This window comes from Vicugna pacos, chromosome 16, assembly GCF_048564905.1.
Source record: "Vicugna pacos chromosome 16, VicPac4, whole genome shotgun sequence".
Classification (NCBI taxonomy): Eukaryota; Metazoa; Chordata; class Mammalia; order Artiodactyla; family Camelidae; genus Vicugna; species Vicugna pacos.
Window position 1 is genome coordinate 24,655,855 of NC_133002.1, and position 71,192 is coordinate 24,727,046.

The following is a 71,192-nucleotide window of genomic DNA, read 5'->3' on the forward strand; positions in this document are numbered from 1 at the left end:
TTGGCATCTGTCTATCAACGCTAAGCACCTGACTAGTACCTGAGCACCCGTTCTCCAGGGGATCTCAAACTTCTTGGCCTAAAGACCCCTGTACACTCTTAAATACTGAGGACTTCAAAAGGCTGCTGTTTATGTGGGTTAAATCTATCAATAGTTCCTGTGTTAGAAGTTAAATAAGAACTTTAAAAAATGCTTATGAGTTCACTTAAAAATAATAGCAACCTACTACATGATACCATTAATACTCTTAAGCAAAAAATAAGTATATTTTTCTAAACAAAAATCATTAATGAGAGGAATAGCAGTGATTTTAATTTCTGAGAATCTCTTTTGGACTGGTGAGAGCTTAATTCTATCTGCCTCTACATTACCTGTTTTGTGATATCACAGACTAGGTTTTCCCTGGAAAACCCCACAGGAAACTCGGGAGTGCAAGAGTGTGCAAAAGGCAGGTGACTTCCCGGCGTTCCTACGAAAATAGTCTTGCATCTCAGGGGCCTCGGACTCACTTTGATAACTGCTGCCCTACCCTAGGCGAGACTCTCCTACACAAGAGCCAGGCAAGTGTCCTGGCTTCTTTAATGAGTTACCGCAGCAACACCACTCCCTTCTCTGTGTTAATGTTTCCCACAACCTCCATTACTGCAGATGAGGATGTAATCCTCAACTGAGGCCTCTAATCCCAGAAGACTACCAACCTTGAAAGGGAGGGCCCATCTACCATCTCTACACCCCGCACAGTCTATTTTGAGTCAAGCCCTAGATAACTGCTAATTGACACTGACCCTTGTCTTATTCCTGAGTTTTAGCGAAGGAGCCAACATCTGGATGGAACTGAAATTTCCCTGCTGATATACAAGGCTGATAAACCACCCTATTCCAACATCTGATTCTGGGGCTCTTCAAAACGCGGGTAAGGCCCCGCTTCATAAAAGACGGGTCCTCCACCTGCCCTTCCCAGGGGTTCTGGGAGGCCGCGGCCACGCAGGGCTACCCGGACTCGCGGTCCAAGCCCCAGAGCCCGAGGGGGAGGAAAGCCGGAGGCTGTGCCCCAGCCCTGTCCCCCCCGCCCCAACCCGCTCCCCGGCACCACAGCCCTCCCCGGCCGCCACACCAACCCGGATCCCACCCCGGTCCATGTCCACTGGCCCCGCCAACGGCGCTGCCGTACGTTTACCGTCTGTGAGACGCCGCCCCAGAAAGGATGTCGGCCGCCGACTGACGCGGCCAGAACTAGTGGCCCGGCCAAGCAAGCCGCCATCCCCAGCAGCAAACACCGCCATGGTCCCGGGCAGCTGCACACTTCCGGAGCCCGCTGCCTGCCCCAGAAGCGCACGCCGGCCCGCGAGGAGCGCGGCGTCTGTATCCATGGCAACGCCGCTGGGCCCTCCCCTAGCGCTTGCGTCTGCGTCCTCCCGAGGCTAGACGTGCGAGAGCAGAACTTTCGGAGCCAATGGGAGCAAGGGCGCGGCCAGGACGGGGGTGGGGGGAGGCTTATGGGGCAGCTGGGTGGGGCCGGGGCGGGCGGGGCCGCGCGGAGGTCCTCAGCTGCAGGTGGCACCGGCCGGAGGCTGGGGCAATGCTGCCAACAGTGGGCGGGGTGGCGGGGCAGCGGGGCGGGGGCACCCTCACCTGTCTGTGTGCGGGGCTCAGCCTGGGCTCCGCGGCCTCCGCTTGCACCGGAAGTGGACCCAGGCTACCGGTGGGCAAGATAGAGGACTGAGCCCAGGCAGGCACGGCTGGCCAGGTAGGGCACCTGAAGTGCAGATCCGCCAGGCCGGCTGCCGGCCTTGAATACGCGCTGCTAGGCAGTTTCCAAGAAGACGGGATCTGTCCCAAGAGGGGAGGTAGGGCAGGGTGCCAGATGCCTGGTTGGGTGCGGTCTTACAGGAGAGCCACGTTGAGAGGATGCAGAGCAGCCCCTGTGTTGGCGGGGCTAGGAATTTGGGGTATAGGGTGGGGATGATGTGTGCCATTCCCTGTGGTCTCCCAAAGAACTCACACCCCCAAGCAAAGGACCCTGCTCCCTCCACCCTTCACTGCATCCCCTGCCTTCCCCAGCACCACCGCCCCTGCCCCCGGAGTGTCCCATGACCTCTCCCCACACCAGGCACCGTCCCTGTTACAGGTACTTATCTCCTGGTGGTTCCAGCCCAAGGGTGGGGGCTGTATCTGACCAGTTAGGATGCCTGGAGCCTTTGTATGAAACCTCAGACTATAATGCAGGCGTGCACAGAGGCCCCTCAAACAGGATTCCCTGCATTCCCTCCCCACCACGCACCCACAGCGCAGCTGCCACACCAGGCCAAGCCTGCTGGAGGACCGCTGTTCCCTCTCCACCTGTCCCTGATCAAGAGTGCACCGCCCACACTGCTGGGTATTTAGTGGGCCTTAGAAGAGCAGCTGGTATTTTCATGGACAAATATTTGCTCTTTTGGGAAGAGTTGAGTGCAAAGGGATGTAGGGTATGCCTTTTCTGTTGTCCTGGAACTGGTGACTAGGATGCAAACTTAAGTCAAAGCAGTTTTTAGAGAGAGCCGCAATATATCTTACCCAAAGATCACTGTTCCCCTACAAAGGCAACACCACCTGGCGGGTGGGGTCCTGGTCCCTCTTTCTGGAGGTTGGGCTTTGCACCCTCCAGCTGGGACAGAGCCCGAAACAGCTCTGAACACGCTCCAACAGGCTTTCCCAGCACAAACTGCCTTTATTTTGAATCTGGCTGAAGGAAGCAGCTGAGAAATCTGGGTAAATCTTCCTGGGTGTAACCATGCCTTTTGTGCTGAATGAAAGAGCGGCTCTCCACATGCTAACAGCTTAGAACTGAATGTGTGTCGAAGCCTTCATGCATGTAAAATGTTGGGAACAGCGTTTCATGGTGAGGGGAACTCTATAACTTACATGTGTATGGGGAAGCCCTCACTCCAACAGGGTTTTCCTGCACAAACTGCCTTTATTTCGAAATTGGCTCTTGCTGAGAAATCTTGGTAAGTGTTCTTAAGTGTAGCCATGCCCATTATGCAGGATGAAAGAGTGGCTCTACACTTTTTCACATCTCAGAAATGAATGTGTGTTGAAGCCGTCATTCATGTAGCGTGTTGGGAACACAGAATTTAGTGGTGAGAACTATGTAAATTACATGTCTATGATGAAGCACTCTCTCGAGCCGGGTATTCCAGTGCATACTGCCTTTATTTCGAAACTGGCTTCTCAGAAGCCTGTGGTCTCCACTGCAGGTCTGTCTCCAAACCCAGGGCCAGCATGGTAACTCTGCTCCCCCTGTCTATTCTGGAAGTTCTAGGTGTCCTCCATGGCCCTTCCACCATTATGTTTTTGGAAAACCCCGCAGATGGAATGGGCCTGAGAACAGGAGAGCTGGATGCCAGAAGCCACTGCCCAGTGTGAGGCTCCTGGGAGGGGCATCTCCTCTCCGTGGGCTCTGATCTAACCTCCCCTCTCCCCCACCCCCACCCCTCTCCTCCTGCATTTCCTGATTGATCCCTGGATAATGGTCCATACCAGGAATGACCTGGGAGAGGTTTTATGAGTCTTTAAGTGGAAAAAAAAAAAAGAAATCTTTAGACAAGTTACTGAAAGTAACTTCCAGCTTTACCGGGAAAGACCTCATTCCAATGTTTAAGGCTAGTTGACAGGGTGTCAAATTGCTTAACCACTCACATCTGAGCAAGTGCTACCTCTCTCTCCAGCTCCCCGCAGCATCCACCTGTGGCAACTTGGCCAAAAGAAGGCAAGAAAGCTCTTTCCCCTCGCCAGCACCAGCGTGGCTTTGGAGTCAGTGGAGGCTGAGAGAAAGAGCCCCGCCCTGAGGTTTGAGGGGCCTCCAGCCACAGCCAGAGGAGCGGGGGTTTTCAGAGTGGCCCAGCAGGGAAACCAGGCAAGGCCACCTGGCCCAAGTCTTCCCTGCCCAGAGAGCCCCATGAACTGCTTTGGGCCACACTCCCCGTTTGGGCCCCCTGCAAAAAGTTACCACGGGAGCCACACCTGAGAAGGCAGAAGGACAGCCCTTTAGCCTGGGGTCCCAGCAGGTGTGTCCTGTGAGACCTGTGGCCACATAAGTTACTTGTCTCTCCAGGTCACTGAAGGGACTGTGCTGGGCATCTTGGTGGTCAGGGACATGGGAACACCTCTAAACTCTGAAGAAGGACAGAGAGACTCTTCCTGGAAGCAAGGATTCCAGGGAGACCCCTTGCCCAGAACTGGGGGACTGTGTCCTGAGTAGACCCCTGGGAGGCAATGTGGGTCTGTGGGGTCCTCTTCTGAGAAGGGAGCAGGTGAGTTTTCCGGGGGTGGGGTCCTGCTTTGTCCAGACATGTCCTTGTGTAAGACTCATTTACAAACACCTCCAAGTCCACCTAGGGGTGGCCCCAGAGGTGGGGGTAGAGGAGGAGAGTGAAGGGTGCAGACTTAGGGCCCCCTGAGCCACCCAGGGAGCCAAGGGTCAGTGGGAACATCTTGGGAGTCTAGTGCAGGGGTGGAGGACGAGCACTAAGAACATGCCAAGTCATGCAATAAAGTGACCCATGACCACGAGACACAGGTGGCCGTACACCAAAAGAGGCAGATAGAAATTTAGACCCAGGATCTGAGAACCTTGAGAGGGGCTGGAGGGTCCCAGGAACCCTCAGGAACAGCTCTTCTAGGGGCACAGACATCCCAATACACACATTTCTCATGGAAGCTTTTTGGGGTGCAGAGTGAGTTACCAGGATCCTGAACTTAGTATGGAATCCCACCCCCTTGTTCATCACGGTACCTGGCAATAAATTGCTGTCATTTGTCCCTGGACATGCACAGGGGAGCTGACTGCTGTGGGGGTCACTGCAGGACTAGAATCTTCTGGTGTCTGCTCTGTGACCACAGAAACCCAGGGGGATTTCTCAACGGGAGAACCTGGAGACCATGCCTGCAAGGACCACCCTCATGGGATGGCCAAGGAGCTCGTGGTACCCAGGTCACCAAGTGACGAAGTTGTGAGGTTGCCTGGGGTATCCTGGGGGCATGTAGATTTCTGAGGTCAGCACGTGGGCCCAGCACTGCTGGATGGTCTGCACAAAGAGGGGCCTGCCCTCCTGATGATGGCTCTTAACACCTGCAGGGAAACTGCTCCCAGGGCTCCTGGAGGTCCATATTGAGAGTGTCCTGCCAGCCTTGTGGGGTCACCTTCCCCTGATGCAGAAGCAGACCTCTCTCCCTTGAGGCCCAGGGGACACCTGGCTCAGGTGCCACCTGTGTGCCCTGGACACGCAGAGCCCCAGAGCTCTGGCACAGCCTGGGGTGTGGTGGTGTCCGGGCAAGAAAGGCCCTGGGAAGGGGGTCATTCAAGGGCAGAGGCCACTCTGCAGGGATGCTGGACCTGGCAGCAATGCACTGCTTCAGTACTCCCTTGGGTTGGGTCTCCAACCTGTGGGATGGAAGGGCCACTCCTTCCTGCGGTGCAGTCGGGGGAACTAGATCCATCGTCAAGGTCAGCCCTGAAAATGGAGTCTGCGCTACCTCCATTCCTGGAAAGAAAATCAGTCCCCTCCAGTCCAGGTGATTCAGAAAGTCATTCAGCAATGTTCGGGGCCTCCACTTTAGGCTTTGAATTAGAGCTGAGCGGCTTAGGAGGCCAGATCCCTGTCCGTGGCTCCAGGAGCAGGCTTTCTGCTGGGGGACAGGATCCTCACAAACACCTGTGTCTTTGTGGGACACTCCCCTCTGACAAGCTGGGAGGCAGGGTGCAGTTGTGGGAAATCGTGTTTACATGAGCAGAGGGCCACCATGTGGTGGGGGCACAGGAGACTGTGAGAATGAGTCCCACAGCCTTTCTGGAATCAAAAAACTGGCAAATGTGAAAAAGTGCATAATTTGTTTTATTGAACAGGCTGCTTATGTACGTTTGGAGGACCAGGTTCAAAGACTCAGCATCCCTCCAGGACAATAGCCTCAAGAGAAGAACAGACAGAGCAGGAGGAGATCTGGGGTTTCTCCCAGGAATGAGGTGGAACAGGGATTTCTGCAGATTTGCAAGGAGTCCCCGACCACTGAGCATGGGGTTACAGCCCCACGAGACCCCTGTCATGTTTGGCTTGGGCTCTGGTTCTGGCCTGCTCATGTATTCTTCCAGCAGAGTTCCAAAAACTCAGAGGGTGGAATTAGAGGGGCTGCGTTTGGAATCTAGTGAGGAGTTGGAGGGTCCTTTATATTGAGTCCCTTCATCCTAATCACCGTAGCTGAAGCCCAACACCCCACAGGCCCCCATGGTTGCCGTGGAGGGAGAACAAGCCTGGCAGGCGACCTAGGGGTCCCACTACTGTGTCCTTCCCTTGTCTTCGTTCCCTTTCACCCCGGAAGGTGTGATTGTCTCGTGTCATGGTGGCCTCCACAATGTCCCTCCCAGTAATCTCTCTTCTCCATCAGGTGGGGTTCCCAACCCCGCTCAGCCTTCTCTGCATGGATGCTGAAGGACCAGGCCCACCTGAATTTCTGAGCTCGAGCAGTAAGGTGGAAACAAAGAAACCAATGGAAAAAAGAAGCAAGTGATTGTGGCAAAGCTCCCCACCACAGAGAAGCTGCCCTGAGTGGAAGGGAGAGTGTGGGCATGCCCGTTTGTTTCCTATCTCCCAGTGCTCTTAGCATTCTTATTGCCTACCTGCATGGTTACAACAAAATGATCTGCAAAACTGAAAATATTTACTCTCTCGCTTTTACAGAAAAGGCTGGCCAGCCTCTGGTCCGGTACCAGGCAAGAGATTGGAGTTCCTTTCCAGTTTGGAAACATCTTGGCAGGCCCAGGTTTGCAAAGGTCTTTAAGAGTAGTTACGGAGTTTTGCTTTTAAACTTTTTTACGGCTGTATATACTTGTGAGATGTGGTTGTGATGTATAATTCTGAGTCGGGATTTTCTCAAACTGTTTCTCACTTCTTATACCAGACATTCCTAAATTCCAAGTGGAACTGCATATTAAGGAAGCCATGGAATTTAGCAAAAGGATACAGATCTCATTTCCTTTTAAGCATCGATGTACCTCCATCATGGCAGTATTTGTTATGTGTTATTGATAGGGGAACTAAGTAGTAAACAGATTAATAGAAAATAGGGGATTTTAGGTACACAGGTTCATCTTTTCAACATTGTTTGTAATATTTGCAGTTTAAGATGACCATTCCTGAGAAACAGGCAGCCTCTTAGAATGAAATAGCATTTCCTCTGAACCATAATTAATTTTTATTTTGTAGACAGCAGGAAGGGTAATAACACGTCACACATTTGGGGACGTCAAAGAGAAAATGTAACTTTCTGGGAGCGCACTCCCCCGCCTCCCCCTGCCCTTTTTACTGTCCCATTCTCCCTGGAAGGCTCTTTCTTATCTTCTGCTCATGGCTCCAGTAACTCTTTCTTCCTCCTTGTTCCTCAGCTGGTAAGGTTAGTTTTCTACTTTGAACAAGCAAACAAGCCAACAGAAGAGAAATTTCACAAGCAACTCCCAGCACATCCGCTCGCCTTCTGATGTCTGTGACCTCACTCTCGGTGCCCCACCGCTTATTAAAAGTGGCATCGAAAGCCAGTTCCTCCAAAAGTCCCCGAGGCCCCATCCCTCCCATCTTCTCTGGGTTGTCACTCCCAAAACCATCCTCTCTTTCACTGCCTCATCTATTTTGTTCTCCTGCTAGTTGGCACCATCAGTATATAAACGTCCATCCTCTTAAACCAACAGCACTCCTTGACCCTAATTCACCCCCACCAATTGCCACCCTGTGTCTTTGCAGCAAATCTTTAAGGAGTTGTTTAAACTCACTGTCTGCATCTTCTCTTGAGCCATCCCCTTTTACACCCATTCTGGCTTTTCGCCTGATCCCTCGCTCTATGGAAACTGCCCTGTCAAGGCCATCAGTGACCCCATGTTGCTAAATATAGTGGTCAATTTTGACTCCTCATCATGCTTGGCCCCTCGGCAGCATTTGACCCAGCTCTTCCATCCCTCCTACCCCGTGTTCCTGCTTCACTCAACCTCCAGCCCATCTCTCTGTCTGTTTCTGCTTTTGGCCTGCTGGCTGGTCCTTTGCCAATGTCTCCTGTTTTTTCCAAACATATACTGTGGGTGTTAACCAGGGTGGGTTCCTGGGCCTCTCCTCTCTTTCTCTGCTATTCCTTTGGTGGAAGCAACCCAGCCTTGGAAATTGGCATGCCATCAATTTCTCGATTTCTCCAAAATTCCCTGATTTCCCCTTTCCATCTGAGCCTTTATCCCTGAGACTCACATCACATTCTTTTCCTTTCATCCACCTTGCTTTCACATTCATACATATGTTCTACTATGAAATTACTTTTCCAAATTTTGAATCAGTACATATATATCATGTAAAATGCTCAAATATGTATTATTTCCACTAAGATGCTAATTCTACCTTAGAACATTTCTGCACTTCTGTATTTATGTGAATAAAGCGAATAGTATTTCTACAAGCCTCATAGTTAAACACTGTTAGTTTGGGGCTATTATGTAACATGAAATAATGGTACATCAACATAGTCGTTTTTCATTTATTTTTATGTAACACCGAGATGAGGTTTTTGCCCTGAAGACTGGTTTTATTGAAATTTTACCTACGTTACGGACAGTCAGTTTATGTGAAAGCCCTCATTTCTCCCCTTTTTGATATATGCTCCATTTGGCTATATATAACATATAACTTGGCATGAAACAAAATTCCCAAATCATTCACATAATACAATTAATATGTTTAATTATATTTTTTAAATGTTAAAAAGAAAAAGAAAACAGATTCCTCTACCTATTAGGCACTTCTGTGGCAATATGTAACACACCCCTTAACCATGACATTGAAGAACTGAGCTGATACCAGCCCCTTTCCACCTGCTCAGCCCCACCTTTTCCCATCCCCTTTCCCATCCGGAGAGGACATCCCTCCCATTGTCCAGGCCCAGATGTTGGAACCATGTCCTTTCTCTCTCTTTCTTTTACACTCACAGACAGCAAATCCAGCTTGTTAGAAAATTCTGGATATTCTGTCTTAATTAAATACCTGCTCTCTGCTCCCCGCCCTCCTAAGAGCCACCTTCAGCCTTTCCTGGATACCAATAGCCTTCTGTTTCCATCTTTGCTTTCCTACAATCTCTCATCCACACAGAGTCAGAGGGAGCCTGTAAAAACATACATTGGGGGTGGTGGGTGTTGCTCAGTGGTAGGGCGCATGCTTAGCATGCTTGAGATCCTGGGTTCAATCACCAGCACATTCATTAAAATAAATAAATTACTTCCCCCCAAAAAACACAAACACAAAAGCATAAGTTGGACTACATCACCCCTCCCCTCAAAACTCACTAAACGGGTCACCATGTCATTAGGAGCCAAAGTCGTCACAAAGGCCTCAGGACCCGGCGTGCTCTGCCTCTCTGCCCACACTCTCCCCCTCACTCTGGGGGCCTCTGGCTCCGGCTCTTCCTTCTTCCTCCGGATCTATTCTGCTTCAAGTTCATTACTCCGTGAGATCTGCCAGGATTGCCTTATTCTCTCCTGCCTGCCTCCCACCCCACCGCCATCACCCGAGTTTGCTCATATCACTCTTTTTTAAAAATTTATCCAAACTCTTGCTACCCCAACATGCTGCCTGTTTCCTCTGCTAAAATTCTGAGCCCCCAGTGATGGGGAGTCATGTCTATTTTGTTGACTGATAAAGCCCGAGAGCCTTGGGAGCGGTCTAGTTAGGAGATTCCCGTATGTAGTAGGAGCTTATACACATTTGCTGAATGAATGTAGATGCCCTGGTCCAATCCGATGGAGCACTTCTGTGACGTGCTCAAAGAATAACTCTCCTTTCCACCTGAGAGGGGGTGACAACTTCCCTGGTGATTAAAGGCAAGAATTTTTTGCTTTATGCTGTTAACCTTAGGCGGGGAGACTGGGGGATCTTCATATATATTTTTAAATTTGGTTCACTCTGCAGTTGGTCTTTGGTCTCTGTATAATTTTGAGAAACTCTTTATGAGTGATCATTCTTTGATCAGATTGAACAGGTTCCAGGGGGAAGGACCAAGCCTGTCCCATCAGCCATTCTATGTGTCTTGTCCTGGGACCCAGTGGATGCTCAGCATGTAAGTGAACCGACAGGAGTGAGTGAAGAGATGGGAGCATCTCATTATTGTGGCGGATCTCTGTCCAATGCCTTGAGATTTGGGGAAGGGTTTATGAGTGCAGAAGGGAGAGGTCAGGTCCTCTGTGCTTTTCCTGAGTGCCCTGGCCTTACCCATTCCCCCAGCCCCCTCTGGGCAGCCAAGCCAAGGAGCTGGGCCACCAGGGGTTGTGCTGATCAATAATCCACCTTCACCCCAATTCCGGGGGTAGGTACACATGGTTGTAGACACTGGAGTCAGGTCCTTGGAGGAATTCCTCACCGAACTATGTTTTGGACCTTTTATTTTTCTCTAGAACCTCCAGCTGAAGAAGATTGTTTTAGACACATGAAAGTTGAGGACACCTTCTGTCCCCTCGCAACCCAGGCGGGGCTGGGAGTCTGCTGTTTCTATAGCCGGTGGGCTCGTGTTGATTTGGGCATCCCTGTGCCTGAATTCCTGCAGTACACTCGGTGGTAAGGTTGGGGGTGCCTGGCAGGGAGGGAAGCGGGTTGGGAGACTGTAGAGCTGGGCTGATGTTAACCTGGGGTGAGCGGGAGCTTGCTGATGCATGGCATCTCGGGGCAGGGAACTCTCCACACTCAAGAGGGGTTCCCACTCCCGCAGGGTCCCTTTGATCAGGGTGCTGGGCTGTCAGGGGACCACAGGGGTCCCAGTGAGGATTAGGGTGCCTTCAGGCAATGGGAAGTGTGGGGTCCAGTGGCAATTGAATTAACTGTGCACCCAAACCCAGCCCCCACCTCTTTCAGCCTGTTTCCTAATCTGCAAAACTGGAATGTTATTAAACATCTCACGGGGTCATTGATGGGCTGGGACAGACTAGACAGTCAGGAGCTGGAATTCCTCTGTCCCCTGATTGTTTGCCTTCTTTCTGACTATTTGCTCTCACAAGCTCAGTCTCTCTGTCTCTCGCTCTTTCACTTCTAAGTGTCTCTCATGCTCTGGTTTCATTTGATTTCCAACCACCGCCCCTCCCCTCCGCCAAACTCCAGATGAGTGAACTTGATTTCTATGTGTCAGTTCCAAATTCCCAGGAAAGATGCTCTGTCACCCTCTGGATCTGCTGTCCAACCCATGAGTTGTGGCCAGAGGAGCGAGTCCTTCTGGGACCAGCAGAGGGTCTCTGCCGAGCCCCCAGCCACCACTGTGGGAGCACATAGCTCTCCGTGGAGGAAGTACTGGCTGTGACCTTGTGTCACTAAGTGTGAATTTATGTCTTCTCTTGAACCACCTTCATCCTCCTAAACAAAGATGAAAATTAAACACTCCCGGGATTTGTGTCATGGAACACTCAGGGTGGGGGCTAATGGGGCTGGAATTTCTGCTCTATTTAAGGGGCTACACTGAATCCCCAACGAGAGCCTACAAAGGGAACAGCACCGGCCCCACCCGGCACTTAGGGCGCTGAGTCTGCGTGACGGTGAGCCATGCTTCTGACCACAGCTCAGGGGTCTGGTCTGACCAATTAGCCTTTGAAACCAACCAGCTTTGGATTCCTCAATCCCACCCTGAGGTTTTACCTGAACCATCAGCTTCTGTATCTCTGAAGACAGATGCTGAGGACCCTTCACGTAAGCCGTTCGCACAGCCCTGTTCAGGCCTTTGTGCTGCACGGTCTGCCCGGCGAGCTGACCGAGGTTGGTATTTTACTGATGTTAGAAGTAGTCTGGTTTCCCGATGTACTGTTTCACTGAACAAGCAACAGAAGCCACTTCTCGCTGATAAAAGCAGAAAAGGGACATAATGAAAAGATACTGGGAGGGTGTGTGGAGTGGCCAGGACCGGAGCCAACCCAGGAGCTGTAGGAGGTGTTAGGGAGCCCCAGGCACCAGGCTGGAAGGGGTGCTACCGGGCCCCCTGCCACCCCAGAAGGGACCCCCCTCCACCCGACCCTCCACCTCACTCACTGCAGGTTCATGTCCCGGCAGGGCCAGGTCACACTGAAGCCACCAGCACACACCTCAGTGGGGGAGCTGGCCCCGTCTGAGCTGCGGGCGTGCCTGGTGTGGGGAGAGGCCCAGTTAGAGGAAGGCAGTTCCCCTACTGTTCCGAGTTAAGGTGCAAGTCACTCAGGAGAGCCGGGCTGGACGGACCTCATTGTGGTGACTAGGCTGTCTGAGTTCACTTATTACTTTCTACGTTTGAAGGCCCTGGAGGGAGAAAAAGTGAAGGTTCTAGTACTTATTTTGTGTTTCCCACGTACCAGGTGTGGTAAACAAGCCACTTCAGACAAGGCCCGTAGCAACCACGTAAATAGGCCACGGAGCAAGTCGTGCAGTCAGGCCTCTGTGGTCCCGAAACCCGTGTCCCCATCGGCTCCATAGTTACCAGTGGAAACTAGGGGGATTTATGGGACTGTGTGCTCCTGTGAGGGCTGGGATATGTGTGTTTAAGTCCACATCTTCAGAAACTCGGCTAGAACCACAGCCACTGATTGCACGGTGGCAGAGGAAGGGAGGATTCCAGCCTCTGGTCCAGCTCGTGTGGAGCTCAGAAGTTCTTCCTCCTGTCCTGAAAATAACACCAAATCTGAGGGAGCTGCAAACCCACTGCTCTTCTTAGATCCCAGAAGACTGAGGGGGAAAGCTGCTTCTAACCCAGAGAGGTTGCAAAGGGAACAGCGGGCAGGCTTGGAGAGTCACAGCTCCCAAGGCAGAACCTGCTTTTGTAAGAACCCCGGGGGCAGGCAGATTTAACAGGTCCTTGAGGCCAGCAGGAGGCTCAGTGTGGGGAAATCAGAGTGTGACAACTCCAGGGGGCCAGTCAGAGGGGCCCCATGCTCTTTTTCATGTATTTTACATCCAGGACCGTGTCCTGTTCTCAGAATGAAGGCCAGAGGATAACTCCTCATGCTTCCTGCCTGGAGAGGAGAAAATTACTGTATTGAAATACACCCAGAACATTCTGTTTCATTGGGGGAAGTTGTTTTTTGTTTGTTTTTTTAATGAGAAATTATTTTACCAGAGCCTAACCAACCTGGGAGAAGGGAAATCCCTTCTGTGTCACCCAAATTGGGGTGGGGGGAAAGAGACACACTTGTGGAGGTCACAGCTCAGGGCACAGGCTCAATGAGAACTAATCACAGGACTGCAGATGCCCTGCTCTGTCCCGCTCCCCCAACACCTTACCTCCATGTCAGTAGGGCCCGTGTGTAATAACAGGAATAATACTAACAGAAGTAAATGTCTCAGGAGTGTCTAGGGAAAACCCAAAGACAGCGGGGAGATGAAAACAAGGACACACAGGCTGTTTTAGCCTCTCACACCAATAGCTGTAGCAAACTACACACAGCCCAGCCCCAGTAGATAAACAGACAACCTCACAGAAGAAATTATTTATTTTGGTTCTCTTACCCAGTGCATTCCATGGTGCATCCTCGCCTAGAATTGAGTGGAAGCAAGTCCATCTCAGAAGGGACATAACTGAAGAGGGATGGCTTCCCAGACTCTGAGGGGCAGAGAGAGCACCAGCCTGGGTTAGAGAAAGGTGAGGGGTGGGGTAGGGTGTCGGCTGCCTTCTTCCCCATATAAGGAACCTTCCTGAGGCCAGCACAGTAGGAGGGAGGGCCATGGGGTGGAAGCAGCCAGACTTCATCCTGAGAACTGTTGGGATGCCTCAAAGGGACCATTCAGGTGCCCAAACTGGGCCCTGATTGAGGGAGCCAGTCGGTCTGACTCAGAGCCCAGGACTGAGGTGGGCTCACAGCAGGCCGGTATTACTTGGCCGGATCCATTTCACTTCTCCGAAGCCCTGTGTAAAACATGAAGCGTGGACGGCCTGGTGAGCACAGCTCTGCCCTCAAGACCGGTTTCAACTCCTCTCTTCCCAGAGAACAGCATCTCTGAACCCGTCCTGGGTGACCTCACAGAGATCACCCTAGTGGCCCAGGCTAGTGACCGGGAACATGTACCTTCCTGCAGGCAACCCCTGACGTCCACTGATGCATCATATACTGGCAAAGAGTGAGTCACTGTGCATTGGTCTAACAGCAGAGACTCTGCCAAAGGCCCAAGAGGTGGTGTGTGGGACATGCAGGGGTGCAGGAGTGTAAGCAGCGCAAAAGTGTAACTGGTGACAGGGGTGCAGGGGCTGTGGAGGGCGCAGGCATTTCAGGGGATGTGGGGGTGGAGGGATGCAGAATTGCAGAGAGTAGCAGGGGTGCAGAGGTGCAGGGAGTGTAGGGATGCAGGGAGGTGCTCAGGGACCTGGCCAGGATAAGAAGGCAAGTGCACATCCTTGCAGTCAGCCTGACCCCGGTAGGCTATTGCAATGCTTTTGGGCGGCGGCGGCGGCGGCGGTGGCGGTTGGGAGGCTGCCCGGGCAAGCCGATCGATTTCTTCTCTTCCCTGCAGCCTGGCCTGGGGTGGGGCTTGGCCGCCGGAGATTCGCCAGATGTTGCACTCCAGGTAAGCTTGCTCCTGGTAGGTGGGGCGGTTAGGTCAGAGGGCGGTGGCAGCGGCAGAGGGGCGGAGCGGGTCTACCCCTGGTGAACGGGTGGAATAGCTGCCTTGTCCCGGCTGCTGGGCCTGGGAGCGGCCTCTTCTTCCCCAGGTCGCCGGACACTCCTTTCCCACTCAGCTTGCTGAGTGCGGAGTGGGGGCGGGGCCGTTAAGGTGCGGGACCCACGGGGGGAGGGAGGCTGCCGCGGGGGAGCCGATCAATTCGCTCCGCTCTCCCCGGAGGCGGAGCCAGGGGCGGCTTCTGCTGCCCTAGAGGCGGGACGCGGGTCTCCAGATGAACTTGCTCCTGGGAGGCGGCGGCGGAGGCGGCAGGGGCAGGGGATGTGTTCCAGGGAGTTGCTCCATTTCTTCTCTCCCCCACGGCCTGGCTTGGGGGCGACGTCTGCCGCCGGAGATTTGCCTGAGGTCCGACTCCAGGTGAGCTTGCTCCTGGGAGATGGGTGCGGTGCGGTCAGGGGGCTGGTAAGGTGGTGGCTGCAGGCATAGGGAGGCTGCCCCGGAGGAGATTGTGGATTAGCTCCATGTCTGCACCGCGTGGCCTGAAGGCGGCCTCTGCTGCTCCAGGTCCCGGGACACCCCTGTCCCACTTTGCCTGCTGGGGGCGGGAGGCAGGGTAGTCAGGGTGCAGGGGTGGCGGTGGTCGGGGGCCTGCAGCGGGGGAGCGGACCATTTGCTCCCATCTTCCCCGCGTCTTGTCCTGGGGGCGGTCGCTGTTGCCCTGTGTTATGAGACGCGTGTATCCTAGTCGGCCTGACCCCGGGAGTTGGACTTGGTACTTTGGGGGTGGTGGCAGTAGCGGCAGGTTTTCCCATGGAACTTGTCCATTTGCTCCCACTTCCCCCCATGATTTGCCCTGGGGGCGGTCCCTGTTGTCCCAAGTTCGTCGGACGTCCATCTCCAGGTCAGCCTGCTCCCTAGAGAAGGCCACTGTGAGGTCATGGGCAAGAGTGGTGGCTGCTGCGGGGGTACGGGCTGCCTTGGGGAGCTGGTGGATTGGCTCCCGTCTCCCCGATGGCCTGGTGTGGGAGTGGCCTCTCCTGCCCCAGGTCACCAGACGCACCTGTCCCACTCAGCCTGCTGGGGGAGGGGCGCCCTGGGCGGTGCCTTTAAGGTGCAGGGGTGGCGATGGCGGGGGTAGAAGACCTGCAGCGCGGAGCCTGTCAATTTGCTCTCCTCTTCCCCGTGACCAATCCTGGGGGCGTCCTCTGCTGCCCAAGAAGCCGGATGCCCGTCTCCAGGTCAGCTTGCTCCTGGGAGACGGGCCCGATGTGGTCGAGGGGCAGAGGCAGTTGCGACGGCCGGCTGCCCCGCCTAATGGGGCCACTTCTTCTCCTCTCCCCTGACCTGGCCTGGGGACGTCCTCTCTGGCGCAAGATTCGCCTGACACCCCACACCTGGTCTGATTGCTCCTGGAAGGTGGGCGCGGTGAGATCAGGAGGTGGAGAGGACAGGGGCTGCCCCTGGAGAGATGGAGGATAAGCTCCAATCTCTCTGCAGGCCTGACGTGGGGGCGGCCTCTGCTGCCCCTCGTTCCCAGGTCACACTTCTTCGGGTCATATTTCCCCGGGGTTGCGGTAGGGTGCGGGGGCGTCGGGGTGTTGGCGGGGGTATGGAGCCTGCCGCTCGGGAGCTGGGGGTTTAGCTCCCATCTTTTCCGCAGATTGGCCTGAGGGCAGCCTCTGTTGCTCCAGGTCGCAAAGCAATTTCTCTGACAGCTTAGCCACCGGAGGTGGGCAGGATGGGCTGAGAGGGCTGAGGCAGCCACCAAGGCAGCGACGGAGGGGGCTGTCCCTGGCCAGCTGGTCAATTTGTTCCCATCTCAACCTTTGCTGCCGCAGTTTCGCAGAACGCCCTTCTCCAGTTTATTCTTCTCCAGGGAGGTGGGCGCAGTGCATGCAGCCCGAGGTCTGGGCTCTCCCTTGGGAGGGGCAGAACTCTCTTGTTCTCCTTTGTCTTTATTCTTCAGCGAAGTGGTTACTGGACGCAATTCTTAATTCTGAGAAAGTGTAGCCTGTGTTATGGAAGAGCTGCTGGACAGTGAGGTTTCTGGGTGGATTTTCACATCAGCTGATGCCCCAGGCAGGCAGGAAAGCTATTACTCAGAGCTTCTTAGTCTGGGGTTGGGGATGGCCCCGCCATCCTCACCATGCTTTTTAAAAATGTGTTACTCCCCTCTTTTTCCTAGGTGACATTTTAGGTTATTGGGTCTCAGATTGCTGGCACACTCATCCCTGTTCTCAGACATCTTTTATACTTGGGTGAAGTGATAAGTAGGGGAAGATGATTTACTGAAAGGTAAGAATACTTAAATTCGCATTAAAGCTACATTCTGTCAATCTTTCTAAAATGATTTTCCTCTGATTCTAAATCCACGACCTAGTGAATGTTGTACTCCTGTGTAAATTATTGATCTTCACATCACATTTGTTGAGTGGTCAACGAGATTTGTTAATTAGATTATTCCTGAAAGGAAAAGTTCAGGCTTTTCAGAATTCCTTGTCTGATGTCACCCAGGCAGTCACAGTAGAAGACAGAGCTGATATAAAAATCCCTCAGCTGCCTGAACTGCAAAGCTTCTGGGATTACTGATCCCTGAAATGCAGGTGACTCTTGATGATAATCTGGGGGATGGTTTAAATGATCAGATTCTTCCAGTCCTATAAATGGGTTCCGTGGCCCCAGCCCCGGGAGAACTGGACATAAGGGCCATATCGTGTGTGGTGGGATGGGAAGGCAAGGTGTAAGAGCTGGAATCACTGAGATTCCACACTCGCTAAACACAGACTCCAGAGCCTAATTGTTGTCAGGTTCTGTTCTGGATTTGAGAGTGTGTTCATACATGATTCTTGCCCTTCTGGAGTCACTGCCTGGGTGGAAGTAACCTTTACATAGATCTGTGGAGGATGACATTTAAGTAGATGGGCTGTTATGGTTCTCAATGTGCCCAGGCTTGCTCTTCCAGGCACTCGTGGGACTAACGCGAGTCATGTTATTCACTCATTCACTGATTTATTACCCTTGAATTGATCACTCGTCCCACAGTAAGTGAAACAAGGTAACAGGAAGCTGAGTTTTGTCCCCTCTCCTATCACTGATTGTTTTTCAGTCGGGCGCCCTGCGTATGCATTGTGAAACGGTGGTATTTCGTGCCCAATGGGGCAGCACTGTCAGTTCTGAGAATCAGGGGAGACACATGGGTAGGACAGCACCCTGACACACATGGCACCCCCCATCCCGTGAGACAGAATTGTCGATGCTCAGGTGACCCGATGTAGACTGCGGTGCTAAACCTGAGCATGTTTAGTTATCCTGGTGGCTATGAAAATACAGACTACCAGTCGCTACCTCTGGAGACTCTGAGGGTGTGCACCCCAGAATTCTGCATTTTAAGAAGCACTTTAACGAATCCTGATGAAGAGATCTGAGTGTCCCACGGAGAAACACTGGTGTGCGAGGCACCAATATTGAGGATTCTCAGGGAACGATGTCTTTTTAGGATGGTCCATGGGCCCTCACTTTAGACTTTTGCCTTGGGTTTAATTGTATGTGTTCAGAAGTGATGTCTTTCAATTCCAGTGCATGTCAGCATGCTCTGTGCAGGGATTTACTCTCAGTAGATGGCAAAAACTATGATTCTTCAGGTCACCGAGCTACACTGTGAACGATATTTTATTTTGGTTTTCTTTGTAGCAATGCAGAGTCTCCCGAGAAGAGATTTAGACTCAACAGCTTTGTGTCAGACTTTGGAAGACCGCTGCTGTCCAAGGTGTTCTCTGGCAGTGCAATGACGAATCTAGGTCCCTCTTTCACTGCTACATCAATGAAGTGGACCACTTGGACAAGGCCAAAGCTGGTATCCCTACCATAGCCCTTTACAGTGTTATTCGGCTCCAGGAAGCCATCAGATGCAGCAGGTGGCCAGAGGAGGAGCCGAACAGACTCATGAAATGTGACATCCCCAACTTTATCAACACGGACCAGAACTCTGCCTTTGTGGAAGATGATTTCCTGATTTTGTAAATACCGATTGTTCTAGAAAATAAGCCAGTTGCCCAGAACTCACACAAAGACTTGAATTGAGAAACGTGCTTTCTCAGGTATCTTTCTGAAGATGTGAAGTCTGTCTTTGTATGGAAGGAAGTCCCCTTTCACAAAACTGAATGTGTTTGTGTCTGAGAGAGGGAAATGGAGACAGAAAGACGAAGAAGCAGAAGAGAGCCCCCTCAGAAGAGATCTAGTTAAGGTGAGTTTTTGTGCCTTTAAAAAACATTTGGGGTTTTAGGGGGAACAAAGTATTTACACTGTCTTATTCTCCTCATTGGAAACCTTGGCCCCGTCGTCAGAGTCAGCGGCCTTGAACGGGGGTTGCACGCTGCGTTTCATCTGGCACTGCGACTTCCACACTCTGCCTTTAGCACGTTGCTTTGCCTGTCAGGGTTGCCACCCTTTTAACTGTAAGGTGAGGAGTCTGGAGTAGATGATCCACCCCAGCTCTGCTGTTTTGCAAATTTCTGATTTCGTATTCGGATGAGTCTGGGATACACCCAGAGCAGTATAAACCAGGCCCTACCTCCTGCCTATTGCTGGGGCATCCCTCAGGTCTGTGCCTTCTACTCAACCCTTTACTGAGCCCAGCTTTTGTCAGGAGCCCAAGTGCCTACCGGGATGGCAGGGGACTTGTCTTTCGTGGTCACGGTGGCCAAGAATTCTATTGGTGTGCTGAAACAACTCTTCTGAGATCCTCCACCCACCCCTGCTCAAACCTAATGACAGCACTACGGTTCCTTTCCTAGGAGGGGAATCAATCCATGGTGCATTTTATGACAATCCTGTCCCCAGGGATGCACGGAAGTTTAACAGCTGAGTGAGGGGAGGTGCCTCTGTGTCCCTGTATCTCTGTCTGCTCACAGTTCGCTGCCACCGGCTACTGAACAAGAAAAGTGCTATTCACCATGTTGTGTGTTTTCCAAATGTGTAGGTGATGGTCTTGTGGCTCGTGCGTGGGCTTTGATTTGGGATGGTGAAGGGCTTATAAATACCTCATCAACATGTATTCGAGGTGGCCTGGTGCCACACAGATTTGATTCATGAAGGCATCAAGCCTGCACACTGGTTTGGAAACAACTTGGTTTTGATCATTCACACTGCATGCATGACTCGCTGCTAATCTCTGGGTGGTTTTTTCATTTCAGATTTATTCACCCCATGTCTTGCTTAAGCTGAAAAATACATTTATTTCACCAGAATATTCTCTGATTCTTTGTTTACACACATCCAGTTTTTTTAATTCCTTTAAAAATGATTCTGTGTTTATAATGCCTCCTAATTTCTATCATCTCTATGTTGCCAGTGGCCTGAGACATGCACCAGATTTGATGCCGGAACAGTTCCACCAAAAGAAATCCCTTTGCCGTAATATCTTTTGAGGAAAATATTATTCTTTAAGGCTCTAACAGTAAATCGTAGAAGAAAGCATGGAACATTTCTTGTAGTTAATACATGTTCATGCGAAAAGAAATGATATTTTCATTAAACAATGTTGATTTTAATAACTTTTACAAATGTGAACATTATTATTCATAATTTAAGTAACCAGATAAAACCACAGTTACTTATTATGAAGATTGAAAACTATTTACACGGTCTCTTAATTAGAAGTAGCTTTATTAGAAGACTGAAGGGTATTTAAAAGATGGAAAAATACCCATGATGACACCATCATTTTTATTAACTAAATATCAAGAACTGTGCAGGGATAAGATTTAACCCTCTGCAAACTGCCAAGTTAGCATGAGGTAGTTTGTGGATGCTGCCAGAGGACAGGACACTCCCCCAGGATCAGAGACAAAGGACTTCCTGCCAGCACAGCAGGCAGCCTGTGGTTCAAGTTCATATTGGTTCCTGAGTTCCTTTCCTATTGCTGTTGTAACAAAGGACCACAGACTCAGTGGCTTAAAGCAATACACATTCATCTTCTCACTGTTCTAGGGTGCAGTAGTGCAAAGTCAATGTCAGTGGGCTAAAACCAACGAGTGGCCAAGGCTAAGTTCCACACCGAGGCTCTTGGGAGGGATTCGTCATCCTACCTTTCCCAGCTTGCAGAGGTGCTCACACTCCTTGGCCCAGGGCCCTGTGTCACTGTGACCTCTGCTGCCACTTTACATCTCTGTCTCTGACTATATAGATATAGAGGAAGAGTCTTCTACATCTGGTATGGACCCTTTTTCCTACATGGACATTGTATCCCTATTTATGTGCAGATGAAAACCCCTTCCCTCCAGGGTGTGGTGGCATCAGCTCACAAGATGACCACTCTGGGCTTTAAGTGTCCTCTTTGTATTGTCATCAGGGAACTTCTCTCTCCATAGTTAGCTCTGTGTTAATTTGTTGTTATATTTTACCCAGAATTACTGAAAGTTTTACTTAAAAGGGATCCTAATTAGCTCTGTTTACCTGTTTCCAGAGCTGAAAGCTTCAGTTCTAGAGTATCAGTTTGATTTTTCCTAAAAATACATTCCAGTATATTTCTCTGGTGAAAGTCTCTACCCTGTTATCTATTGTCCCATCATTTCCTTATTTTCTTGAATATATTAAAAGTATTTTATAGCCTTTATTGGTAACTCTGATGCCTACATCACCTGGGGTTTGCATCCTTTGTCTAATGCTCCTTATTCTCATGTTATCTGTCATATAGTCTGGACATGTTGCATGTCTAGAAATTCTTTATTACATGGCAGACATTGCAAATGAAAAATCCATGTTATCTTCCGTGAGAGCTTTTCTACCTTCCCGTTAGGCAGACAGTGTGAGGGACTGATCATGTCACTCCAATCAGGCGCTGAGGTGGATCAGGACTAAAGTGCCTTTTTTCTTAAAACAGCTTTGAGGTATACTTGGCAAAATAATTTTCACACGTTTAAAGTGTACAGCTTAATACGTTTTGACGTAAGTATATCCCCAAGGAACCATGACCACACTCAAGACAGTGAACATACCCATCACCCACAAAGCTTCTCTCCTGACTTTTGTTGTCCCTCCCTCCCTCCCCGTCTCTTCCCCTGGGAACCATTGATCTGCTTTCTATCACAACATATTGGTTTGCATTTTCAAGATCCTTATATGAATGGATTCATGCAGTATCTACTCTATGTTGTCTGACTTCTTTCATTCAGTGTAATTATTTTGAGAATCATCTGTGTTGCTGTATTAATAGCTTGTTTGTCTTATAGTAGAGTATGGTTTAGTGCTGAGTTTTTACTGAAGAGTTTATTGTGAGCAGTGTTTGTATAGACCATCATTTCTTTCTGCATTTACTTCTTGATGGATGCATGGGTTATTTACAACTTGTGCTATTATAAATAAAATAGCAGTGAATATTTGGTTACAAGTCTTTGTATGGACATATGCTTTTCCTTTCTAAAGCACCAGATGAGGAATGTCTGGATTATATGGTACACAGGCGTTTACCTTTTTAAAAGAATCTGTTAAAGACTTTTCCAAAATGGTTGTACTATTGTAAATTCCTCGTGGTGTGTATCAGTTCTGGTTGCTCTACTTCCTTGCCAGCACCTTGTAAGGTCAGTCTTTCTAACTGTATTCATTCTAGTATGTATGTGAACTAGTATCTCACTGTGGTTTTTAAAAGTATTTCTCTAATGACTAATGACACCTTTAATCAGCATCTTTTCATATGCTTATTATCCATCTGGATATCTTTACTGAAGTGTGTTTTCTGGCCTCATTCATTCAGGTGTTTGAATTATTATTGAATTTTGAGACCTCTTTATTCTGGATCAGATACAAAGAGAGACCTTTATCAGATATATGATCTGCAAATAGCTTCTGTCTATGGCTTGTCTTTTCATTTGCTTAGCAGTGTTTAGAAGAGCATTGAAGAGTCTTCATGTTCATAAAGTTCACTCTATCAGTTTCTTTTTAAAATAGATGATACTTTTGGTGTCATAGCAAAGAAAAATTTGCCAAACCCAAGGCCATAAACCTTAAGCCTATGCTTGTTCTCCTAGCTGTTTTATAGTTTTAGATTTCCTATTAAGATCTATGATCCATTTTGAGGTAAATTTTGTATATTTTGTGAGGTGTGGATCAAAGTTCATTTTTTTTTTTTTTGCGTATCACGATCTAATTGTTCCAGCACTACATGCTGAAAAGATCCTTTCTCCACAGCATCCTTTTTGAGAATCAATTGTCTGTATAAGTCTTGGTTTAGTTCTGAACATTCTATTGTGTTCCATTATTCTATTTTCCTGTTTTACACCAACACCCTAATTTCTGATTACTGTAGCTTTATAAAAAAAGTTTGAAAATCAGATAGTGCAAGTCTTCCAACTTTGTTTTTCTTGTTCAAAGTTGTTTTGGATTTTTGGGATCCTTTGAATTTTTATATGAATTATACAATAAGTTTTTAAATTCCTTACATCCTGTTCTGCCAAAATTCCACCCATGTCTTTGGCCGTCTCCAAAGCCACATTTTCTGAAGAAGTCTCTCTAGATCCCAGGTGAAAGGAATTTCTCTTTCGTCTGTGCTCAAATCACATTTGATATTATTTGATTACATTTAATCATATTTGCCTGTATGTACTTGTCTGACCTTTCCAGCCATTTAGTAAATCTCAAAAGATTAGGAATCTTGACTTGGTTCCCTCTGTGTGCTGAGAAACAAGTTCTATGCTTTGCAGGAGTGAGCCCTGCAGTAAGAGGTATCTGCAGCACACATCTAGCTCATTGCTTGAATATTGTCAAGGAATTCTGCAGATTTAGAATTGTTTATTGATTGTTGTCTCCAAGACGGCTCAGTCTTTTTTATTTCTATTGCTACTGCTGCAGTTTCAAAGAACAATGGGCTAGTTATTTTCCAAATATCAAATCATACTCTAATTGTGTTGTCACGCAAATTATGTGCTGCTGTGTCTTAACAACCTGCTTAGTGTTCACAGGCTCCTTCACTCATGGAAAATTTGGGAGAATGTCATATCCTTAGAGATAGCAATGCTGTCTTTGGCGACCTGAGCAGCAGTATCTGAATTCACTCCTGCTGTTTTTCCAGTGTCCCCTCTAGACCTCCTCCAGCCCTCCATGGGGGGCCCTGCAGTTCTGCCCTAGAAAAGCCTGTTGCTTCTCAGGAAGACTTCCCTATGAAACATAACCATGTCCTTCTTGTGGGGACATTCAGTCCAGAGACCTGAAAGCAGGGGAAAATATTTAGCCTGCTTTTGGTAGAACCTAAATTCTTCCATACTTGTTAGAAGCAATTTCAATGAGGAAACTGTTTTGGCATCTAACAAATCAGCATAAATGACTGATGAGGAAGATCAGCTTCCCCATCCCACTCAGTCGTCATGTTGATGTGACACACACATTGGCAAACATTTTCTCCTGTGAGCAACATAAAGTTCAAGACGTTATGAATGGCTTTTTGTTTTTATTTCTTAGTCTTTCCACATTCACTGTGTCTCGTGAGATTATATGAATCCTGCTTATTTTCAGCCCAGCACTAAACTTTTTAAAAGGATCACGTGTTTAAAAGGCTAGTGGACAATTTTTTAGAAGACAGAAATCCTTAGATTTTGGTCCCAGAGTTGAATCTTGGTTAGTGGTGAATGAAAATTCCCGTTAAAATTTTAAATTCAGTGATATAAAGTCTTAAAAATAGTTAAATATTAGTCAATTTCATTAAACACTATAAGAGTTATTTACCTTTAAGCCTGTTTCTGGGGCAATTTTGCAATGATTCCCTCCCTTTATCGATTCCCTCTTTATCAGAATCCTTGAGAGGCCCCTGTCATCATTGTCACTATCATCATCATCATCATGGAACTGATTCTTCTGGAAGATTCTAGGAAAATAAAGAGATGGACGGGATTATGTGTAGGTCAGTGTGTGCATATACAATAAGAACAGCTGTCAGACATTAGATGCAAGATACCCATTTCATTTAGGGGAGAATGTGGTCATGAAATCCTGATGTGGTGAATGAAGGAAGCGGTGGGAACAGGATAGTCAATGGAAAGGAGGAGGAAGTGAGTGAATTGGAGAGCATAGATCCTTGGTTAGTTGATCAGCACATTGGTGAGAATGAGGGGAGTGTGATGGCAGAATCATGTCCCTCCCCGGCCACAGGGTAGCCACCTGTGACATGTTACTGTACATGGCAAAAGGGATGACAGATATTTTAGGATTAAAAATCTTAGAGGATTTCTGTCTCCTAAATTGTCTATTAGTTAGCCTTTAAACCCATGATACATTATTATAGATTAGTGCAGGGGCACAAATAAAAAGGATTCATATAATCTCACCAGACAAACTGAATGTAGAAAGGATAAGGAAGAAAAAGAAAAAGTCACTTATAAGTGCCTTGAACCATAAATTGCTCATGAGGAAATGTTACACAAGGTGAATGTCACAGCCACATACATACTGCCAGAGTGGGATGGGACAAGGGGATCCTGAGATGAGACAATAGGGTGAGTAGTCTGGATTGTCCAGGTGGGCTGAATGTAATCACAGGGGTCCTTAAAATGGAGGATATTTCCCAGCTGAGTTTAAAATCAGAGGGAGGTGTAGCGATGGAGCAATGTTCAGAAAGGCTGCTGACCATGAAAATGGAGGAAGTTGAGGGGCACAAGCTAAGGAAGGTGGGTGACCTCTGTAAACTGGAAAAAAAAAAAGGAAACATTCTCTTCTAGACCCTCTAGAAGGAAGGAACCCTGCTGGTATCTTGAATTTATCCCAATGAGAACTGTGTTGGATCTCTGACATCCACAGCCATAAGCTAATAATTCTGTGCTGGTTTAAGCTATTAAGCTTATGGGAATTTGTTACAGTGGTAATAGGAAAATAACATAGTGAGTGGTAGTGTAAGGGATTAAAGTCTAGGATGGGGTGTGGAGAGAATTCTGACATTTACACCTAAAAACAACCAGGTGAAGTGGGAAGGTGTTTTAAGGAAGACCTACCTGGCAGGGCTGTCAAGCAGACTGGAGTGAGCGAATCCTTGGAGTTAGAGGAATCAATTAAACCTCACAAGGAAAATAAGAAATAAAATGTAGCAGGGCTTCAGTGTTAGTAGATGTAGGAATGGAAATGGGCAGAGAGATATAAACATTATTTTGAAATTAGCTACAGGTTTGATGACTGCATGTTTGGGAGAGTTAGCCGATGTGTGGACTGAATGCATCCCCTCAAAATCCATATGTCGAAACCTCATCTCCCAGGGTGATGATATAGTGATGCGGGGCCTTTGGGAGGTGATTAGTAGGATAAAATGAGGTCATGAGAGTAGAGCCCTCATGAATGGTATTAGTGTTCTTATACAGGGCCCCAAAGTGCTTGCTTCTCTCTCCTCTCTGGGCCATGAAGATAGTGGGAAGACAGCCATCTTCGAGCTGGCAATCCTCTCCCAGATACATTGACCTTGAAAGCCTCAGCCTCCAAACCATAAGGAATATGCTGGTTGTTTAAGCCACCCGACACACGGTAATTTGTTACAGAATCCCAGACTGACGAAGACAGTGGAGAATGCCACTGTGTTTTGCACTGATTGCCTGGAGAATGCTGAAACCCAGGGAAGTGGGCAGCACAGACGTTTACTCATTTAATCCTGCCAACACTGTAGGGGATAGAGTCTACATTTTCCTCGCTATTTAAAAGGTAAGGAAAAAGAGGCACAAATAATAACAATGACAACGACAACAACAACAACAACAACAGCAACAATAATTTGTCCAAGATTCACACAGAACTCCCTGGAGGGAGAGTGAGAATTAATACTTATGCAGGCTGGCCCCAGAGCCCCTGCTCATAACTACTAAGTCAGATCACCTTGCTTATTTAATCAGTTTTTTTCAACTGTGATATGAGTGTACTGTGTCCAGTAACTTATAATTTCAAAATACCTCACTGTAAGGGAAACATTAGTCGCAGGCATTACAACCCACAGAAAGCTAGACATACAAAAATAACTTGTTAAGGCAAGATAACCAATAATGTTTTTAAATATTATACCTGCTGACCCTTTGCAATAAAGTGTTTATTTATAATTCTGTCTGGCTACAGAATAACATCATAATCCTGCATGTGGCTGGTGGCTCCCGTGTTGGACAGCACGGGTCTAGAGAATTTAAATGACTTGCCCAGCCTTGCCCAGGAAGCTCGTGGTGGGATCAGAGCTATAGTCTGGGACTGTTCCTTCCTATCCAAGTCCCTCATGGAAGTTTAGAAGCTTCTCCTTTGGTGCCCAGCTGTCTATCCGTACTTATGACATCTTGTCAGGTGCCCCGGCCTGCTCCTGAACATCAGCCAGAACCCACTTCTGCTCTTTTTTGGCCAGGTAATACCTTCTAGCAACTTCCATTGCCTTCTTGGCATCAGTTTTTACATGGAAGGGTAGTGGCTAGAGAAGGAAATGTGTCCACATGACAGGTTTTTCATAAATAAAGTAGGAGTGGTCAAGAGAAGAAAACCTCAGGAATACGAGTGGAAGCAGGTCATTTAATATACCAAATGCGTACTTTCAATGTATGTTTGTGTTTCCGAGTCCACGCTTGTTCTACTCGTGCATTATAGGCCAACACATCAGGAGACAAGGATTTGGGGCAAGAAATAGCGGCTTTAATTTGTAAAGCCAGTGGAGAAGATGGTAGACCAATGTCCTGGAGAACCATCATCCCAAGTCAGAATTCAGGCTCTTCTTATATTAAAAAGGGGAAGCGGGAATGCTTGGTTGATGCAAACTTGGTGTATGAATTCTTTGTTTTTAGAATCCTTTGTTCTTGCAGCTCTTCACCTGGGTCAGATCCGTGTAAACCTCCAACAAGCAAATGTTATTTTCTATTCTGTATCTTGTTATCTTTATACGAATGGAAAAGTGATAATATCCTTCAAAGTCAGAGCCTTGAGAATAGGGTCTCCTGTATATTTCAGGATCTAGGCAACATTGTTTCACAAAAGGTGCAGAAACAGCAAGACTAAGCCTAGGAAACAGGGCACAGGTTTAAAGTCAAAGGAACAGATCTAATATGGAGTCAGATTTGTTCTTTCCTATTTCAGTAGTGCCATGGAGAAGGCACTGTGGGCAGCTTTCTGTAGGGTCCTGGAGGCTTTCTCTCTCAGCCTCTGTGCGCCTCTATTGAAAACCCGTCATCGCTATCTGGCCTGCTGGAAAACCAGTCCGCCTGTTTTGCCCTGAAGTTGTGTTCTGTTTATAACTCATCTCTACTCCTTGGAAAACAACTCAATAAAAACTCAGTTGGTTTCCCACCAGCCCTGAGCAGGGGTGAGGGATAGCATGTTATTATTTTATAAAAAAAATATATAAAAAAGTTTTAAAACAGCACTGGGCACATAGGAGAGAGACAATCGATGCTTCCTGGCTTAAATCGAAAATGATGACTCAGTGAGTCTATGGCTGCTGTATTTGCTGAACTAGTTACTCCTTTGCTCCATTACACATTTATTTTAACTGAAAAAGAAATATATGCATATGGTTAAAAAAATTCAAACAGAGCAAAAAATACTCAAGTGAAAGAAGTTTTCCCTCATCCTCTGTTCTTACACGCCTCCCTGGAGATGCCAATGTTTACAATCCTTTGTGTGCTTTTCCAGATATGCTATGCAAGTTCCCACCAATGTATGTAAATTCCTTTAAAGTTTTACTTATTTTTAACTTTAAGGGATTTAAATCCTCAAGTGGCTTCTGCCACAGTAATAGAAAAGAAGAAATCTGACTCCATATTAGATCTGTTCCTTTGACTTTAACCCTGTGCTCTGTCTCCTAGGCTTCTTCTTGCTTGTAAAACAATGTTGCCTAGAGCCCAAAATATACAGGAGAGCCTATTCTGAAGGCTCTGACCTTTAAGGGTATTTAACACTTTTCCAATCATATAAAGATAACACGTTGCAGAATAGAAAATAACGTTTGTTTTGTTGGAGGTTTACAGGGATCTGACCCAGGGAGACAGCTGCAAGAACAAAGGATTCTAACAAGAAGGAATTCCTACACCAAGAAGTTTGCAAAAACCAAGCACATAGGAAAGCAGCCTGAATTCTGACTTGGGGAGATGGTTTTCCAGGACATTAGTTTGCCATCTAGGTCTACAGAAACTTGCTATTCCATGCCCCAACACTTGGTCTCCCAACTTACTGGCCTGTCCTGCACTGAGGAGAATGAATTTGGACTCAATAACACTTCTACCTACCTAGCAAGTTGGACACTGGGACTGAGGGCAGCTCTCCCACACACAGGGGCCTACGGTGAGCCCTTGATTATTCCCCGAGGTTGGGGTGTGGTTTACCCAGGAGGGATGGGGACTCTACACCAACACTCAGGTAGTCTGCTCCTTCTGGGGCTCTGACATTTTACCTCCCGCTCCCTGCCAGCCCAACATTTGGGACAGTGGAGCTAAGGCAGAGATCGTGCCTGCCTGTTTCCCAGCGTGTAAAAGGGGAATATGTACTCTTCCCAAGGTAGTTCTGAGAAACAACACCTGCGGGTGCTTGGTTCCCTGAGCAACAGTAAACCTAGCTCCTTGTGGGGGCAACGGGTATGATACCCGTAGGGTTTCTGCAGAGACCTTAGCTGGAGGGCTGGGCCAGGGACGTAAAATATGAGCTGTGGGCAATGACGGGTAAGAGAAGGGTGTATAGGCAGGACTGCTGCCTCCTTCGGGGTGCCACAAGAGGTAAAACGCTTTCTCCCCATCTCTGTTACTCCCCTCCCAATTCCAGATAACTGCCTTCCCTCTGCTCCTCCTGTCCATGTGTCTCCCTCCACTTTTCCCCGCCTCCCCTCCTCCTCCCCTCTTCTCCCTCCCTCGGTTCCCCTTCTCTCTCAGGACCCAGAGCGGATCGCTGGCCCTCCTGCGCATGCGCAGTTGCTGCCAGCTGGACCGCGGGTTGGAAGCTCCAGCTCCGAGCCGGGGATCGGCCCCAATGGCTTCTCAGCTCTGTCGCCCTGTAGGCCTTTGGCTACTGCCTGGGGCCGGGGCCTCTGGCTGTGGAAGTGCAAGGTGAGGGGATATCGGGAAAGGGGTGAGGCGGCTGCGGGAGGGCGGTCGGCGTGTCACAGCCCCCCAGGGCGCCAGTCAGCGTGTGTTCAGCTGGATTGCTCGGGCCAGACCCCTCTGCCCGCGCCACCTGCCCCGGCGCCCCGGCCACAGCTGTCCAGGGCCAGGTGTGCCCCTGCCGCCTCTTGGCCCAGCCGGGCTCCCCTCAGTCCGCGGCTGGCGTCCGCTTCCCCTCTCCCGCCCGCGAGTCCTCCCCTCCCGGGCTTCCTCTCCTAGGCCGCCGACCCGTCCCCACCACTGGGCGGGCTGTGTCCCGGGCGGGCGGGGTCTGCACACCCGGACGGGGCGGGCGGCTTGGGCTGGGGCTGGGGCTGGCCTCCGAGCGGGGCTGCAGCCCGCGTCCCCCACCCCGCTCTCCCTGCCCCGCGACCCCGGGGCTGCCTTCCTCTCCCTTTCCCGATCCCTGAGGTCCAGATTAGCGGCGTGGGCGCTGCTCCCCAGGCTGAGAGCCCGCGGCTGTAACTCCCAGCTTCTCCTGGTGGAGTCGGGAAAAGGGAGCGGCAGTGCTGAGGGAGCTTCTGTCTCCTTGATCAGGATTTCTGCCCCAGGTAAGTACCTTGAACACTTTCAGGTGTTATGATGGCGGTGCTTGTTGATGTCACATGTTTTTATACTGAGAGGGATTACAGTGGTGAAAGCAGGGCTTGGTTCAGTTAAAAATGAGCTGAAGGCATGAGGCTGTCTCATCCTCCATCATTCACTCTCCCAGGGTGAAACGTGAGACCGTCGATCTTAAAAAGATACTTATAGTCCCTAACTAGTCCAGCCCAGCTATTGTGTGTTAACAGGAACAGCACAACCTGAGGCGTTGGAGACCCAGGGACATTGCACTCCTAAAGAGCTCCTGGCAAAATCTGGTTTGTTTTGTTTTTTTTGTTTGTTTGTTTTACTTAAATTGTGGGACAGACTAGTAGTATAGAGGGAAAAATAATTGGCAAGAAGGATTTTTTCATATAACAGCTTTATTGTGATATTGTTCACACACCATGAAGTCCACCCACTTGAATGTTACAATTCAGCAGCTTTTAGCATATTCACATTTGTGCAACCATTATTATTCCAGAACGTTTTCATCACATCAGAAAGACCAGTTGAAATGCATGACCTATCCACCCCTTCCCAGTGGTGGTTCTAAAGAAGTTTCTTGGCTGTTCCTGACCATAAATTAACTTGTTACATTCCATGAAATATCTGGGAGGAATTCTAATCAGAATTGCAATGAATCTGTCTATCAAAGCAGGAAGAATTAATGTCTTTATGGCATAAACTTCTTCTACACATGAATATATCTGGGACCCTATCTTTTCATCTGTCCAGAGCCAGGCCTATGGGAAATCCTCATTAATTCTTGGGTTTGTGAATGATGAGATTCAATACATCATTAGATGCAACTGTAGCCTTTCACTGAGGAGAAAAGTAACCTCGTAGAAGCCAAGTGATTCTCTGATGGTTAGAATGAGTGACCGCCAGTGCTGGAGTATTCGAGTGGACTTGGTGCTTGCAGAGTTCTCCACCACCTACAGCTAAGGGGATTACCGTGTTCTTTTACTTTTTTTTTTATGGCGTTGCTTTTATTTTTACTTATTATATAAAATTATTTTTTATTGAAGTGTTGTAAATTTACCATGTTAGCTTCAGATGTACAGCAGAGATTCAGTTATAAGCTTATGCATATGTATATAAATGTTTTTCAGATTGTTTTTAGTACAACTCATTACAAGAAATTGAAAATAGTACCCTGTGCTATATAGTAGGTCCTTGTCATTTATTTTATATTTATTAATGTATATCTGTTAATCCTCCCTTTCCTGCCTGCTAACAACAGTTTGCTTTCTATGTCCATGAGTCTATTTCTAGCAGCACCGTTTTTGCTAGCAATATATGCTGGTTGGCTCTTTTCTGTTTCAGTAGTTCCATCTTATGTGTGGGCGTTTTTCTTCTGGTGGGCCTGTGTGTGGTTTGCACACGTGATAATAGAGATCTGTATTTGGGAGAACTCCAGGCCTCGTGTAGTCCCTCGTATGGAGCGCCCACTGAACTGATGCTTGAACTTGGAAAAAAACAGTAAATGTTGGAATTTCCACTATGGTTGAGACTTCCAGGTTTCTATAACCTCTTTAGCCCACCTAAATTTTGGCTGCACCCAATACTGGATAATTTGGTGGAACTTCATGGTATGGTGGTGTAGAGACAGGGCCTTGTATGCTTCTTCTCTTTCCTTTTTCTAACAATCATTTTCCTGGGCCTTCCAGGTACTCCCCCAGAAGGGCCCAGGGCTGGCTTGGTGCTGCACTGAGACAATATTTGTTAATAAGTCCCTTTCCTCATCTCTTCTGAGCCTCCATTTCCTTCTCTGCACAATGAGGGCTTAGACTAGATAAGTGCTTTTCAGTTTCTTTTAAAGCCATGTTTCCTTTGAGAAACAGAAAATTCAAATCTCTCCTCCCATCACAACCCTTTAGATTTTGACACGTCCTCCAAGGAGTCACATAGCTCTTTGTGGTAAATTGATGTGATTGTGATTCCACGTGGCACAGAAAAGACTCTTCAGAGATTTATTGCAGGGAGAGGGCAGGAAAGGGGCAGTATGTCACACTTTCTTGTGTGAGCACTGGAGCAAAGGCTTGGGTTTAAATACAGTGTCTGATGTGGCAACTCTCTAATCTTGCACAATGTGATAAACCTCTATCCCTAGTTTCTTAATGTGTCAAGTTGGGGTGGTAATGTTTTAAGGCTTTTGTGAAACATTATACACATAAGCCATTTGTGTCTCGGTAGATACAAGACCTGCTAGAGAGTCGGAATTTCTTTAAAAATACATATATATTGTCCACATCACTCTGTCTGTGTGTATTTTGAAGTTCCTGGAGGGTGAGGGTTGAGTGTAATGTCCATCGTGGGACAGGTGGCCCATGGGTCTGTGTGCCTCAGATTGCCCCCTCCTCCCCAGTCCTCTTCCTCTCAGTCCAGGATGAAGTTCCCCAGTAGATTTACACAGAGGTCTTGTGGAAATGGCTTTTCATTTTATTGTTTCACCAAGGAGGGTTGCCATCATGATCTCTGTGGTCAGGTTTTGGTGACCTGAAGGCTATGCAATTGGGGATTTCTATTTTATAAAAAGAAAAAAAATTACAAATACAAAATTAGACCTCGGTTGGTGGCAGGGGCTTTTGAAAGTGGGGACCATTAGGTTTTTTAGCTTCAGGTGCAGTGGCCTCTGGCCACGAGGACACATCCTCATGCTCTGAATTTGGAGGGACCAGTGGGTTCAGTGGGAATATTTACTGAGTGCATCTCATGGGCTGCGCATTGTCTTATTTGTACTGTGTGTTCCTTATTTGAGACGGTGAGCTGATTTAAACTCAATAGCCTCTTTAAAATAATAGACTTTTTATTTTTAGATGTAATGTAGATTCCCATGTAGTTGTAAGAGATAATATGGAGAGGGCCTATGGACTCTTTGCCCAATTTTCTTTAATAGTTCCATCTTGCAAAGTTGGGGTACTATTCATTCGTGACTCACTAACCCTTTTAGGTTTGTGTTATTGCCCTCATTTCTATTTATGAATAAACTGGTGTTGAGAGAAGCACACAGGTCTGCCCAGGTCACCCACGTGGTTAGTGAAGATTTGGGTGGAACGTGGGCTTGGCATTTCCAAGCAGTACCATTATGATGGTCTGTGGCAGGGAGCAGCATTCACTTTGCTTGTTTATTCATTCATTCAACAAACATTTATTGAATAAACTCTGTGGGTCAGATGCTTTCATAGGGTTATCTGATTCTTCAGCAGTATGGAGAATCAGGTAATGTTTTATTTTTCTTTTTTTTTTTAATATGAGAAAAATATCTCTGAGAGGTTATAATCTCCCCAAAGGAAAAATAGCTCATAAATGAGGGATAGTACATTTGTACAGTTCCTTCTTCTTATGCAGGTGGTACCCTAGGCATTTTACATTTGCAAACTTCCATAATCCAGATATATTCTTGTAAGGCAAGAAGTTTTTTTTTAATTGAAGTATAGTCAAGTTTACAATGTTGTGTCAATTGCAAGGTGGGTTTTTTTGAATTTTGAATGGAGAAAATATTTTTTGAGGGGGTTAATTAAGTCTATTTATTTGTTTCATTTTTCTAAAATGAGGTACTGAGGATTGAGCCTAGGTCCTTGAACATGCTAAGCACGTGCTCTACCACTGAACTGTACCCTCCTCCCCAAAGCAAGTTTTCTTACCCATTATTCTGCACCTTAGGAGTTCAAATAAATTGGCGTTGAAATCCAGATATTTTGATCCTACTATGGTTCTTTGCATTATATCCTGCTGAGGGGTGGGGAAGCAGTTCCTTTATTCATTCATTTATTCAGCAGTTTTGAGCACCGACTTTGCATCAGGGCCTGCCTAGGTGCTTGGAAACAGAAAACAAGAAATGATCCTTTTCTGCAGGGGATGGAAGCCTAGACCAAAAGCTGGGTAATGTGATCTGAGCTTCAGTAGCCATGTGCAGACGCTGAGGACAAAATTATCCCCTATTTGCTTGGACTTCCCTTGCCTTCTGGCTGGTGCACACCAGGTCGCCTCATCCCAGTGAGGCCCGCAGCCCACAGCACAGTGTGTACATCGATTTACCCTCCCTTCTCGGCAGGGCCTGCAACATGAACGCCCCTGACTACGTGCAGTGCGCTGAGGACCACCAGACTCTCCCGATTGTGGTCCAACCCGTGGGGATCATCTTAGAGAATTTCTTTTGCATCTATAATGGAATCTCCTTGGTGAGCCAGATCAGACCTTGCGGCTCCCAGTGGGCACTCTGTATCTACTATAGGTATCTCTATGCGCCCGAGAATGGATGGAGTGACTTCCAGACCCACCGCAATGTCATGGGCCTTGTCACCATTACTGACTGCCTCTTGGCCAAGACCTTCTAGAAGCTCCACGCACAGAGGAGCTGTATGGCACCACGCTCTACGACTCTCAGCTCTTTGTCTTTGTGCTGTATGGGGAGGTGGCCGAGCAGCCGCACACCGACGTGGCCTTCAATCTACGAGGACTGCAGGGTGGTGGAGAAGAGGATCGACGACTTCACTGAGTCACTCTTCATCTTGCCCAAGTCCAAGTGGCTGGATGGGGACCCCGAAAATTCTGGGGAGAAGACCCCCCTCCTCTACATCCTATTTGAGAAGGAGGACTTCGTGGGACTGGACACAGACAGCAGGCAAGTCAACCTGAAGGCCGGGCCACCCTGGCTGTGTGACAGATTGCTTCCCTACATCCAGAATGGGATCATCAAGGAGGAGGGCTTTCTTGTAGCCAAGGCGGGAAGGAGGTGTAGCCCGCCGGTTTTCAGACGTTTAAAACTAAATCCGCCTTTGTTTCAGAGAGATCCTTTTAGGGTTAGTGTGGACACTTACTCCCCCTTTTCAGCCAGGACACTTGGGGGGACCCCTGGAGTTGCTGTCCAATAGAGTAGCCACAGCTACTGTTGTTAGTAGTGCTGGGGAGGAGGCCGGTCTGAGCTGAGATGTGCTGTAGGTCAAATGCACATCAGACGCTGAAACTTGTCTAGTAAAAAGAATATAAACTATCTTGTTACTTTCTATATTGATTACACGTCAAAATGATAGTATTTTACATACAGTAGAATAAGTAAGGTCTGTTCTTAAAATCAGTTACTTGGTTTTTTTTTGGTACATTTTAAACGTGGCAACTGGGAAACGTTATTTACATGACTCTCATTTCATTCCTGTTGGACAGCCTGTCCTGGGACAGTTTCATCCCTTTGCTTATAAATGAGACTCTGAATCCCGAGACGCAGAACGAGGTGCTGGTTGAGCTCAGGGTGGAGCCGATGTCTCCTGCCTCCCAGGCCCAGCACCAGCACGGCTCAGGCCCTCTCCCCTGCCTGACAGCCACCATGCCAAGTTAGGACATCAGAAACACTGCCAGGGGCTTCCGAATTAGCTCCTTACGCAGGGAAAGGCGTGTCACGGTGTATGGGACACAGCAGGGAAAAATTCGTCCTCACTTTGTCCCTGTGATTAGGTCAAAGGCCCCACTCTGCCTTGGAAGTGCAGACGATCTCTTCTGGGCTGCCTAACCCCTCACCCTCTACTATGTTTCCCTGTGTATCTTTCAAGCTGTCCCTCGGGCAGAAGAGGGTGAGACGTCTTTGCCGAGAGGTGGTCCCCCTTTACTGGGGAGAGTGAGGTGAGCTGTGTCCCCCCGGCCTACGGCCTCGGGCCTTGAGTCTGGAGAGCGCTCATGGCGGTCCCACAGGTGACGGTCGGAGGACATGGCACGTGCTGCCGGGCCCGCTGTGCAGGAGGGGCTCTGTGATTCTCTGTGATTCTAAGGTCAGATTCTACTTTCTTGTTGTTGGTAAGATGGAGGAGAAGATGCCAGAGAATTGATAAAAAGAAAATCCACACCAGTCCTGTGAATGACAGACACAGGGGATCCGTGTCCCACCTGCGTGTGGTGCCTGGCGGGCTCTGGAATAATTTTCACTTCCTCCCCGGACATTCCTCTATGGCTTAAGGAAGGGGAGAGGCATGTCGTGGCCATGATCTGTACTTGTCCTCACAGGGCCCTGTGATCTACATGCCCACACTACACTTCTGCTCCTTGGAGATGAGGTGTCAGGTTTAGGAAACTGGGCACTGCTGAGGGCATAGCTGCCAGAACCGTGCTACACCAAGGCTGGCTCCGTTCACCTCACCTGTCACCTCCTGTTGAGTCCTAAGGCGTCATTCAAGGTAGGTGCATCAGTGCAATGAAAGCAGGGACCTCCTTCACCCCCTGGACAGACTGGTGGGTGATCAGTGGAAGCCTGGAGCCCTGCCCCAGCCCCACGCCAGTGCCTCCTATTTTGTCATAGGAGGCACTGGTGACATTTTTGCTCAGCAACTGCTTGGCTCTGATTCTGCAGAGCCAACAGAGAATGCCAGCTTGTTTTTGCCTTTTGAAGTCTGCCCTTGGGATTTGGCGGAGTAGCTGGATGTGTGCTTAGCCCATAGTGGTTGACACTGTCACCATTGTTTACCCAGAACCTCGTGTACCAGGCATGGCTGCCGGCATCAAAATACAGCAGCGCATTAAACCTCCCTCCTGGTGGGTCTGTCTGTTCTGGTACCATAAGGGCTCAGCCAGCATCTGAACGTCAGTGAGATAACGTGGCCAGTGAGCTCGGGTCAAGCACGTTCTCCTCCAGTGACTTTTACTCCATTGTTGCTTTTACACAGTCATTAATTTTTTAAACAATGCTTTGGTTCAGGAGCAGAACCTAATTCTCCCCTGTTCCTCTTGGTGGGAGTGAGTAAAGTTGTCCAGCTTGAAATGCGACCACATTTTGTAGCTCAAAAGCTGTCTACACGCATCTAGGTGAAGTTTTGGTTTGGGGCGCTGACCACGTTGGGGTCCCCCGGCAGCATCGCTCCCCTCAGGCCCCTGCCTTCCCTGGATCAGGAGGTGAGGGTGGGTCTCACCGTCCCTGCATCCCTGTCCTCATCACACTGACGTAATTTCTTGTAAATGCTGTCAAAGTCATTTTTGTTCTCGTGTGTTTCTAATTTTGGCTGTTCCTCTATTCCTTTTTCTATTTTCCTTTTTCCCTTATACCACCCCGTGAGCATGTTGTTGGGTCTGAAAATCTGGGCTGTGCACACCCTGCATTGGAATAGCCAGATCGCCCTCTGTGCCGTCTCCATCACTATAAAAAGCAAAAACTTAACAGTTGCCATGATTCGTATATTATCCTAGTCATCTTATTTTCTACTTTTTTGGAATTTTTGCTATGTTAGCACATCACCCACTGGAGTTTGATATCTGTTAAAGTCCTTGCTTTGAGGAACCTGTTAGTTCGTCCTTATATTTGGTAACAAATGCTCTCTTACTAATTTTGTTTATTTGTTTTGAAGAAGTGAGATGCGAATTGATTTAGGCGGCTGCTGAGGGATTTTTTTCATGGAGTATTTAAACTTGGAAAGTCAAATTCTGCAGCACCTTGCTTGATTCTGGCTTTTACACAAACGTGCTCGGCACATGGTTCCTGGCTGTCGCTGTGTGACGTGCGTGACGGCGCTTCCTGGCCGGCGGTCACTGGTGAGGAAGTGGCCGGCTCAGGGGTGAGCAGCTGCAGGGGACGCTGTTGGAGGAAGCAGTCACCGGTTTTTTGTTTTTTGGTTTTTTTTTTTTGCATTCACCTTCCCAGTGCCATTTACTTTACTTTGCATTCATAGAGGGGCAGGAGCGGGCCTAAAACCATGCCACTCTTTTGTTCCCTTTATGAGGCTGGTTTTTCTAAGTATCAGGAAAACATTGCCTTGTCCTAAGTAACTGGTTCACTTGGATCTGGTGGACACAGGGACCGCTAAAGGGGACCGTAGCTTCCTCTCTGCTTCAGCCAGTGGGCATTCAGAGCCGGGTCTGTGGTTTGCCTCAGCAGCCGTGCAGGCCTCCCTGCACCGGCCTTTACTTTTACCCCTTTTTGGCAGTAAATAGCTGACTCTGTGTCTGTTGCAGCTGATGTCCACCACTGACGGCCGTGTCGTTATTTTGCGGTAGTGAGTCTCCAACACCCCTGTCAGCCGTGAAGGGACCTTGCATTCTCACCCCGACCCTGGTTCATCTCACCCAGGGAAAGGGCTTGGCCACCACCGTCATGCTGGACATGAGGCCTTGTTTCTCCTTTCATGCTCTGGTCCAAATGTGGACACTTCATCCTTCATTGACTTGGTCTCGCTTGAGACAGTCCAGACTTTCTGAAAGAGTCCATCACATTCTGGGGGGGAACAGAACAGAAGTAAGAGTCGCAAGTAGGAGTCTAGGCTGTCTGGGTTGGCAAATGCAGGCTGGGATCTGTGATGGCCGGTCTGTGCCCTGGAAACTGGCCTTTCCCGTGGCTCCCGAGAGAAAAGGGGTAGGAGCGAGAACAGACTTGCCTGGGTTCCTACCATCCTCATCTGCTCACTGACAGGAGTGTCAGCTAACTAGGAGCTCCCCCAGACCTCGGGCCCTTCAAACCTCAGATCACGGGAGATCCTTGAGTCCCTTCTTCTGGTCCTTCTTTGTGAGAATCCAGTGCCTTCTGAGGTGACTGGCAGCAGGAGATGCCTCCCCCTCCAGGGAACTCCCTTCGGAGGACTGTGACTCAGTGCACCTTGCTGTGAGCTTGTGGGTTTCCATCGTGCTCCCTGCAGAACCAGACTTGAGACTGGCTTAGTGACAGAAATAACAAGACTGATTCCAGGGCAGGGCCAGGTGGAGGGAACAGTGGAAATTGAATGTGACCTCAAACACCTAGGTGGGTGCTGGGGCTGTTACTAAAATGGGGAGCCTGGGAGGTACCTGCCAGGAATCGAAGTCTAGAGTAAATGGTGGACATAAGGCCTTTTTTTTTGACATATGGCATTTTTAAGATGCCATTTGTCATCCAAGTTAGGACTTCCAAGAGGCACTCGTGTCTATGAGCCTGGGGCTCAGGTGAAGGAGCCGGACTAGAGATACACATTGGGATTCGTCATTCTTAGCTGGTGTTCACAGCCGTGCAAGTGGATCAGCTCATCTCAAGAGGTGCAGACTGTGTCTGAGGGGGGGCAGGGCTGTGCCTGGTTTGGAGGAAAGCCCGGACCATGCAGCTTTGGTGTGTCAGTCAGCGGCGTTTGTGATTTTCAGAGCAATGGCATTTATCCTTAAGGTTCTGGGGGGTGGGCAGGGCCACACAGGAAGAAATCTGAAGAGAGGGTTTTGGCCACGTGTGCGCGTCTTGGGACGATCCAGAGGCTGCAGGGTCCAGAAGGGGAAACTCCTCAGAAGCTGGAGTCGGAGTGGGGAGTTGGGAGAATGTAGTCACACTCTCCTGTGATGAAGGGAGGGAGGCCTAGGGAGTCCGCACCCTAGCGGACTCTCTTTCCCACGAACAAAAGGCAATCAGACAGAAGATTTGAGGTAAGAAGGGATGGGCGTTGGGAGAGGAGCCAACCTGGAGAACGGTGGTTGAACAATTCTTGAATAGTCTCCCTGAAACATAGAGTTAAAAAAACCCAGACTCTTAAGAATATTGATAGTGACTGGGGAGGAGGCAGTTGTTTTTCTGACCTCCTAAGGGTAAGGTATGTATCCGGGGATATACAGAAGAATCGGGCAGTCTGTTCCTGGGGCTTCACCCTTACCAGGGGGAACAGTGCAAGTTTAAAGGGGGAGAAGGGCAGCGGAGGGAAACTAGCCAGGTCCCGTGTCACGTAGCAGTCGGCCGCCCTACTTGCGTGTTGCATTCACATCCATGCCTCCCAAGTGGGCGGTGGCAGCCCCGTTTTGAAGATTGGGAAGCCTCCTCAGAGGTTTAAGGAATTGGTTCATTTAGCAGCTAGTAAATGCTGTAGCAGGATTCCAGCAGGGCCTTGTCAGACTTCAAGGGCATGTTCTCTCTACTAATTCCGGTTGTACCTGAAATGGTGAAGTGAGTCAGTTTCGGAGCCTTTCAGAGAAAGTACGCTTTAAGTGCCTCAGGACTGTTGCACAAAGCTCAGTGTTCTTTCATGGTTCGGAACCACCGCAGTGCTTTTTGCCCCACAGATGTAAGGTCTTACTCCTTTGACGATGGCGTGGTTGTAAATGACATACAGGTGCAAAACCACACTTAGCAGCTTCTGAAGGGAAACTCTCCTGTTCTCCCTTGATCGGCTTTCTTCCACGGGATGTAACTGTGCTGCAGCTAAGGCCTGAGCTTTCCGTATGGAGTGAGGGTTTGATATCCAAATTTAGCATAAAACAGTCAGATGGAGAAAATCGAAGATGACAATATATTTTGGGGTTTCATTAGACAAGACATACTATCTGTTAATGGCTCATAAAGCTAATGAAATTGAGTACAGAACATTGCATTTCTTACTTTCTACTGAGAGCTGTCTTCCAACATAAGGTTCTCTGCTTTGGAACTTCAGCTCAGCCACTAGGGCGCCTGTCATTGTGTTGGTGTGATTGCATTTACACAGTGCATGTAATCTGGGCTTCCTTAGCCCCAAACACTCCAGTGCAGAATCATAGGCTGTAGCCATCACTTAGTTATACAAATACTTCTAAAACTATATGATACCAAAAAAAATAAATAAATAAAAATAAAGAGAGAGAGGGAGATTGCCTTTATCAAAGTTCCTTTGGATTTTAACTGCAAAGTGTTGTTGAGCAGCTCTGGTTTCCTTTGGATATGAATATATACATTTCTTTGCATGTAACTTGGATTTCAGGCTTGAACACCAAGCTCTTGTTTTCCATGAGCCACAAAAATCATAGCCAAATGACACACGTATGAAACAGTTTATTCTTTTTATCTGAGACAGAATCCTTGAATTTGGGACTTGAGCTGCGACTTTCCTGTTTGCTCTTCCCACCCCTCTTGTCACCTCACTCCTTTTTCCCACGTGGCCTCCAAGAGGTCATGGTCTCATAGGAGCAGGTGGACAAATACCAGTTGGTCGCCAAGCAGTGCTGCTGTAGATGGAGCCCAGCCAAGAGCTAAAGGACATCATCAGGGAGGACTTCCTGGAAGAAATTGGCTCTACATTCAGTTCTGGGGACAGAGTAAGAGTCAGCCAGGGGAAGGAATCAAGAGGGTGACTCAGGTGGCAGGAGCAGCCCGGGTAGAGGCCTGGAGGCTTGTGGGGTGGGGACTCGGGGAGACTGCCCTGTGTGGTCCAGGGTGGTGGGTGACCCTGCTTTGAAGGACACTGGAGAGGGCCTAGGGGTGGAGGGCTTTGGAGGAGCTTGGTTTTTACTAGAACTGACACAGAAGAGGCAGTGAAGGGTGTCAGCAGGAAGTGACCCTTAGGAGAGCAGCTCTGCCTGTCCTTTTGAGTCCCACCCCTTCATTCTTTTATTCACAACACACGCAATTCTGAGTGTCTAGGGGAGAGGGGGTGGACCCACAGTAGTAAGCAAAATGTACTTGCTTCTTGAGAGCTTAGCAGTGTCAGAAGTTGACTTAGATTAAAATGTTTTATTAACACAGCAGGGCACCTAATCCAAAGTGCGGAGGTTGGAGGGAAGGAAGACTTCCTTGACAAACAGTTAAAATGAGCCTGGAGGCTAGTGGGAAGTAGCAGCAGGTCACGGGGCCCCTGAGGTCACTGGGGACCTGGTACTGAGGTGAGGATGGACAAGCAGGGTCGGGGGTGGGGCTAGAACTCTACCAGGGAGCCTCTGATGGGTTTGAAGTGGGGAGATGTAATCAAATTTGTGCTTTGGGAAGGCTGCCTTGGCTGTGTGTGTGTGTGTGTGTGTGTGTGTGTGTGTAGCGGGGAAGAGGGGGAGAGTGTCACCAACTGGGAGGGTCATTAGAAGACCATTCACAGGCTCGGAGGCCACCAGTGGGAGAGGGGCGTCGGGACTGCTTGGGGACCGCAGGGGCAGAGTGGATGCCGGGTTTCCTTGTGTGGAGGGCTTGTTAGCGGGGTCGCTCTAGCGACACCTTGTGGCTGGAAGTAAACAGATGGAGGCCGCCAGGTGGACTTACCTCTTCTCTCCTTCCCTGCCTTGTGTGATGATCTTAGCTCTGCCAACATATGGAACAGAAGAGCTAAGTTCCAGAGTAGCCCAGGACTTTGCTGGGCTCGTTCAAGTGAGAGCAGATAGGATTTAGGCTTGTGTTGAGATCTGTAAGTTAACTTAGCTAGAAACGTCCTGTCTTTTGGATTTTCATAGGGGTAGTAATTCTTGATAAAGATTGCTTTCTTGGTGAGAGGAAATTTAATACAACTGATGTCTTTCTCAAAAAATATCTTATCTTTTAAGAAATTTAATATTCAAAATAATAGGAATATTTTAAAATGATAAACTAAGGCTTTCGTGTAGTTTCTTTGGTTTCTGAGTTGATGTGTAGGTAGACCCTTTGCATTACATAATAGCACATCTTTGACAGTATTTAAAGAGCTGTTAGTGAGCGCCCCCAATTTGAAAGCATCATTAAAGCTTGCTCTGAAATAGTGAAGTCATATAGGTCTTGTTTGCAGAAGCCAGATATTTGGTTTATAATCTGCAGCATAGCTCCCTTTATAAAATAATAATAGATTCAAAATTAACAAAGTGGAAAATAATTGTTTTTTTTAAAAAATGAAACATAAACTTTCTTGTGCTATTGTTGCAACTGGAAATTTTGAAAAGAAAAATCCTATTGTAATATCATCTAAGTGAAATACATATATGTCTGTCACATTTGAATAGTAACTGCACAGTGGTTTTTGAAGTCAGGATCATTCCAGCTCAGATACTGGCAGTGATGGTTGCTGGTTTTCAATGGAAGAGCCTAAATTTGCTTTCTTAGCTTTATTCTTTTCTTTTCTTATATTTTCTTTTCTTTTCTTTTCTTCTCTTTTCTTTTCTTTTCTCTCTCTCTTTTTTTTTTTTTTTTTGGGTAGTGCGAGGGTTGAGTAGTGCTGTGCCAGCATGATTTGGGGGCAATTTGTGGGCAGATGTCGTGCAGCAGCAGTGAGATATTTCCATGCATTTTACTTTCCGGACATCACCAGGGAACATGTGTGGTTTGTGTCTGCAGGTTGGGATGCTGCAGGACTCCCTGGTCCATCAATGTTATGTCTTGGAGCTGCTCCGGTCAGTGAATGATTTTCTGTGGCTTGGAGCTAATGTGGTCTGATGCAGATGATCAGATGTGTAACTAAAGTACTGTTACTTGAAATAAGAGAAAAGCTAGCAAAAATGTCTCTAAAATACAGGATGAGGGAGGAGAATTGGCTGAGCTGCTTGCAGTGGGGAATATTCTCAGGTGACTCCCTCACTGTGTCTCCTGTCACTATCCCCCACAGCCCTGCATGGCAATCCTACTGAAGCAACCATGCACTTTCTCAGAAACGCGCTGTATTTCCTTGTGCCTCTGATTGTTCACTTTTTTTTTGAAAGCACATCTTGCCCTTTGCTTAAATGCCATCCCTGCTAGCCACCACTTACACTCATTCTTCTGGACCTCGTCCATATATAGCTGCTGAATGAAAGAACAAAATTTAGTATCTCCATTTAGTGGAATATTATTCAGACATAAGAGTGAATAAAAAAGAAAAAATAAATAAAGGGGAATATGAAAAAAGCCATCTGCTCTGTGTAGTCCACCCTGACTGCTCAACCCGGACTTTTCCCTTTGAAACCCCACCCCTTATACCCCACTCTACTATTTTTGATAGTATTTACCACCTTCTAATAAAGTTTAACATTTTCAAAAAAAAAGAGACATGCTGATACCACTTCAACATGGGAAAGCCTTGATAACAGCACGTTAACTGAAAGGAACCAGACACAAACGGCCACATATTGTTGATTTCAGTGATCTTAGAAATGCCCAGAATTGGCTCATGCAGTGGCAGAGAGCAGATGATGGTTGCAAGGGGCTGGGTGGAGGGGGGTTGTGGAGTGACTGCTAGTGACAGGGATGTTCTATTGGGGTGATGAAGTGTTCTGGAAATAGATGGTGGTGAGGGCTGCACAACCGTGAGTGTGCAGAAGACTGCTGAGCACTGTCTCTGGGAGTGCTTGTTGTTGGGGCGGCTTTATTTTGTTCTCATCCTGTAATGTGAAGGGTCATCTTGTGCTGAGACCATTCAACTCCTGTGAGTGGTAAGGCTAAGAGACTTTGCAGAGTCATGTTTCTTTTTTCCCCCTTGCTGAGTGTAGGCAAAAATGGTTTAAGCCTGAGAAAGTGCTCCATATGCAGAAATGTCTTTCAGTTTTGGCTGGTGTAAAAATCTTGTGAGCTTTTTAATCATTTAGGACAGTCTGTAGGGGGAAACAGCCTGTGAAGCCTGGGTGAGACTTGGAAGAGCCGCGCTACCCTCCCAGACACGGGTGGGGATTTCACCCCCATTCAGGCAGTGAAGGGCCAAGACCCGTGAGAGGAGTTGACAGTCATGAATATTTATGTGTATCCGCTGCTTCATCTTGGATATTAATTTCTAGCTGAGTCATTTTGTGGCGGCAGCCTCATCCTACATCAGGAATTTATAGTATCTGCTCTTTGAGGTGAAGAGCTGACAGACTTGATTATTTAACAGTCTATCTTGTATTGATATCTCAGATTCCTTTGTCAATCGCAAAACAGCAGAAATACAGACGTCCTTTAATGCCGATGTGACCTGGAGCAGGTTTAGTTTCTGTACCTCAGTGACCTTATCTGCGTGTGGGGAAGATGATAACAGTGCTTCCCTCAGAGGGGCTGGTGAGAGGAGACTGAGAAGCACAAATGGAAGACTTACACGAGATGCTCATGAATGACAAAATTTAGTGCTCTCAGCCTGGTGAGGCCTCAGGGGCAGAGATGTCAGAACAGAGCAGTCCTAGCCGGAGTTCGATCCGCATTGGCAGGTTTTATGATCACTACCACCACTGTGGGTTATCAGGTAGTTTTAAGACTTGGTAATATGAATTCATGAATAATGTTAAAGACTAGACAACTCAGATCCGGTTTACATAGTTCTCAAGATTTCCTGTGAGAAATGGATATTTTTTCCCCATCTTAAATCTGAGTGGATTCTCTAAAAAAGTTCTGTAGTCCTCCAACTTTTTCCCTTAATTCTCCTTTTTTTTAAATAAAAGTTTTTAAATGGAGTTACTGGGGACTGAACTGAGGGCCTCATGCGTGCTGAGCACATACTCTCTCAACTGAGGTATACTCTCCCCCATAATTTTTTTAAACTTTACTTTCTTAGTATTCAGAGGTTAGAGGCCTCTAATTCTTTTTTTGGAGACTTGTCCATAAACTGGTAAATCTAAAATTAATGGACAAAATTTGGTTTATTAAAAAAATCATTAGAACTTTTATCAATCCATTCAAAAGGAAATGCTTATTGAGTTAAAATGTTTCTCCTTTATGGTGATTTCTAATTTTTGGTCTAGCTTAACTTATTAAAAGTAATCCTCATCATCATAATGACCAAGCTTGCTGTGAGTGGACACCTACCAAAGGCTAAACTGTTTTTCTCATGTTTTACTTCAAAGCAGGTGTTTGACGGTAGGTATCAATGTCTCCTTTTTGCAGCTGAGGGATTGAGAGGTGGGCAGCTTGTCCCAAATCAAACGCAGCTGGCGGTGCCTAGCTCGGTGCTGGAACCCAGGCTGCACAGGATGCATTCTCAATTTCTCCTCTGATCAGCCTCCCGTTGAGTGGTTTCCCGAACTCCTGTGAGTCCATAAATGACCGATTTTGGCGATCTCAGCCTGATGAGGCCTTCAAAGGAGAGACACCAGTGAGAATGTGAGACAGAGTGGCATAAATTAAAATTGTACATTTTCACAAATGTTGCATTCTCAGGTAATGACTTAAATAGTTTATGTTTTCTTTATATTAGTGCTATGTAAGCACTAAAAACAAAACATTAAAAATGATTATAGTGCAAAATAGGAGTGGGCTTTGAAAGTCCAATCATTGCTAATGATGTTGCTTGTTTTTCTCTAGTGGTGCTTATTGACAGAATAATTTACAATGACTGAATTTGTTTTATGTATGTAGTCTTAGTATGGAGGAAAAGTTTGTCAGTGCATATTGAAAGTAAAATCTTTACTCTTTTCTTTCCTGATGATAAATATGTACGTTGTTTCCATGGCTTAAGTATATTTCCTCATTTGTGAAATTTGAGTGATGCCGTTTACCATGTCTGACTGTGAGAGGTAGACGCCTTGTATACAAAGCATCCAAGAGCTGCTTAGTAAAAATGTGCTGTCACAATGACAGATAGTTTAGAAGGATCAACTGTGAATACTAAAGAGGGTGGCTTGTTTCTGATGCATATTCAATATGGATATATATGAATATGGCTTAAAGTAACAAGGATTCAGGGTTTTGTGTGTGTGTGTGCGTGCAGTATGAAGTTTTAATGAAATCTGTATCATTCTATTGAGACAGGGACTAGTTAAATTGACTTAAGCAGACGACCTTGAAGATTATTTACACAGAATGTGTATTGTTACAACTCAGTGTTCATGCTGCCGTGTAACTATACACTCAGACATTTAAATTCGTAGGACTCTGACCAGAAGCATTAAGTTTAGAAAAATCCACATTGATCATTTTCAGGGAATAAGCTTCTCTCTTTTGTGATTAAAGAAAATTTTGATTTATTTTTCTGCACTCTTAATAGGTTTTAAAATATCAAAACATTGATTTGACATGTCAGCTTTTTTAATAGAAAAAAGCTCATGCTGTTTTAATATGTAAATAAATGTTTTTGTATTTCAATACACTTCTATGATTTCCTGGCTCTTTGAGAAGTATTTTGCAAGATACTTAGATTACCTCCTGTTGGAAAAATACAGACATGACTTTTATGAATATAGGCCTAGTACAGGTCTGTTGGTTTTTGCTACAGTGCAAGACATGAGGACTAGGAGAGCAGTATGTGCTACATAAGCTTTTAGTTATCTGATTCTTGTTTCTGATCCACAGGCAATTTTTGTGTTGCACCTTTCCAGGCAACCAGGAAGGCCTTTTAAGCCATAGGTGGCGCTGTTACACCTTCTTACAGTCTTAACTTTCCTGTTTGTAAAGGAAGTCTTAAACAACGTTTTTTTTTTTTTTTTTTTGATTCCTTTGCTTAGTGCTTCAGGGTAGCACAATGTCCATTATGTCTGACTACCTGGAAATATTATTCTGCTTATGTCTTAGTTTTATTCTATCATCTCGCTGTGAACATTTCAGACTTCCTGTGCAAACAGTTGCAACATCGGACTTTTCTTGCAGTGTTAGAAACCAGTGAGCCGGGATTTTATAAAAGAGCTAGAAGCGGCCTCTGGAGCACCTTAAAGCTGAAAAGTGTACTGAGTTCCGTAAGTATTATCCCCACCGCTGTGTGTCAATGGGTGGTAGGAGATTTGGTACATATACAAAGGGGTGTGGTGTTTTGACTTGGGTTTGCGTGCACGCGCTGCCACTGAGCTACGTGATCCTGAGTCAGTTCTTTCTGAGTTTTTCCCTCGTCTGTGAGATGGGGACACTCATTTCTGCTTTGTAGAATTGTGAGAATTAGAAATTATGTAAAGTGTTTAGCACAGTGTGTATGACAAGAGGGCTCATAATCTTAACTGCTGTTTGGTGTGAAGCCATCATTTGATATTCTTTGGCAATTACTGAGAAACAGGAAAATAAGAAAAGCTGGTTTTATGATGAAAGATATTTGAGGAGGTTCCATAGTTCCTATACACATAATTTAGCATCAGCAGAGTCAGGACAGTTACACAGTCGCCCTGAACCAATGTTAAGCCACAGAATTTTTGTTACTTCATATATGTTGGGGCTTAAGGGGACCCAATACTTATACACATGTTGTGTCCAGCAGCCAACTGAGAGATGACAAAGAAGAACAGGCAGGCGATAAATGTCTCCTTTATTACTGATGAAGCCACGTTCTCCATGAAATTCAGGGCTGTGGGAGAGTGAGTATCATGACACTATGTCCCAGAATTAGAGACTTACGCAGTCCCAGGTAACTCTGGTCCACAGCGAGCATTCCCTTGAGAGATTCTGACCCATAATGCACAGGACTGTCTTGCCATGGAACTGAGCATCCCGGCTGCTTCCTAAGGGTGGCCAACACTGGAGGGGAAGGAAAGCTTTCATATGCCCTGCTTGTCTCCCCGGACTCACACCTCAATCTGTTAGTGTGAGGAGGGCTAGCCGTGGGCCAGTGGTCAGGGGTGTGAAGGGAGAAGCAGTCTCCCATGGACCAGAGGAGTGGGGAGGAGGGAATCCCCCCTCAGTTTAAACAGGTGGTGGCTTGAAACAGAAGGGTGCTCCTCAAGAGTTTATAAGAGGGGAAATAAGGATTTCCTTTGGAACTCAGAATAGTCATGAAACACAGAAGATGATTAGATGGGAGACTTGTAAATCACTTTCTTATTAAATTGAAATTTGTTGGGCACCAAAAATGTGCTACATTCTTTTCTGAGAGTTTTACAGAAATGAATCCTCCAATTTTCACAACAAGTGAGTAAGAAAGATTTGATTGTTATCCCAGGTTTACAGTGTGGAAATTGAGGCACACAGAGGGTAAGTAATTTGGCCAAGGTAACAGAGCTAGTAAGTGGCAGAGCTGGGATTTAAATCCTGGCTATCTGGTTTCCAGGCTCCCAGGGATGGGCTTTGGGTGTTTACAGGTATCTGCATCCCTGGATCTCTGTACCTCTGCATCAGTTAGACCAGAAAGGACAGGGAAAGTGGAGTTATACAGGTGCTCACAGTCGTGTCTCAGCCACTGTCCATGGAGTGTGCCCCGTGATTGGCATTAATTGTTTTCCAGGCAGTAGATCTGTTCTTATAACAGAAATTTAGTCCATTGAGTTAATCTAGAAACCCTTCCTGCTCTGCTTCTGTCCACGCTTGCCATGTGACTGCCTGCCCGAGATTGGGCCGTGGAGGAGAATCTGTACTCATGGTTGAACTCTGATATTTCAATCTGGTTTGTAGTTTCACATCTCCTGTTACATTAATAAATTAAATTTCTGGTTTTCTTGCATCAGTGTGTCATAAGTTTGCTTAATGTGAAACCAGTCCATGGGAGCCCAGGGGTGCTGAGGGTATAATTTCTGAGCATGTGGCATTTCTACCCGTGCAGAAATGGCTGGAGGATGTCCACCTTCCTCACTGATTTCTCCCAGCAGCAGGGTCCTCTCCCACCCCCGGATGTGAGGATGGGATCTCTCTGAGTAGGCCATTCAGAGGCCGAGTCCACCAATCAGATGAAGTACCTGGAAGTGGGTTTAATAGAAGAAAAGGGCTTCCAGGTAGTCCGATGGGCTGTTTGAGTCCGTTTGGTGAAAAGATGTCCACTGTCTGTGGTTGAGCTGCTACTTTGCTGTTTAAAAGTCTGTATTACATGAAGGGATTTTAAAAAGCAGAAAGGTGTGATTTCAGGTGGTACATCCGCACCGGTGAGTAGTGCTGGATGACCGCCTGTGTGAGAAATAGACAGTCTTACAAACTTCATAAAACAGCTTTTAAAGCTCTTCCATCTGAGTGCACTTCGTATGGGGTCCAGTTCATGACTGGTCGCACTGAGAGGGCACGTAACTGATGATGGCAGAAAGGACATGGAGGCATCATAAAGGTCCCAGACATGTTCTGTGTTTAGAGGATGGGGCACAGAGTAATATATTTGAGCTGGTTTTTCATTGAACACTTTTGAGTATTTTCTAGGACTCCCCAATCCCCCATGGTTCCATGCAGCTGGGTGTCCCCTCAGTGCAGCTCTGTCAGCGCTTGCCCTGGGCTGACGCGGTGTCACGGGGAGCAGGACGGTCAGTGTCCCCGGCTCCTCCGAGCTCCGTCTCCTCATCCGCAGAGCCGGGTTTCTCATCCGTGTCTACTTAGTAGGATTGCTGAGAATCACACGTGATGGTTGTCAGGTGTGATTTGTGGTTGTCTCTGTGATTGGCGTATAGTCAATATTTAATAGAAACACTTGTTTTTTATTATAATTGTGGCTCCTAGATTGCAGTGGTTTTTAGTCTGCATTTATTTTTTTATATAAATTTATTCTTATTTTTAAGTAAGCACTTGTATTTATTTATTTTCATGAAGGTACTGGGGATTGAAGCCAGGAACATGTGCGTGCACAACAGGTGCTCTACAATGGAGTAATACCCACCCTCCTTGTCTGCACTTAAAAATAAATATTTCAATACACAAAATATTTCTTAAACACCATCATGGGTCCTATTTTCTGCATAGACAATTGAATACATATGCCATCTCAATAAGAATAAATGTCATAGGGACATACCTTTCTAAATCTGTTTCCGTGTTTTAAAACGATCATAGCTAGTGAAAAACACGAGTCTTGGATCCACTACTTCTTAGGGTCTGCTTTGCCATCATGGGGAATTACATTCTACAGAGAAGGCTAATTGGATCTCATTGATATTTGGATGATTTTGCAATGTTCAAGGCTTTCAAAAGCTGACCGTTTTGTATTTTAAACTAACTACAAAGTTATCTTCTAGAAGTTGTAAGTCCTTAGCTTGTGAAGTGCCCAGTAATTCAGTTTGTATATGTCTGTGTCTCTGTGAACGTGTATGTGTGTGATTTCAGGAATGTAGCAATAAGTTCCATATAGCCTTCTGAAATCTTTCTCCTCCAGTTCAAGGTGTAGGTATATATTTACACAAATAAATTGATACTCTTTTGTGATTTGGCATATTGGTGGGAATAAGAGGTTCTCATAATTGTTTCAGAAGGGTTGGGGAGCATGAGCTTAGAAAATGGGAGGAGATAGAGGCAGGGAGGTTCTTTAAACTTTGTGCAAGATGAGAAACAGTAGCTTTTCTTTTTTCTTCTAAAGCAAACTGGCACTGAATTGTAACATACTAATACTCAGAATTGCTTTTCTGATCAGAGACAAGTTCCTCAGATTTTTCAAGGCAACATGAATGATGAAATGTGTTTTAGCAGTTACCTTTAAAAGTAGTTTTATTTTTCAAGTATAAGTCTATAGACTGTTCTTTTTTTCCAGCTGTACAAGAATTTCTCATTGATCCAGGTACGTGATCAATGTGTTTAGTTTCTTTGGGTTATTTATTTTTTTAAGTGCTTGATTCATTCTGGTGTGAATGAATGTTAAAATTTCTGGATTTTGATCTTTAAAACTTGCTGATTTATCAGAACTGCAAAAAACCTGATGTTTGTTCCTTGTTTGGTGGGGCAACCTATTGATTTATGTTGTCTGTTATAGAGGGAAATTCTTCCTCTAGCCTGTAGATAATTAAGTGAATGGTTTGCAGTGTGCCTTAAAAATTATTTGAATGCATTGAGCATGTTTGTCCAGTGAATTTTGGATTGAGTCATAATAATGACTTTGCTTTGATTCTGTGGCTTTTGTCCTCTCCACAAGAATTTGAATTCTCTGTTGCATTTTGTATTCGTGTTCTTAACAGGGGAAGGAATTTTGCATTTTTTACAGAGGTGGGTTTTCCTATCCCCTCTGAATTCCTTCTGTAATTGATACAGCGAAAATCTGTTATTGCAGTGCTTAATTATTTCATAAAAAATTTTTTGGCTTAATCAGAAACAATGACAAAGAATGATAATAAAAAATACGAAAACCTTCCTTCCTTTGAAGAATAGAAATGAGGTGGTCAGGCTCACGCATGCTTTGTACCTGACACACTTACTCTCATGTCATTGTGTATCATGAGTCGGAGATGGAGTTGCTTCAGGTTTATAGACTTTTGTTTTAACATTTGTGTTGAATTCATTCTCTAGGCATGATGATTCCTGTTGCCTTTGTGGAAAGTGTAGATGAAGGGAAACAAATGCTTTGTTTTGTTTTCAGGAGGCCTGAGATGCTGATGAGAAAAGAGTAGAGGGTGGGCTGAGGAAAATAGTGACAGACCCTCACCTCCAGGCTGAAATTGATGAACAAAGAAATCAATTAAGTGTATTGGTATTTGACTAATAGAAGTCAGACAGCCCAGACTGTCTAGTTATGCCCAAAGGAAAGTACTGAATTCACCTGCAGAATTAGGTGCTTTACCATGTAGAAGCAGCTTAGAGCAATCAGAAAAATCAGTCTTATGATGAGATATAAAAAGAATATAATATCTTTTATTTCTGAAACTTTTCTACATTAAGTTGTGTAGAGCTAAAATTAAGTTTCAAGCACTAGGAGTTAAGAGTTTAGGTGGTTCTGTGGGATCGTTATTCAGGGATGTGTCTAGACCCTGCTGGAGTGGCCGAAGCTGGCAGGAAAAGATCCAGAGCCAGGATTTTTCATCCTAGGATGTCCTCCATAATGGTTCCATGTGGGAGCCCATGATTGAGTTAACAAGTTGTAACACATCCCAGCCGCCTGTCAACTTTAAGAAGAAAAAATGTGCTTATTAACTGCTTTAAAGCAAACACCTGTGCATCCTCACTCCTGTCTCCTTGCCATAAAAAGCAGAGACAATGCCTTGCTTGCATATTTGAGGTTATAGATAGCACACTGCTTATTGCACAGCAATGACCCAGGCCCTCAGCTATAAACGCCAGGCCTGCGTGGTGTTAGATAGTCTATTATCCCCAAAACAGGGACCAGGCTGGTCTGGTGGTCTGCTTTGTAATGAACATGTCTAAAAAATGTATCTTGTTCCCCTCAGCCCATGACTTCCCTAAAGGTAAACTAAGCCTTAGTACTCATGGTGGAGTCTACAATCTCTGTCTCATCCCTTCTTTCCCCAAGTTCCTGCCTACTATCTCACAACTGTTATTGACTTTTTACTTTGATTATACACAATAAATATGGGAGCATTTGAGAGACTCGTGGATTTGGCTCCCTAATCCCTCTCGCTTTCTTTCCTTTTTCCGCAGTCTTGAGAAATTCATTCCGTGTCGGTAAGACTTCCGCCAGCCAGAACCCACAGTTCCAGGTGAGAAGGATGCAGGCTTTATCCCTCCTACCCGAGGGAGAGAGAGGAGATAATTGAGATATGCTCCCCTGTGGTCCCTTCCTGCCCCAGGGCCACTCCAGTTCACCTGCAGCCTTCTGGCCTCTGCTCACAGGGCCTCTGTCCCAGGATTGACTGCAGCCTTTTATTCCCTTGTCAACATTCCCTGTGCCTTTCAGAGGTTGCTCTCTTCTCTGCAATTCAACCCTGGCAGATGTGATGGTGGTCAGCGTGCTGATGGGCAGTTACTTGGGGACTCCCAGGAGCCATGCTGATTCTCCTGAGTCATTCGGGGTTACAGAACTGTCAAGCACTGCAGGAAGCCCATTCACGTGAGTTCAACACAGCATTACATCACTTTCATTTTATTTTTGAATTTTCAGTGGAGAAATTATTTGTAGCACACTGTTCCAGATTTTAGGCCGCCTGCTTTCCTCACCACCATTTCCTTGTTGGCTCTGGTGCTTGTTTTAAGAACCAGGTTTCTTCTCTGGTCATTTGTAGCAGCTGGGCTTGCCGAATCCTTGATTTGCATTTGAAGCAGAATGCTTCTTCGTGATGTCAAACTGATTTTCCTTGTCATGTCTGAATATTTCTTGTACACTCAGCAACAGTTTCAAGTGAAATGCTCTTGTCCAATTTCGGTTAACTAATATTTGCTGATCTCCTGCTTTCATGCTGAGGGCAGTTTCTTCTTCCTGTAATAAATGTTAGCAATTTGCATTTACTATGGAAGGTACTAATCCGAGGTGCTTTTGTTCTTAACAGTTTTAATACAAATCACCCATTAAAATGTACAGCGGATTTTACTCTACGCCCAGAAATGTGCATCCCAGTCAATCTTAGAATATTTTCTTCCCCCCAACAGGAAACCCAGTACGCATAAGCAGACATTATCAACTTCCCCATCCTCCCCAAGCCCCAGGGAGCCACTCTTCTGTCTCTGTGGATTTGCCTGTGCTGAACATTTCATGCAAATCGAGTCACTTCATGTAAGTGGAACCGTCTATTTTGACTGACTTCTTTCACACTGAGTAACGTTTTCAATGTTTGTCCACGTTGTGGCCTGGGTCAGTACTCTATGCTTTGCTATTGCTGAATAATATTTCACTGTATGGCTGGGCCCCTTTGTTTACCCATTCATCACGTGATAGACATTTGGGTTGTTTCTGTTTTTTGGCTCTGAAAATTAATGGCGAAAAGTAATGGTGAATATTCCTGTAGGAGTTTTTATGTTAACATTTGTTTTCAGTTCTCTTACTTGTGTGCCCAGGAAGCAGAATTGCTGGATCATTCAGAAGCCAAATGTTCAACTCTCTGAGGACGTGCCAGGATGTTTTCCAAAGTGGTCACGCTGTGTTACATCCTCACCAGCAATGGCTGCGGGCTCCGCTTCCTCTGTGTCCTCATTAGTGCTTGTTAATCTTTTTTTGATTTTTAACCTATTGTAGTGAATGTGAAGCGGTTTCTCCTAGTTGTTTTGACTTGATTTCCTTTAGGGCTAATGTTATTGAACACCGTTTCATTGTGCTTATTGGCCATTTGTATATTTTCCTTGAAAAATATCTTTTCAGATTCTTTTTTCATTTTTTAATTGAGTTGCCTTTTTATTGTTGAGCTGTGGAATTTTTTTTTTTTGATACACAAATTCCTTATCAGATAAATGATTTGAAAAAATTTTCTCCTGAGTGTTGTTTTTTCACTTTCTGGATGGTGTCTTTTGAAGCAAAGTTTTAAAGTTTAATGAACTCCAATTTATCTCTGTTTTCATTTTTCCTTGTGCTTTTGGGGTAATATTTAATATCTGATGTATTTTATTAAAACTTGTATATATAAAATAACTTAATTCTTAGGACCGTTCTAGGAGATGGGTGCGGTTGTTGTCCCCAGTCTATGCATCGGAGACTGAGATGCAGAGAATTTGACTGACATATTAGTGTCAAAGCTACCCAGTGCTGTGGGAATTCAGACCCTCATGTTTTTCCCTAGCATCTGAGCTCAACACCACCATGCTCCAATCTTTCCAGGAAACGTTAATGAAAAAATCTTTACTTTTTTGATTTCTTGTTAGATTTTTTTCTTATTGGGGACCTCAAATTCTCATTTCCTTTTCGGATATCAGTGTCTATTTATTTTAGGTCTCATGTAGGGAGAAGCATTGCTATCAGTTAACTTCTTTATTACTCACTCTCCAGTGATGATTGTTGCTAGTTGATCTAATCAAGTCATGCTTAAGTCTTTCCTGCTCATGACACTAACAGCAGAGTCATGACTTATAGAATGCTCAAAGAAGAAAGTACTTGATTGATTTTATTTTGCCAACCAATCAAACCAATCAAATAAAACCCTGGTGTTGACACAGACTATGAGCCCTCCAAAATAGGGTCACTGTCTTCATTGTGTTTCATTTGTTGGGTCACAGTGTCTGGATAGTGCCTTGCTGTCCAGCAGTTTTGTGAGGATACGGTGCTCATGAATCACTGTAAGGACAGAATTTTGACAACAGAGTGTGTTGTTCATTTCACGACGGAAAAGGTAATATAGAATTACTGTTCAGATCTGTTTTAAAATTAAGCTTTGAATTTTGAGAATAGTTCAAGAAGCCATACAAAGCTCTTTTTCACTAATTTTAGATCTATCTTAGACACATTATGTTTACATAGCAGAGTAACTTATCAAGTAGATTTGACAAAAGGAGTGTTATATTGATTATTTGTTTTAGTTGAAATATTCTACCAGGGATAAAGTCATAAGTGCCCATAAATGAACAAATATATTTGTATTTAAATGCAACATGGGAGCAGACTACATATGTTTCTATATAATATGTATGACTGTGTGTTTTAATCTTTCTGTCAGTGTTTTAATAGTTTTTCAGCAATTTTGTAACTTTAGAATTCTTCTAAAAAAATCACCCCCAATTCTAGTGCAGTTTGTACTGTGTATCCTGTCTTATGCATGGGATTCCACTGTCCCCTCAGTGAGGAATTTCCTCTCCTATTGTGTTAGGAGCAGAGTTAAAGGAACTGTGATTTCTAGGCCTTTGCTCTCCATGTGTTTGCAGTTGGCTCTCAGTCACGATTTTCCCTTTCCAGAGTTTTCATTGTTAAATTAGAATTTCTGAAAATAACTATTAATATGTTGCATTGGTCTCCCTAGAAACTTGACGTCTTTGTGCTTTTCAGTTTTCAATTTATGAAAAATGCAAATGCACTCTTGTTTTTAAGTTGTCCTTTTTCAATAGATATTTATCTCTTAATTGATAGAATAATTTTTTCCCAATGAATGAATCAGTATGCATGTTTTAAAGGATAACTTACTTTTTATTTTTCTTATTGTAACAGTAATATTCATTGTAGAGAATTTAGTAAATAAGGATTAACACAGTAATAACTTCACAATGGCCTCTAATCTCACCTGGAGATACAGTTGTAAGGTTTGAAATTGAGAATTATAAGTCCTCTCAAATTTTTCTTTTTCAAGTACGTATTGGTTACTGAGATCCTCGAATTCCCATATGAATTGTAGCAGCAGATAGTCAGTTTCTGCAGAGGAGCCCGCTGGGATTGTGATCGAGACCACGTTGAATATACGGATCGCTCTGGGGAGCACTGCCATTCCAAGAGCACTTTCTTTTGATAGGGGAATGTGTGTGGAGTGTCTGTCCTGGTATTTAGGTCTTCTTTAACTTTTTTTTTCAACAATGCTTTGAGTTTACAGAGTATTATTTTACTTTAATTATCTTTGCCTTTATATTGAGGACAAGTGTGCAAGGTACCGGGATCAGAAGTGTATTTGAGCCCCGCAACGTGCTGCCACCATGGACGCTGCGCTCTTGCTTCACCCGCTGTACAATCTTGCACAGAGTACGACGTCAGTAACTCTCTCTTGAATGAATGATTATATGATTGTTGGATGATGCTTGAGGGTCCTTGTGATGATTTTTTTCCCCAGCCTTTCCCCAGTTCTTAACTATGCCCTTTCTCTTCCTAAACTCCAGCCTGGGTTTCAGCCTGCCTGTGGCATTGATTTTCCTTGTCTGTGGACTCTTCCTTTCACTGGTTCCCGATAATGTTACATGTGGGCTGTGGAAACTTGCTAGATGTCAAGAAAGAGCTAATCCATTTTAGGCCAGTATTTTTAGAGTTTGTTATTGTTTTACTGATTGAAATTAAATGAGGCTGCCCCCTGAGCCCTCTCGTGAGCACTTTTGACCTTCCTACAGCTGATACTGCTCTAGTTGCTGCATGTGCCCTTTCCCCAGCCTTGATTTTGTAATTGAATAAGTCACCATCACTGGAGCCCTCTCTTTAAAAGATAAAGAGAACATTTGCTCCTTTTCCCTGTTTGGGGACTTCGATGAGATGAGATCCCAGATAAAGAATGGAGCCCCACCTCTTTCTGACCCCCGCTGTTTCCGTTCCTTTCTTTAGGGGAAAAGAGTACAATTCAACAGTATAAAGATTGATTGTGAGCTAATGAGATAGACAAGACAACCGATCATTTATTAAATAACCTTTCATGATAGAAACAAATGTATTATACACACAAACAGCACACAAAGCACTGTAGTACCATGGTTACAATCGTGGGTCCGAGTTCGTGTTCTGCTCTGGAGAGACCAGTCCTGTGAGATGGAGAACTGGTAAGTCGGCTTAGCCTCTCCAGAACTGGTTTTCTGTCCTGCAGAGACGGGGCTCGCTAGGCGTCCCCCCCGTAGAGGTGCTGTGGGGTGTAAATGACGCACGTGGGCAGCCTGAGCACAGCTGCTCATTCCTCGTAAGTGCAGGGTAGCATAGCTTTTGCGGTGATGGCTTTATGACCGCCCCATGTAGACTGTCAGTGCTCTGAAGGGATGCCTTGTGGTTTGGAGATGGGATTCTCACTTCTGTAAATACCCAAGTATAGTGTTATTGGGTCCTGCTGATTTCAGTCTATTCTTTAGAAAGTACATATTGTAGATATATTTTTCAAGCATGCGTGCTTTTTTTCTTTTACTATTTAAAGTTCTACCCTCTCATCTCTTGGTGTTACTTTTCATGGAATCCAGGAAACAGTCCTAAGCTATCTGCCTCTTCACACTTTTCCGTGGTGGTTTCCTTCCCTGATTAGAAGAGGGTTTTGCATAGGAAATTTTATTTGTTCCCCCTTTCTTGGAGTCTCTCTCTCTGTCTGCCCATCTCTCACCTCTCAATCTGTCCATTTCTCAACCCACTGCTTCTTCTGACATGTTCCAAAACGCATTTCAGGTAGCTTACAGAACAGATACCAAATAAACAGGTGAGAAAATGGGGCCCAGTTCAGACAGTGAGGCTAGGAGGCGAGCCTGTGTGAGGGTTGCAGGCGTGAGACACATGCCTCTGCCATGTGACTTACAAGATCGACAGCAGCAGTGTGCTTCAAGCTCCCAGCAGACACAGGGAAGCAGGATTTGAGGGAGATGCTTACTGGCTGTGAAATAAATAAGTGACTTAGGAGAAGCCCAGCCTTTCCAGCTACTAAGGCTTAGGAGAATATTTTGAGTGTCTTCCAAAATCAGAGTATGGCATCTTTTCTTTTTTCAGAGTTCTATGTATAGTTGGTTACATTCTATACCTGGAAATTTCTCCAAAACTGCTTCCCACGTGAGTCCCATGGCTTGGGAATTGGGTGGTTCTGCTCATTGATGGGGGTTGGCCAGAAACAGAAAATGAGAGCCTCAAAGGGGCCTGGGATTTGTCAGTTATGTTTTGTCAGTGCTGAAGGGTTCAAGAAATGCTTTCACCATTTCTCTCCATCTGAGGCGGCAGCGTGCTCTCTTACCAGCATCAGGAGCTCAGGGCCACGGGATGGTGGGGGCTGACTGCACTGCCGTCAAGACAGCTGAGCTAGTCACTGCAGGTGTGGTTCTTTTACATACTTCATTTCATGTTCTTTACTAGAATGTTTCAACAGGGAGTTAATTAACTGAGTTAATTAACATTTAATAAATATGATCTTTGTTGAAAAGACAGTTATAGGCAGAATATAAGCTGTGAAGTCTTTAAAAACGGTTTCATTACTGAAATTTCATTTGGGGAGATACACGGTTTATCTTATATATGGCTCTCTTTTAAAGTAACAAAGAAACAAGACAGAAAAGGCAGAGGATGATTTCTGTTCTTCCTCTCGGCTTGCAGGTGCCCTCACCCCCAGTAGCATCAATCAAGACACCAGCACTGACACTGGCCGTGCTCAGAACTGCCTCAGCCCTGAAGACACTGCTGACAAATAGAAGGGGGCCACGCCCTGTTACAGCAGGTGCTCTCACTTTGTGGGTCCTTATGTAACTGCGTGGTGTTAATCAGGATCGCCCGTCCTACATTGTGTGATGCTGCTGCTTTGTCTCCTAGTTACTTGTTTCTCTAAGTATTCTTGTATTATTCTCCAATGCATAGTACTACACACCTAAAAATGCTTTTTTCAGATGAAAAGGAATGTGCATTTAAAATAATAACTCTGAAAAAGGGGGCAAAAGAGGCTATCCTTGTCCCGCTATTCAAAGATAATAATTAACACGTTAACATATATTTTCATCAGTGTGGATCACCTCTGTCATAAAAAACCAGAGAGCACTCTGTGACTGTTTACTGTGTGGACACCTCCATTTTCCATTCGGCTTTTTATATGTTTTTCTACAATATTCTATCTCCTCTGGCATGATTTTTGATGACCAGTATAGCATTCTGTCTTGTGGAGGCATTGTCCATTTTACTTCGGACTTAAATAAACTTTTAAATTCCAAGTATAATTAACTGAAATACTGAAAAGAGAACTGTGGTGGTACAGGAAGGCCCTACCTCCCTTCCCCTTATTTCCGAAGAGTAAAAACTTGAAAATTTGATATATATGTTTCATGACCTTTATGCCTATGACATACATATATACACACATATGAGAATTCCATGTATACGTGTGTGTATATATGCTTTATTTAAAAATGAGACCATACTATATGTTTTTCTGCAGCTAGCTTTAATCACTCAGGTGTATATCATAGATGTCCTCCCACTCCAGACTCACACGGTCCTTTCAGATAGAGTGGAGGGGTCTCCTGATTTGCGGGTGTGGTCTCTTTCCCACGCACACCTTTGGTGAGAGAATGCTGTGGACAAGGCCCTGGACCACGGCGAAACGCCGGCTCCCTCATTGCTCGCAGCTCGTCGTGATTTACCGCATCATTGTCTTGATGGTGGATAGTTAAGTTTTCTCCATTTTCCACTGTCAGAAAGGATATTTGACTGGCATCCTTCTTGTACAGACATTCCTGTGATCTTTTATGAGTATTCCTTTAGTTAAGGCTTCTGGAAATTTAGTCCCTGGATGTGACATTTACATTCATCACAGACTCCATTCAAGTAACTCTAGAAATTCCTTCCATAGGGGAATGAAAAGATGCACAATTACTTATGTAACCAATTCTCTATTGCTGGATATGATTTCACTTCAGTTTTTCTTCCCACCATTGTAAACAGTGCTGTGTAAATGCCCTGATGGGTACATCTTTTTGGACTAAATTTGTTTTTTCCTAAAGGAAACGATTCCTAGAAGTGGTGTTGAGTCAGTGTGTACGTACGTTTTTCAGAGTTTACATATCCATTGACATGTCGTCCTCTGAAAATGTCGCTCATGGTTTCTTCTCCCACAGATGGACACTAGATAGAATATCTTTTAAAAATATTTGCCAATATGATGAGCAAAAGTGCTTTTTCATTGTTTTAGTTTGCATTTGATGACCAGTGAGGTATTGAGCATTTTTCACTCATTAGCCATTTGACTTTTTTAAAATGAATGATTCCTTTTATCCTTTGCACACATTTAAGTGGGGGAGCTTCTTGTTGCTTTGTGACAGCTCATTGTATGTTATGAACATTAACTTCTTGTCTTCAACAACATGTATCACAGAGCTTTTTCTTGTCATTTCTTGCCTTTCATTTTGTTTAGGAGGATTTTAATTTTGGTAGTGTCTCAAAATATTCTTATGATAATAAATGTATTCCTTATGTGTTTTATCTTTGAAATTATTCTTAAAAATAATTTCTTATACTGGAATAAATCTCCTCTGTAGGTTTTTTTTAATCTCTAAGATGGAGATGATAATAGTACTTGTTAATGTAAGGGTAAGTTGAGTTAATAAGAGCAAAGTGTTGTATTTGCTGTTATTAGTACTTTTTTATATTTACATCACTGTCTGTAAATTATCTTGTGGTCCTTATGAGAGGAATAGTATTTATTCTTTCTAGGTGATTGTCTGATTGTCTCAGGACAATTACTGAAGTCATACTTTTCTCTTTGATTTGAAATCCCACCTTTACAAAATACTTATGTACACTAGAGTCTCTTTTTGAGCTCATGGTTCCCTTCTGTCAATCTGCCTTTCTTACTCCAGCACCATAACTTACATATTGTAAAAATTTATTTAATAATTGGCAGTCTGAATTTTTTTTCATTCTTTTCTTCCATCCCAAATTTTCTTGTCTAGTATTATGATTTTATTATTCCTGAAGAATTCCAAAATATTTTGTTCAAGTTAAAAAAAAATCAGATTGGAGTTGTCATGGGAGTTTTCAGTAAGTTTTGAATTATTCTGATGAGAACTTACATCTTTACAAAACTGCTTTCCTCCATGCAATTTGTTGATGTCTCTACATTCTCACCTCTTACTTTACCCCTCAGTACAGCCCTGAAGTTTCTCCATTTAGAACATGGGCATTATTTTTTAACTTATTCCAGATTATTGTTTATGTTTTTGTCAATTTTGTAAGTGAAAATTTTTTGCTATTATATTTTTAAACGCTTAAAACTGAAATTTAGAAAGGAAGATTCGGTTTGTAAATACTCACTTTGTAATATGTCATTTAAAATTGTAAGTATTAAGTAGTTGTTCCAGAATCCTTTCTTTTTTGTTTTTAAAAATTTGTGTCGAAGATTCTCAAAATGTTCATAGCTAAGTAGTATAGGTGGGGAGACAGATGGAGAAAGGTAGTGTGGCTCATGTACAAACTGTGAGCAGTTTCATGGCTGCCTTTAGGCTGGAGAAACCACAGAAGAGCCCAGGTTAGACAAGGAATGGCTTTGTATGCACTTGAAAGCCAGCTTTCCTGCCTGTATGGTGAAGCCTGGTGGGCGTGGCAGGTAGATGATCAAGGTCTGATCAAGGTCATTTGCTGCACAGAGCACTGTGTCTGTGAGAAATGGTGACCATTGCCATGGCAAATGCTTGGTGCCAGGAACATTGCAGGGGAGCTGGGGAGCCTGTGTTAAGGATTTTCCAGCCCTGGGAGTGGGAAGATCAGACTCTGCATTCAGATCTGAGTTTGAATTAATCCTCTTTAGTTTACTGGACCTCTGACTTTTGTCAAGTTATGCATCCTGTTTGAACTCCTGCTTTGTTGTCTCTCAAAACAGAAGAATTACAGCCTGCTGCTAGAGTGTTTGATCAGGGTAAATGATTTGTGTCTATAAGATGCCACGTACAGTCACAAGCTCAGTGAGCAATGAGCTGTCCCCTCTTCTCCTGCAACTCAGTGCTCGATAAGTCATCAGCAGAAAGCGAGTCCCTAATTTGTATGTGGTGCAAGGAAGAACAAAACTAACGTCTTGCCTTTCCCTGGCAGTATTCTTACTTCTTTGCTTCATGTACCTCTTTCCTCCTTCACTCTCCCCTTTCACCTCCTCCACCAAGAGCCCGAGACTCTCTCAGAACACTAGATTCAAATTATTTAAATGTTGGCTCATTCCCATGAAATGACAGTGACTTAAAAAAACTGTACACATCCCAGAATTCATTGTATTTGATTTACACACACACACACACGTGCACACACACACACACACACATCAGGCTACCTCCCATTTGCTGAGGGAGAAGGGCCACTTTTTCTGAGTTTTCATTTACTCAGCGTGAGAGCAGTCTCTTAAGCAGAATTTCACCTGGCTTCGTGCATGGTTTTTTAAATTGGATTTCTGCTTTTTGTCCATAAAAATATTCTCCTATTAGAAGACAGGAAGTGGAGACATAGATATTCTGCTGAGATATTGGTGTTATCATATTTGAGTTTTAATGGACATAAGGCAGCATAGAGTCATACATTATTATGGATGAGAATCCATGATGATGTAACTTGGACAAGAATCTGGGTCTCCTGCCATCGTGTCCACGCGGGTGAAGAGGCAACTGGGTGGGGGATGGCAGGGAACCTTCTTGCTTGAGTTCCAGGTTCTTGTTAGTTTTCATTGCTCAGCTGCCTTTAGTTTATGTCCATGAGGCCTCTCATGGGAAGTTCACTATGTCCTGAGAGACTGAGTTACTAATCAGCAGAAAGCTCTGGACCCACTCATATTTTCCAGAGTTTTTCTGCTGACACTTTATATAAATGAGACCTAACAAACTACTGGATATAAAATCCTTATTGTTATCATTTGCCCTCGAGTTCCATAGGAATGGGGTGCTGTCTCAGGCTGTCTAAGGCTAGATCTGAACAAAGATAGGGTGATAGGCTCTGCTGCTGGACCCTCCCCAGTCGAATGGGATTTCCACCTTAGTTTTTAGAATCAGGCAGATGAGTTCAAATCTTGTCTTTACCACTTATTAGCTTTGTGACCTTGGGGAAATAACTACTTTTTTGGTTCCAATTTTCTTTATCTGTAAATAAGTTCAGTATTTATTTTAGGGTTTTTGTTTTAGAATTGAATGTGCTAATTCCCTAATTTATTCCTAAAATACTGATCACATGGTTCTATGCTGGTGCCTTAGTAGTTGATTGCTAAGGGAGTCAACAGTGAGAATGGGGGTGGGGCCCCCTGGATCATACAGCTTATATTCCAGGATATGTTTGTAAAAGACAAGATTGCAGTGGATTTTTAGTAAATGTCCATTCCTTTCCTAATCCCCATTGATTGTGTATATATCTTTATACTAATATATGAACAATTTTTTTTGCAGTTTAAATCTCTTTGTAGTATTTAAAGAATGTAGCTATAACAAAAATACGTGAAATAAAATGACTTGACTTTTATTTTCCTTTCAATTCGCAAAACAAAATAAAATAGAAAAGAAAAGAAAAAGTATTGAAGGAGTAGAAATAATTTTATTTCCGTGGAATCAACTCCCTATGTTAGGTTTTTCCATTGTGTTGTTCAACATCATATAAAATTGACAGGTTGTGGCTTCAGTGTTGATAGCTAGGTGAGTATAGTTTCTTTTTGTGGTTGTCTTTGATGAATTATTTGCACTAGATCATAAATGATGTGCATGTTACATATTGGAAACGAGGAAACATTGGAGACATACTACCTCCAATGCAGTCATTTTGTTACCGAGTCCAAACTCGTTCTGCTCGCCGCATGACAGGCCAATAAACCGGGAGATGAGGTGTTGGAGCAAGGAATAGTGACTTCACTTGCAATGCTGGCAGACCCAGAAGACGGCAGACTGATGTCCTGGAGAACTATCTTCCTCAAGTAAGAATTCAGTCTCCTTTTATACTAAAAAGGGGGGGGTTGTGGTTGGTTGTTGCATACTTCTTGCTTTATGAATTGTTTGTCCTTTGAATCCGCTGTTCTTGCAGCTGTCCATGTGGATCAAATCATGGTACCCCTGTAAAACCTCCAAAAAAACAAAGGCTATTCTCTATTATGCAACTTGCCATCTCTACAGAAGTGCAGATGAGCTAACATTTTTAAAGATCAGGGCCAGGAGAATAGGCTTTCCTGCAGATTTCAGGCTAAAGGCAACTTTCTTTTTCAAATGGTGCAGAGCTACCAAGTCTGAGCCTAGGAAACAGGGCACAGGTTTAAACTCAAAGGAACAGATTTAACATAGGGTAAAAACTGTCACATTTTATTACAATTCCGTTTCCAGCTTCATAGATAATATTAGTAAGAAATATGAGCAATTTTGTATTTTTGCTTCTTAATAACCGATAAGTGTACCAACTATATTTTGTGAGCAGGGATGCTGTGCAGGCATTGGGGTGACAGCAAACTCTTGTAGGGGGTGGCCGACCCTGCAACATCTCTGATGCCCCGTGAGTGTTGGTGAGGGTCCCCGTAGCCAGGGGCTCTCTTCAGGAACCAGCATATGGGCATTGACCTCTGGAGACCTCTTTTTCGGCTGCAGGAATTTTTTCAGATATTGAGATTGAAAAATCACTCCAGCTGGGAATAATTAGGGAAAAAAAAGAAAAGGAAAAGGGTTTGGAGTAGAGTAGAAGAGTAGGACATAAGATCACGGAGCCTGAGTGCTTGGCAGCGGGGCCTCGGGAGAGAGGGGAGCAGAGGTGGGGAGGGGCCTGGCTCCGGAACCAGCTCCTGTAATTGACCCCGCACGCAAGCCACATAGCTTTAAATTGACCTGGGCCACCTCTCTGGGCTGGATATCACCCTGGGCAGAACCGTGGTATCTGTAAAGTAAAATGACTTCACAACTATTGCACAGAGCTGCAGGTGTAAGAGAGCCTAAGCCTGTCTCAGAGTGCAGGGGACAAGCGGAAAGGAATGGCAAAATTTCCACTGACAATTGAAATTTTGTTAAATAGCCTGCTACAGTTGTTTGCATCACTTGAATGAATGCAGGCATATTTCTGTGGGCATTTATAGGTTCACTCAACCCCACCAGCCCCTCTTGCCCCCATTGGAGATGGGCTTTCTCAAGCACAGTGCCCCTCCTGCTTGGGTGGAAAACGCTGCTGGTCCTTGCCTGGGGCCGGGCTGCTGCAGGGCACTGAATCCCCGAGGCACGGCCTGTGAGACACGACAGGAACATCTCTGCTCTTGACTGGGTGCCTCCGTTTCCCCTGCAGTGTAAAAATGCCGGTGACTGAGTTAGAAGCATGCTTCCAAGCTGTCCATGTCCTTGGCATCCAGAAGTGGAGCCTGGAAGCTTTCAAATTTATCCAGAATGCGGTTTACATTCACCTTCAGCAGGTGAGTGTATGTCCTTACACAAGTGGAGGAATTACTGCAGTTTTCCTGGAACTTTCTCACTACAAGTCCATTTGATTTTTCTGTGCTAGGATTCAGTATGGCCTGCTAAAAACTCTGGAGTGAGATCTTGAAACCCTGATGAAGAGCATTATTTATTTCATTTCTCTATATGATACTCTTTTACTTTTAAAATTCAGAATTTTTGGTTGTTTCAAAAATTTTTGGGGGGGTTGGAGAATCATGCTTGCTCTTACCATCTTTGCAACCTGTTGCTTTGTGCCTCTCACCTGTCTTCTGTCACTTGTGAGGCGGTTCCATTTGTGACCCTGTCCGGGTTGTTCATGTTATAAAACATAAAGTCTGTAAAAGTACAGTCCCTTTTCCTCCGAAGACATTCCACAAATACTCCTTTAACCTGGGTGTGGTTTTAAGAAGACAGAATCTTTAGAACATGTCCTTGCAGGTTGCTAGTGCAAAATCCCCAAATCAATAGTCTAGCTCAACATCTAAAATCTTTCTAATTTACCTTGGAATTGTATGGATAAGTGAAGCAGATTGCTAAGAACTCAGACCAGGTTTAGAATACAGGCTGGTGTAGCTCAGCAGGTCCTCCCAAGCTGATGCTCTGCCAGAGGGCGGGGCCGAGGGGAGAGGGCGGGGCCGAGGGGAGAGGGCGGGTCCTGCCCTCCCTAAGGTGACAATTTCATGGCAAAGACTTTCACCTGGTGAAGAACTTGGAGTTTCTTCTAAGAAGAGTGGGTCTTAAAAGAGTCCAAAAAGCGCGGGAGTGGCACAGTCCCATTTGTCTCAAGTAGGGGAGAGCGGCTGTGGGGTCACTTAGGAGACTCGTGAGTCCAGGTGGGCAGTGTTGGTGGCTTCCACTTGAGCGGTGGGACGGTCAGTGTTTAAAAGCGAACATATTGAAGGCATGTTTAGATGGTAAAAAGGAAAGGATGAAGGCTGGCTGTGAATGCAGAATGGAGTAAGGCCCAGGTTTCTGGGTGGATTAATGAGGTAAAAGATGGTCCTTCTGTGCTCTGAGGAGGGAAAGCTGCAGAGGGAGTTCTGGGGGAAAACTGATGAGTTCAGCTGTGGGTAAAGTGAAAGGTTGTTAGATGTGTGGTCTGGGAGCTCAGGTGAGAGCCAGTAGTGAGTAGGGGGAGGTGAGAGGGACTTTCAAATAATTTTGTATTGTGAACATACAAATAAGTATGAGTAATGACACATTTAACACCTCTATATTCTGGATTTAAAGCACAGTAACATTTTGCTATACTGACTGCAGAGGTTCTTAATATTTTTTAATAGAAATAAGTAGAAACAAAATAGTGGAGTTAGTGAGCATCTTAGAGTAGATGTGTGTCCTTGTATGTATTTTTATACCTCATCTGTTTATAACCATAATCTACAAAAAGTTATCTTGCTTAGCATAAGAGTTAAACACAGGGACGTGACACACATTGTTAGGGGTTGAAGCTGATCTTCTCGGGCAAATTATGGACCCTCTCTTTGCCTTAGTTGCATCGTCTGTGACTGCCCCAGGGCCCCTCATCACAGCTGATTTCCTAGAGTAGATGTTGGGAGGGAGGCTGCTGAAGGGAGTAAGAGGTGGCAACTGCTAGGGATATTGAAGAGAGACAAAAACAGATTAAAGCCGATAAACTGAGTACAAATACCCTCTAAATAGAAGGAATCCCGCAGTGTTTTGAGCCGCTTATCATAAGGGAAAGAAAATCACGTGGATCCAAAGCTCTTGAGCATATGAGTATTGTGGGTGGGAGGGTGTCATTATAAAAGTGTTGAGAAAAGGCCTCTTTGTTTTCCTTGACATTACCAGTAAGGATGGGGAGCAGAAGCGAAACCCTCTGCTTCACAGTTGAAGGTGCTGTTTTGTGCGAAACTGACCAAAGTTTGGAAACCAGTCATCAGCGATGCTGGCAAATGAAGAGGCTTCTGGATTGGGTGGGGCACTTGCTGTGACTTCCATGTGACCTGCTGGCTGGGGGCTGTGTGGCGGGCAGTAGTTTTGCAGGGTAGCCCGGGCATAATCCCTAGCTCTGATGCTGCTGGTCTGATTAACAGACCTGGGCGCACACTGTCCTAATGGGGCAGCTCGGGATGTGGCCCTGCCGTGCTGAGAGCGAGAAGAGGGCTCCCCTGAGGAGGTGTCCCTGCGGAGAGTGGAAACGTACTCCTGCAGGGGAGGAAGAGCCTCTGAGCAGCGGGCCGGATGCACAGGCAAGACCAGCATGAGCACTGATGTTTCCGGGAGCCGGAAGTCATACAGTGGCCCAAACGGCCTTGTTCCTGAGAGACTGGAGGAAATAGATGCTGAAAAGGCAGGCTAGGGTCAGACCCTGTGGTGGGTTATGAGTGACAGGAGAGGATTGTTCAGGCAGGCATGAGACAACCCTGTGGGCGTCCCAGCTGGGGCGTCACGCCGAAGGGAAGAGCAGAGTTATAGACTTTGCCACTTATTAGCTGTGTGACTTTGAGCAATATCACCCCACCTCTCTCTATATATATCTTCATCTGTAAAGTGACACAGTGACAAGGTCGTGTCATCAGAAGTATTAGCTTAGCTCTGATCCTCTTTGTCGACTCCTGTCAGTGCTTCCCTGCAAGGTTCTGCCACGGCTGCTTTTACCCTGAGACGGGAGGGCATAGAGGGACACTGTAATACCCGAGGGCAGGAAGGGGTTGCTTTAAAGCAGACATGTAACAGCCTGCAGCTGCAGACTTGCAGGCAGTTTGGTTGACGGTCCTTGAGAGGACTTTGGAGGCCTTAGCATCGTCTTAAGTCTTGTTTCCCCTTGGGGACCGGATTTGCCTTTGGGGATTGATGTTGAAGATTTGAGCTTCTGCAAAGCTGTTTTCAGAGATGTGTATATACGTAAAATATCATATAAAATAAAATGATTTATTTAACGTGTGCGAATTTGTAGCTGTTAGGAACAGCTCTGTTGGCCTGGTCTCCACGGAGGACACCAAGGGTCAGCAGAGCGTGCAGGAGGGCAGGCAGCCTGCAGTGCTTCTGCGGGGTGTTCTCCCCAGCAGGGCGCTCTGCTGAGTTGAGTCTTCTATGAGTTTTGTTGCCAGAGGAGCAGACAGCAAATTAATGAGTTCTAGAGGGATTGTATAATGACAGGAAGAAATAGGAACCCGGAGATTTTCCGGACTAAAACACGCTTTGGTTCCTGATTCAGTGTGTTCCATTACAGAATTGATGAGTTGTGTTTATTCTGGAACGTCATTGAAATAAACGTTCAGCCTATATGTTAAGGGCTTTGTTTTATTTGGCTGGAGGACTCGAGCCGGGATGACAGCCTCTCAGATCACTCTGAGGGACTGCTCCCAAGAGGTAGGGGAGGAGCTAGGATATATAGAAGCTTACAACAAAGAGCAGGTAATTGGAACAATAAAATATTGCTTGTTATCTAAAGAAAACCAGATATCTCAAGTTCAAGTATTTACTGCTTTTCTATGTATGGTGAGAAGCAAACATTTGAGTCATTGAATTCATTCCTTTGGCAAGCCCCTGGCTATCTAGGGCCAGTATCCTGTCCTTTCTTACTCTGAGTCTGCTCAGAGGGCACCACTGTGAGTGGCTGAGAGGCCGGGCTGTAGGCATGTACTCGCTGGGGGTTGGCAGCAGCCGCTGATGACTCGGATTCAGCATTCTTTGTTTACTGTCATGGTTGCAGTATTTTCATGCACATTGTAGTATTTTCATTCACAGTGCTCCCACTTGGTCCTAAATTTGACCAATATTTTGAGAGAAATTTCATGACCAATTTTGTCCCACGGTGCTAGGATGGCTCATTCCTAGTTCAGGTGAAGAATCTTCTAAGTTGCCATTCAAGGTGTAAGTTTTTTTTTGTCAGGCCCTGTTGATACTAAAAGTTCTCTGGATCACCTGTCTTACTACTCTATTATGATACAGAAAGTGTTTACCCATCTTTGCTCATTCCCATACCTAGAATCACACTATTATATTTATTTTATTCAGGGTTATAAATTTTATCTGTTTCTTCAAGATGTTTAGCCATCATCAATCTTGTGGGCCTAGTTACACATTGGGAAATGTAACAGACAACAATTTTATAAAATAGACAGGATATAAGTAATACAGCTAGTAACGTTAATAAAGTCACGAGTAAGAATTTAATAGTCGAGAAGTTGTATTTTTGGGTTAAAATTTTGCTTGTGTTTCTGAGTTTGATCCTATGAGAAAGTTCATATTTATGGTCAGGGTCAGAGCAGGTATTAATTGGCCAGTTGAAATCTCCCACCTTGTAAGATCAACAGTGGCCTAAACAGAACTATAAATTCTTTTTAGAATAACGTTTCTGAGGGCTATCTAATTAGAGCCTTGGAGTAGGGAAACCCACCAAGGTAACACAGAAGTACTAGACATAGGTAATTTATCATAAACTTAACAAGTGGAGTAGATCATAATCAAAGGTTGGAGAAATTATCAAAGTAATTGGTATACAGTCCTGGTCCGGTGTCTTGGGTCAGCTGTCTAGCTCAGATGTCGTCTTCTTCTCATCCTGGTCTGGTAGCTTTTTCTCCATTTGGGCATTGTTTTAAGGTGAGCAGCACTCGATAGGCCAGTGCACTGCAGGGGATGTTTCAGATAGGAAATGAATCCGAGACTCCGTTTCCTTCAGCTTTGGTGTGTATGGTCTGGTAAAGAGTACCTGAAAAAGGGTCCTTCCATTCAGGTTGGAGACAGTTCTTTAAGTCATGCCTGTTGCAGTATGTATAATCCCCTGGCTGCAGGTCATGGGGCATTGGAACTTTACCCAAGGATAGATTTCTGAGCTTCAGAAACAAACCTAGAGTATCCTTTTCATAATTCAATTAAACCGTACAGTAATGTGACATAACAGCAAGGAATGATCTGGGAAGTGTCTTAGTAAATATGGACCTCAATTAACAAAACTAGAATTTAATATCCACTAAAATATAATTTATTTTCTCTCTTAAGTTACCCTCAGTTTTCTCAAATATAGCCAAATCAAGATTAATTTTTTACAAGTTAAGTCTGATTATTTGATCATATAGGCTTTTTTAAATTGGCTGTGTTGGAAGTTTTAATATGGAGTCTCAGGGTAGAATGTTAAGGTTTGCTAAGGCCAAGAAA

General features: G+C 45.6%; 1 protein-coding gene across 6 annotated transcripts; it reads left to right on the forward strand.

The window, feature by feature from the left end:
• The first annotated feature begins 28,638 nt into the window (after positions 1-28,638).
• LOC140686238 (uncharacterized) lies at positions 28,639-59,376 on the forward strand. Of its 6 annotated transcripts, XM_072939957.1 has the most exons (10): positions 28,639-28,883; positions 29,358-29,638; positions 30,165-30,243; positions 51,187-51,213; positions 53,022-53,080; positions 53,313-53,430; positions 53,967-54,090; positions 58,663-58,722; positions 58,881-58,978; positions 59,257-59,376. In XM_072939957.1, exons 1-6 carry the CDS (start codon positions 28,691-28,693, stop codon positions 53,316-53,318), a joined length of 645 nt encoding a protein of 214 aa, XP_072796058.1. In that variant the 5' UTR covers positions 28,639-28,690; the 3' UTR covers positions 53,319-53,430; positions 53,967-54,090; positions 58,663-58,722; positions 58,881-58,978; positions 59,257-59,376. The 6 variants fall into 6 exon arrangements, 1 of the variants encoding a protein (XP_072796058.1); XR_012059927.1 differs by lacking the exons at positions 28,639-28,883; positions 51,187-51,213; positions 58,663-58,722; positions 58,881-58,978; positions 59,257-59,376 and adding an exon at positions 54,372-54,463 and having other exon boundaries at positions 29,457-29,638; positions 30,110-30,243; positions 53,278-53,430; XR_012059928.1 differs by lacking the exons at positions 28,639-28,883; positions 30,165-30,243; positions 51,187-51,213; ... (1 more) ...; positions 58,881-58,978; positions 59,257-59,376 and adding an exon at positions 54,372-54,463 and having other exon boundaries at positions 29,434-29,638; positions 53,278-53,430.
• Positions 59,377-71,192: the final 11,816 nt, after the last annotated feature.

Coding starts and splice junctions, on each gene's coding strand:
- LOC140686238 (XM_072939957.1), top strand. CDS start 28,691: ATGGTTTTCCAGGACATTAGTTTGCCATCTAGGTCTACAGAAACTTGC. Junction 28,884..29,357: donor CCCACACACAGGGGCCTACG/GTGAGCCCTTGA, acceptor TCCCAATTCCAG/ATAACTGCCTTCCCTCTGCT. Junction 30,244..51,186: donor GATCAGGATTTCTGCCCCAG/GTAAGTACCTTG, acceptor CTTTTTTTCCAG/CTGTACAAGAATTTCTCATT.